The sequence below is a fragment of the Dendrobates tinctorius genome, unplaced genomic scaffold, assembly GCF_039654945.1.
Source record: "Dendrobates tinctorius isolate UK_male_01 unplaced genomic scaffold, ASM3965494v1 ptg000126l, whole genome shotgun sequence".
NCBI lineage: Eukaryota > Metazoa > Chordata > Amphibia > Anura > Dendrobatidae > Dendrobates > Dendrobates tinctorius.
Genome location: NW_027361794.1, coordinates 25,276,161 through 25,338,490, shown reverse-complemented (window position 1 = coordinate 25,338,490; position 62,330 = coordinate 25,276,161). Strand labels below are relative to the sequence as shown.

Here is a 62,330-nt window from a genome sequence, read left to right as displayed (position 1 = left end):
CTGGAGACTCCAACGCCACCACCATGGCAAGCGCTGCTTCTGTCTGGACCATCACAACTGCTTGGAGCACTGCCACCGCCACCACTCCTCCAGCCTGGACCAGCACTGCTGCCACCACTCCTCCAGCCTGGACCAGCACTGCCGCCGCCACTCCTCCAGCCTGGACCAGCACTGCCATCGCCACTCCTCCAGCCTGGACAAGCACTGCAGCCACCAATCTGCCTGCAAGGAGCAGCACTGCCACCACAAATCCTCCTGCAAGGACCAGGACTGGGAACTCAACCACCGAACAGCAGCAGCATCAACGTGGGGAACCACATTTGATTTTTGCTCCCACGCAGCCAAGGTCACCAAGCTCCAGGCAGTGAGAAACATCAAGTCGTTCACCCAGCGCTAGGCGGTCAGAAACATCAAGGCGGTCAGCCAGCTCCAGAGGGTCCAGGCAGGACACACAGACACAAAAGAGACACAAAAAAAGAAAAAAAAAAAACTTTAACTGTCCCTCCCCCTCACCTCCCACTGTGTCTCAACCTGCCTCAAGTTCCATCCCTGAGCTCCTTTCCGCCCCACCTTTTGTTTCACCTTCCCCTAGAACCCCTTCCTCGCCTTCCAGCCGTTTCTCGTCTCTGCACAATGTGGAACCATCTTCCTCCAAACGTCGCTCCAAATAAAAAAAAATTTTTGTTAAAAATAAATTTATGGTTTACCATAATGTTTGATTAATGTCTTTCGCCGCCTACACACACCGCGTCGTACTGTTTTTGCCACTACATAGCTCCATTAATGACATGTTTCTTGTGTTAGTCCTGGAGATATGTGTAGTCAAAACCACAAATATATGACTTGTACTTTCACCTCCAGTCTCTTCAGTCTGCTAATATTGCACAGACTGAATAGAGGATGGTGTTGAGTGCAAGGCACTATTGTTACCTTGCCAGGTATCAAAGAGTGAAATGAGGATTGGTGTTTTTACCTTCCTCATTTCACTCTTTGTGACACAAGGCCAGGGGATTCTAGCTATACCTTGTAATGAAATACATCCTCTATTCATGTGTGGTGAATAAACTGAGATGATGGAGAAAATACACGTCATATGCACAATACCCTGGCCTTGTATCATAAGTATTTATCACACCTGGGCAGGTGAATACACATGAGTTAACCTGCAGCGTTGCTTCAGTCTGCATTATCTATTGCACGCAGACTGGAGCGATGCTGGAGTTTAAATCATGTGTATTCAACTGCCCAGGTGTGATAACTTCACCATGACACCAGGCCTGGGGATTGTAGAAGTTGTATAAACTTTATCATCGTTATAGTCTGCGTTCATACTAAAGCCACAGTGGAGATCCTATATTAATATTTATTCTCACATGGTCAGGTGTCATAAACAGTGAAGGATGCTATTGCATCCATAAATCACTATTTGTAACATCAGGCCATGTGATACAAATATGTATTATCTCCACTGTCGCTGCACATTGAACACAAACTGTAGAGCTAATACACGTCATACAACTTAATACAGCTTGAAGAAGCTGCAGCGTAAGGTGCGTAGGGGCGGCAGGCTGGGGCAGCACTCTACCTCATGTAAGTTAATTACAGCACCTTAAATTGTTTGACTTCTCTATGCATCTCACACTTTTGATGGTGGGTAAATCCCACTATGCTGTGCACTCCTTGTTCATGCTATTTATGCTAATAGGCTAATCTTGAACTTTATATTTATGGTAGTGGGCTAATCCCCGCTCTTGTGTGCACTCTTTACTTATGCTAATTTTGCTAATGAGCGAGTTATATACTGTATGTAGTATAGCACTGATGCACTTTTTTTTTTTTTAGCACTAGAACACTTTATCCCGTTTTCCACTTGTGGTTAAATTGCCTATAGTAGGTTATAAAATTAAACAGGGTTTTTTTCTGTCATTTTTTCTTGTGGTTTAGTAAGATTTTTTACTGATTGTCTACATCTGTTAAGGTGCAGTTGTTGTTACTTATGCCCATATATGCCTGCATAAGCAGTGATGCTGTTTTTTAATTCTTTTGTAATACAATTTATTTGGTTTTACAAAAACTCTGTATCCCTAGTTCCTGCATAATTGTCTCGACAAAGCGAATTCGGTGTATTATGTTGAATTTTGAGTTGTGCTATAAATTTTGGTTCCTATGATTGGGGAATTTTTTTGTGTTTAACGTCATACAACTTGTGTGTATGTAGTCACCTGGCCAGGAGTGCTAGTAAATTAATGATGCACAAAACACAGCATCATGAATTCACAAGTACACCTGGGTAGGTGACTATTGTGTTGGAGTGTATAAAAAAAAAAAAAGAGTGCACTCAGAACCTGTATCCAAACAAGTTTTTTATTAACATACACACTTTTTTACACCAATTGATCTTGCCATTCCACACGTCCTACATCAGAGATAAAGTAGGCTGCAAATTGGTCCCTCATTTGGTCAACTTCAACTGATGACCTGAGAGGGTGCTGAGTGAATTCAGGCAGTGGGATTGCAGCTGGTTCTTCGAGTTCAAAGTTAGGGTGCTCTTTAGCCATAACAAAATTATGAAGAACCACACAGGCCTTCACCACCTCATCCACTGTTTCCAGCTTTAGATTAATGGCTGTGCTCATAATGCACCATCTGGAGACAATACCAAAAGTGCACTCTAGTTTTTCGGGCCCTGGTCAGTTTGTAATTAAAGACTTTTTTTTAGTGTGGTCCAAGTCACGACTGGCGTAGGGTTTCAGCAGGTTTTGGCACATTTGGAATGCCTCATCCCCAACCATTACAAATGGCTGTGGCAGACCTTTGGTGTGGGGAAGTGGCCGTGGCATGGGGAAATTAAAATGGTTGCCAATCTACGGCCCATGTCAGAGTTCTTAAAAGCCTGAGTCATTCCCCTGGCCAAATGCCCCAATGTCCACCGCAACAAACAGACAGTCTGCATCCGCAATGGCCATGAGTACTGTTGAAAAGTACTTTCTATATAGTACTCAGAGCCTGTTCTTTTGGGTTTTATTATCCGGATGTTTCCCATCCACAGCTCCCAAACAGTTGGGGAAATTGCAGACTGTCCAGAATCTTTCAGCGATTTCCATCCACTTTTCCGCAGTGGGCAGGGGCATAAATTCTGGACAGAGAACATCCCACAAAGGTGTCTGCAACTATTCCCAACAAGGTGGATATTCCAATCCGGTACTGGAAGTGGAGTGAAGATAGGCTCTCTCCAGTACCAGGAATCTGCGAAACAGAGAAAGAACAAAAATTAATATTTACACTGTGTTCCAAATTATTATGCAAAAAATATTTCCTCATATGTTCTCTAAATTCACCTATATGAATTGCAGTCATTGTTATTTTCCAGTCATCTACTATTCTAGTATAATTGCAATGTTTCTGAACAAACAGCCTATGAAACCAGTATATTTTTAAAAATAATAAACACTCAAAATGCATGTTCCAATTATGCACAGCCGATTTTTCAACTTTTTTATTTTTATTTTGAACAAAAAAATGGTCAATTGTGAAATTATAGCATTATCAGCTTATAACAAGATGAAATCAAACAGTTTTCAAGTCAAAACTTTATTCTCGGTGATGTTACATTTGCACATAGGACCCCTTGTTCGAAAGAAGCTTCTGAAACTCTCTCGTCCATTGAATTTGTCAGTTTTTGGATGGTTTGTGCTTCAATTGTTTTGCCTGTGGACAGAATACCCTCCCAGAGCTGTTGCTTAGATGTGAACTGCCTCCCGCCATCATAGACACTCTTTTTGATGATTCTCCAGAGGTTCTCAATGGGGTTGAGGGCAGGGGAAGATGGTGGCCACACCATAAGTTTGTCCTCTTTTATGCCCATAGCAGCCAGAGATGAAGATGTGTTATTTGCAGCATGAGACGGTGCATTATCATGCATGAAAATGATCTTGCTGCCGAAAGCTCGGTTCTTCCTCTTGAACCATGGCAGGAAGTGCTGCTTTAGAAACTCCACATAGATTATGGAGTTCATCTTTACCCCTTCAGGGATCCTAAAGGGGCCGACAATCTCTCTCCCCATGATTCCAGCCCAAAACATTACTCCACCTCCTCCTTGTTGGCGCCTTAGCCGTGTTTTCATGGGGTGTCCATCAACCAGCTATCCTCCACTCCATTCATCTGGACCATCGAGCGTTGCACAGCACTCATCGGTGAACAAAACAGTTTGGAAGTCAGTCTTCATGTATCGTTTGGCCCACTAGAGCCGTTTCTGCTTGTGTGCAGTGGATAGAGGTGGTCGACAGGATGGCTTACGCACAGCTGCAAACCTCTGAAGGACCCTGCATCTTGTTGTTCAAGGGATGTTGGAGGCACCAGCAGCTTCAAAAACTTGTCTGCTGCTATGACAAGGCATTTTTGCAGCTGCTCTTTTAACCTGACGCAATTGCCTGTTGGAAAGAGTCCTCAATTTTTCCTTATCAGCAGGCACACGTGTGTGCTGGGAATAAGCTACATACTTCTTGATTGTGCGATGATCACGATGAAGTGTCTTGGCAATGTTGATTGTAGTCATGCCTTGACCTAAATACTCCACAATTTGTTGCTTCTCAGCAGCCGACACATCCTTTTTCTTTCCCATTTTGGCAAAAAATGTAGGCTTGCTTAATAATGTGGAACAGCCTTCTTAAGTAGCCTTTCCTTTATTTGGACACACCTGCCAAACTAATTTCCACAGGCATCTGCAATTGCTTTCAGTGATATAAAGAGCCCTGACACACATCGCCATCAATGAGTTTAAATGACAAACAAAAAAATTCTAACCTTATCACTCCTAAACTCTTTTTGCATAATAATTTGGAACACAGTTTAGGTCTAGGCTTTTTAAAACAATAACATAAAAAAGCATTAGTACCTGGCATAACAATAATTCAGCAGGCTTTTAATACATGGCAGAACAAAAACAATTATGCAGGCATTGGTTTGTAAATATTACGTACCGTAATGTTACCAGGAGCCGTTCCTCAGGAAGAATCGTACGACGGAGCTGTGTGTCCTGTCTCCGAATGGCTTCTTGAACACGATCAAGCAAATTCATGAAGCTTTCTTGGGACATCCGGGTATAGTCAGTAAATTTCTCTGGGTTTCGCTGGAGTTCGCTGTAGAGGGTGTGGTGCGCTCCACGGCTCTCCCGGAGTTCAATACTCGGATGTATCCACAAACGCCGCCGCTGCCGTCTTCGCTGTGTCTCTCTCTCTCCCTTTGTTGCTGGCAAGCAAATGCAAAAGCCTGAGCCAGCGCGATGTCCAAATCCAAGTTAAAGTGAAAACTCTTCCAACGCAGATCCATGTTCACAAAGGAAAAAGCAAGCAAATCTGAAGAATTTAGCTGTAAACAGTGTCTATATAAAGAATTCCCAGGTCATGTGTCCCATTGGTGGAGTATGTTTCAAGAATTTTTCCAGGATTTTCCCCCTGTGAAATGGGACATCTAGACAACGCATCTGCATAAAAAAATGCAAACGCATGCAAAAACGCATGAAATCGCATACAAACGCTGCATTTTTGTCGTCATGCGCACACTGATGCGTCGAAAAAAAAAAATCGCTGCGTTTACATGCGTTTGCAAGCATTTTTTCATTGCGTTTCAAGTGCGCCCGAAACGCTGAGCAAAAAGGCGCAAATGTGAAACTAGCCTTAGCCACTCCAGTCCCAGGAATAGATAGTATATGAAAATACCGTATAAACCCCTCAGAGAACACAACTTTCAGAGATAATTTCCATATTCATACTAAATAATGGCACAGATCTCCCAGACATTATGACTGCACATATCCCTAGTCTTTATACCGATATTGCACTCATTCCCTGACAGACCGCAGCATGGCCATTAGTTAGAAGCTGCAAATGATCTTTGGAGCAGGTAAGGTTTCCCTGAGTGGTACATATTGGGCCGTCTGAAGACTGAGTTTAGTCTAGGACAATTTGTCTGCACTACTAATTAACAGCTGTTACATTACCAAACTAGGGCAGTCCCTATAGGAGAAAAACAAGAATTATACTGTATTTTCACATACTATCTATTCCTGACACTGGAGTGGCTTATAAACTTACACAGTATATAGTTTGAGGTCTTGGATCTGCCAATGTGTGGCTAGTTTTCTGACTGTTTCGGATAACATGATTTTAGTTTTTTTTTTGTCTAGTCTCGCTTGAATATAGGTCAATATTAAATAGTCTCCTGATGAGTCATCTTTTTATTGAGGACGATGAAACCCGTAGAAATGAGAGGCTTGGAGAGTGAGTGTGTATACATCACCTCACCCTATATACTGAGATGTGGGATATGTTTTTTCTATTAGTCACCTATTGACTAACCTTCAGGGGGTGAATTATGGGTATAGTTTTACATTTGGAATTAATCAAGTTTAGTTTTATCCTTTGTCAGCAAACATGAGGAATGACAAGAGACAACCCATTTAAGAAGATTCAATTTTGGTTAAAACTATTCCAAGACTATGAACATAAAAAGGCTTCTCCCCTATGTGACATCTCTGATGTTTATTAACAGGTGATTTCCAAGTAAAATATTTCCCACATTAAGAAAATGAAAAAGGCTTCTCCTCTGTGTGACTGCTCTGATGGCGATCAAGAAGCACTTTCTGGTTAAAATATTTCCCACATTAACATGAAAAAGGCCTCTCTGTGTGAGTTCTCTGATGCTTAACACAATCTGATTTCTTGCTAAAACATTTCCCACATTCTGAACATGAAAAAGGCTTCTCTCCTGTGTGAATTCTATGGTGATTAACCAAATCTGATTTCCGGTAAAAACATTTCCCACATTCTGAACATGAAAAAGGCTTCTCCCCTGTGTGACTAATATGGTGATAAACCAACTGTGATTTCCGGTTAAAACATTTCCCACATTCTGAACATGAAAAAGGCTTCTCCCCTGTGTGACTTCTATGGTGATAAACCAATTGTGATTTCCGGTTAAAACATTTCCCACATTCTGAACAGAAATAAGGCTTCTCTCCTGTGTGGGTTCTTTGGTGTTCATCAAGATCCCTTTTCTGGCTAAAACATTTCCCACATTCTGAACAGGAAAATGGCTTCTCCCCTGTGTGAGTTCTCTGGTGCTTAACCAAATCTGATTTCTGGCTAAAGCATTTCCCACATTCTGAACAGGAAAAAAGCTTCTCACCTGTGTGAGTTCTATTGTGATTAACCAAATTTGATTTCCAGTTAAAACATTTCCCACATTCTGAACAGGAAAAAGGCTTCAACCCCGTGTGACTGCTCTGATGTCTAACAAGAATCGCTTTGCGGCTAAAACATTTTCCACATTCTGAACAGGAAAAAGGCTTCTCCCCTGTGTGAATTTTTCGGTGCCTAACCAATTGTGATTTATCGATAAAACATTTCCCACATTCAGAACATGAAAAAGGCTTCTCCCCTGTGTGAGATCTCTGGTGAATAACAAGACCCCTTTTCTGGTTAAAACATTTCCCACATTCTGAACATGAAAAAGGCTTCTCCCCTGTGTGAGTTCTTTGGTGTTTAACAAGATTCCCTTTATGGTTAAAACATTTCCCACATTCTGAACAGGAAAATGACTTCTTTGCTTTAAGAGCAGTTTGTTTTTTAATGCCTCTTTTGTGACTTTGATTTTCCTTAGGAGTCAGTAATGAAACAGAAGATGGGACCTGTTTCATAGGATCAGATAACAGATCTTTGCTGTGAATGGATGATGATATATCTGGAATAATAGCAATCACTTCGGTTGTATCTTGTAGGATCTCAAGATCATCAGATTTAAAAATTGAAGATGTCAGCAGTCCCTCTGATCTCCTGGTAAAGTCATCTGCTAAGATAAAAAAAAAATTAATAAAATATCCTTGAGTTTTCTATTTTTGAACATTTCTACTTAAATTGTCCTTAAAAATGGCAAGCTATGTAAAAAACTTTATTTACCAAGACAATGACAGTTCACAGTCTAATAGAAAACCTTGTTGGATGAGCCAGTAGTGTGTGGTCAACTGTTTGCTCATTCTGCCTCCCAAATATTGAATAAAAAGAAACCAATCAATGTTATGTAGGCGAAAATAATACCAATTCTCATCTCACAAAAAATAAGTCCCCACTCAGGTCCATCATCTGTCAATGGAAAAACAGATAAGGCAGGTTAGAGTTAATGCTATAGTTAGGGTGAGTGTTTGGGCTAAAGTTAGGGTTAGTTATGCTAAAGTTAGGGTTACTGTTAGGCTAAAGTAATGGTTAGGGTTTATTCTAAACTTGTGATTAGGCTAAAGAATTAGGCTTTTCTCAATTGTCTCCCCAATAATTTGGTCACGTCAGAGTTTTCTATTTCTGTAAAAAAAAACCAAAACAAATAAAATGGCCGGTCAGTATTATAGTGCAGAGGAGGCTTATGCACTTTTATGTTCTGACAGCGAAGAAAGTGCAGTGTCAGATGGAGATGAGGATTTCGAGGGCTTTAGTAGCAGCGACAGTGATAGCTCAGAAATGAGCAGTGATTCTGGTCCATCCTCACACACAAGGACCAGTACAACAAGAAGGACAAATAGCGCTTCTGGAGAAATGTCTCCAACTCAGGGAACAATGCCCAGTACTAGCGCTGTCCCTAGTGCTCGTGAATTGGCGCACACCAATGTCCAAGGGGCTTTGCCTCTTGATGTAGCATTTCCCAGATGGGAGGCTTCGGATTCGGCTATTCCATTCATCCCTAATTTTAAAGCCATTCCTGGTATAAATGTGGAGGTGGAACATTTTGGACCAATTAATTTTTTAAATTTGTTTCTGACAGATATCTTGCTAGAGCATGTTGTCCTACAAACAAATTTATATGTGTCCCAATTCATCAGCCAGAATCCACGATCTTATTATGCTAGGCCAAATTTATGGACACCAACAAATGTCCTAGAAGTGAAAACATTTATAAGACTTACATTCGCTATGGGGCTTGTTAAAAAAATGAGCATTCGGTCCTATTGGTCAAACTGCCCTGTTTAAGCCACCACTATGTTTTCTGCCGTTCTTCCTAGGACCCGTTATGAGATGCTCATGAGATTTTGGCATTTTAATGACAATAGTCAATGCCTGCCCAGAAATGTCCCAGAACATGACAGACTATTCAAAATCAGACCCATCATCGAAGACTTGACAGAAAAGTTCTTAAAGCTCTACACCCCAACAGAAAACATTTCCATTGATGAGTCCCTTGTGACTGCACCTCAAGCAATTTATTCCTTCTAAGAGGGCAAGATTCAGAATAAAGCTCTATAAAATGTGCGAGAGTTCAACCGGATACACATCAGCTTTTCACATTTATGAGGGGAAAGATAGACAACTAAACCCACCAGGAGGCCCTACTTATCTGGGGACATCTGGAAAAATCGTTTGGGAGCTGATAACTTCATTTTTACAAGAAGGCTACAATCTGTATGTTGACAACTACTACACCAGCATACCTTTATTTAAAAGTCTGGTTGAACATAACATACGGGCTTGTGGGACCATTCGCAAAAACCGTCAGGGGTTTCCACAATCACTGGTCAGCAAAAAGTTCTGAAAGGGGCCGTCATGGGCTTTACGCAATGGAGAGCTGCTTGCCCTTAAGTATAAGGATAAAAAAGATATTTTTATCCTGCGCTCGATCCACACAGATGCCACAAGGGCCACTGCAGACCAACAGGGATCCACTACTCCAAAACCTGTGCCCATCATTGCCAGCCTTATGCCTCCATGACGGCTTTACAATCTTCCACACAAAACCACGTTTTTCAACTGTTTTGACATTCAAGCATTTGGTTTATTTAGTGACAGACACATTTGCGTAGAGCTGACTTAATTTCCGGGGGTAGGTGGGGGGAGGTCTCCAGAGACACAAGCTGGGCACAATATATTGGGCACTACAATGACATTTTTGCAATTTTTGCTCTGAAACTTCTACTACGTGTTTCTGGAAATCATCCATGTAGTGAAAATGGTCACTATAACCATAGATGAATTCCCAGAGGGGTGTCATTTCCAAAATGGGGTCACTTCAGGGGGATTCTGTTGTTCTGGCACTTAGCGGCTCTCCAAAGTGCCATAACAGCAGAATTCCCCCTGAAGTGACCCCATTTTGGAAATGACACCCCTCTGCGAATTCATCTATGGGTGTAGTGACCATTTACCTATCTACCTATTTTCCAATGTAATATCTGGGGTTAAAACAACATTTTAGTCGTAAAAATGTACCATATTATTCGGACTATCAGACGCACTTTTTCCCAAATATTTTTTGGGAGAAATGGGGGTGCGCCTTATAGTAGGAATATACTTACAAATGCTGCAGTGGTGCTCTGTGCTGCATGGAGGGCTCCGCCAGCATTTTGTCAAAGCCCAGAGGCCCCTGCAGCTCCATTGCTGCGATGTGGTGGTCTCCATAAAAATGGCCGCTGTGGGCGACTCATGCTCAGATTCAGATCTCGTCCTGAGATCTGAATCTGAGCATGCACCTCCCCCAGCTACCATTCTCCAAGAGGCCACGGCATCGCAGCAGTGGAGCTGCAGGGGCCTCCAACTTTGACAAAATGGCGGCGGAGCCCTCCGCACAGCATTGAGTGCCGCTGCTCCAGCATAGAGTGCTGCTGCCGCCCCAGCACAAAGCACCGCTGCCGCACCAGCCTGGGATGGGATTTTCCGGAGCCACCGCACCAGCCTGGACCACCGAACAACCTATGTGACCACTCTTGCACCTGTGCTGATCCCTGGTAAGCTGAATTCGGACTGGAAGACGGACCCCCATTTGGCACTTTTTTCCCCCTATTTTCCTTTTGAAAATTTGGGGTGCGTCTTATGGTCCAAAAAATACAGTAATAATTTTTTCTTCACTGCCCAATGGTATAATTTTCTATGGAACAGCTGTGGTGTCAGTATGCTCACTGCACCACTAGAAGAATTCATTCAGGGAAGTATTTGGTAAAATGCAGTCACTTTTGGGGGCTTATGCTGTTCTGGCAACTCAGGGGCTCTGACAATGTGACATGTCACCCACAAACAATTCCAGCAAAATCTGCTCTCCAATACGGCGCTCCTTCCTTTCCAAGCTCTGCCATGCGCCCAAACAGTGGTTTCCCTTTTTATTTCCACGGCTCTACATTATGAACTTCTGTGAAGCACCTGTGGGTTCAAAATGCTCAATACACATCTGGATAAGATCTCTAAGGGGTCTAGTTTCCAAATTGGGGTCACTTGTTGGGAGTTTCCACTGTTTAGGCACATCAGGGGCTCTGCAAATGCGACATGGCAATCGCTAATTATTCCAGCATATTTTACATTACAAAAAATGAGAATTTGCAAAACAAACTGTATCGTCCATTTTCTCCTGTTACCCCTGCGAAAGTAAAAAAAAAATTAGGTGTAAAGGAAAATTTTTGTGAAAGAAAAGTAAATGATTATTTTTTCCTTCCACTTCCATTCATTCCTGTGAAGCACCTGAAGGGTTAATAAACTTCTTGAATGTGGTTTTGAGCACCTGGAGGGGTGCAGTTTTTAGAATGGTGTCACTTTTGGGTATTTTCTATCATATAGACCCCTCAAAGTGACTTCAAATGTGATGTGGTCCGTAAAAATAAAATGGTGTTGTGAAAATGAGAAATTGCTGATCAACTTTTAACCCTTATAACTTCCTAACAAAAAAAATTGATATAGTTGATGTAGAGGCTATTGTGCAGGCGCCGCCATCACCGGTGACATTTTAATGGATGTAATTTTTTTCTAAGCCTCCCAATAGCCACAATATTATAGGCATTATCACCAATAATATCAATGCTATTATATGCATTATGTAATAATGGGGGCAGGTCAGTGAGGGATCAGCGACCTGTCATAAGCCAATACAGAGGAATATGTAATCAGAGCACCACATAAAGCCCCGCCCACAGCCCCACCCACAGCCCCGCCCCAGAGCACGAGAATCTCATTAACTGAAAACTACAAATACAGATTACACAACAGTAAACCAGAGTTGCCCTCATTTATGGTGGATCATTGGAGCTACTATGGATCCTGAGCAGAAGAGCAGAGAAAATAATATTGCTCCCCATTTCAGGAGAGATTGTGCAGTAATCTGAATTCCTTAGGATCAAAAACAATGTAATTGGTTGTAAGTTCTATAGAAAAGGGATTTCACTGCCCAAAGTCATTTGAACAGTTTAGGGTGGAGGAGAATGTTGTGGTCTAGAGGCAAAATGGTGATCATGGTAATACGGCCGGACTACACCACCGATAAAGCAGCCACAGCCGGTGACTGAGAGGAATCTGTGACTTCTCTGCATTCAGTGGTTACTACTCACCTGGGTAGTCATATGTGGGAATCTCCTCTTTACACCACTCATCACCCCTCACATATGTCTCTGTAGTATTAATATGGGTCAGATCTTCACCCTGAAACAAATATTGTAAAAGTCACCGACAGATGGAGAAGTCCCATCTATGATCAGCTCTAATCCTGCCATCTCCACCGCTCTCATTACACAAGTATAAATCATATAATACTGGTGGATAAAACAAGACTGAGCACAAGACCTTCACAGCCGTCTACACACCATAGGGGGGATCGCCTGACACCTTCTCTCCATCTACCTGATGATCCTGAGGAGCACTGGGATCTTCTTGCTTACAGTCCTGTGGAAGAAGAGGACGGGGACATCTCTCTGGTGTTGTCCTCTTAGTGGATAGATCTGGAGGAAACACATACAGGGACTGAATTCATTCTCTACATACAGATAATTATAGGCCGTGTGTATTTAGTCCTGTCTATTACCTGGAGATGTGAGGGGCTGGGGAACCTCCATTATGACGTCCTTGTACAGATCTCTGTGTCCTTCTAAATACTCCCACTCCTCCATGGAGAAATAGACAGCGACATCCTGACACCTTATAGGAACCTGACACATACAATGATACAGTCATCCCCCCGATCCCTTCATAGTGTTACTGTATAATGTCCCAGCATTCCCAGCAGTGTCACCTCTCCAGTCAGCAGCTCAATCATCTTGTAGGTGACTTCTAGGATCTTCTGGTCATTGATGTCCTCATGGATCAGGGGGTGAGGTGGAGGCCCCGTGATCGGGCTCAGGGGTCTTCCACATCCCTGAGACACAGGGTCCTGACAGCGATCACTAGAGGTCTTCTTCACCACTGTGTAATCCTGGTTATGGAGAGACACATTAATAAATCTCACTACAGACATTTCCAGAGTCCTCACCTCTCCAGTTCTGTCCATCTGTTATTCCCATAGATAAGAATGATGGAATGTGACGTCATCAGAATCTCTCACCTCTCCAGTGAGACGGAAGAGGATCTCTAGGGTGAGGTGTAATATCCTCTCCGCCATCTTGTCTCTGTCCATATCCATCCTTGATGGGTAAATCAGGAAAATTCTCTTCTGTAGAAGATCTTCACTGAGAGGATCCGATATTGTAGAGACCTGAATGAGAAGATGATCCGATGTAACATCATAAGAATCCTGTGTAATAATACAATTACTGGAGATAATAAGGGAAACATATGAGGAGATTTATTATCTTACAGGGTTAAGTTTTCTTCCCTGACATCTACTAATAAAACCTATATATTTAGGCCACAGACAACAAGCAGTTTCCTCCTCGGAGTCGGCAGCTGAACACGTTCCTCATAGACTCATCTTCCATAACGCTAATTCTCGTCTCATTACCGACACTGGAATCGGCATTAGCAATACTGCAGGAGATATTCATTACACGCGACAGGAGAAATAACTCCTTCATGATGAGAACGACATCTTCATCTCCTACTGCGGCTCTAGAGACAGATTTGGCCAGAGTCGGTCACTGCCTCCATCCCCACCGGCCGTCTATATGAAGGTTTCCTGTCTTCCCCGCACTGGAATCTTCTCTCACGTTAGATCTCAGCTCTGAGTCACACACAGAAGTTTGAGACTTTTAGAAAAGTTTTTTTTAGTTTCGACAAACACAACGGACAGAAATGATTTGATCCCAAAGTCTCCATGTACAGTGATTTATGAGGTTTATTTCTGGCCTTAGGCTTTCCTATATTACAAGAAAAACTCCAGAAAAAGCCGATATTAAAATGTTTCTAAAGAAAATTGGCGCCAACAATTCTTGTAAAAATAAAAAATAAACAAAAGCAAAAAAGCAGAAGACACCAGGGCTGTGGAGTCGGAGTCGTGGAGTCGGAGTTAGTTTTGGTTGGAGTCGGAGTCGGTAGAAATGTACAGACTCCAGCTTTAAAAAAAATGTATTAATATTTCATAATTGAACTTTCATATGAATTTTATAAATGTTACTCAAATATATATGTTCTATCACACTATGAACAACAGTGATAAGCAGTTCTGCTGGAGATAGAGACATTTCTTACTTCTTGTGTGTCACTGTTCTCCACTGCCATTATCTAATCTTATACTTGGTTAACCTCATGCTGCCCCAACCCCCCTACTTACAATGTATGAAACTGAAAGTGAAAATGTGTTGCAAATTCTTAGTAGTAAATCTCCTCCTCTAGACTAGATCATACTAGGTGTGCGTCTTCCAAGCATCTCACAGCTGCCTGCTACTCAGAAGAGGAAGACTGTAAGAAGTATTATCCTTTCAACAAACTTTGCATCAGTTAACTGTGAGTACATGAGGAATAATAACAGTATTACTGACCACTATATCAGTTGTACGACCTGGCAATAATTTTGTACAATTGTTTTTAGGAAAAACAATTGTCATTTGGATTGTGAATGCAGAATTAAAAACCTGAGAATGTCAAAGAAGCATCACATTAAATCAGCTGTATTTGAACATTTCACCATCACTCAAGATAGAAAACATTATGTCTGTCAGTGTATGACAAATGATCCAGACGAAAACAAATGCTGTGAAGCCAAGATGAGTGCATATTCAGGCAAAGCTAAAAATGCTCCTACCAGAGCTTCTAATCTAAAGAGACATTTACAGCGCTTTCATCCAGACGTACTGAAAGCAGTGGATGAGAAAGACTGCATCCAAACCAATGCAACAGTGCCCAGCTCTTCCAGCCAAACAAAGGAGCAGAGAACTTTACAGCCATCAGTTGCAAGATATTTTGTCAGTGACAAAGTTACTGTGACAATGACAGTAGATACATTTAAAAAACAGATCATAGAGCTTGTTGTAAAGGATAGTGTGCCTATTTCATTATTTTCACGACCAGCTTTTATTTGTCTGAATGGGGAAATGGCCCGCAAGCTTGGTGTTTCTCTGGAGAGAGAGACTATTAGAAAATTAGTAATCGAAGGAGCTTTTAAACAAAAGGAAGAACTTAAAAAAACTCTCAAGGGACGCTTTCTGTTTCTTAAAATGGATGCCTGCACATGTCACAGAGTGAACTATTTTGCCATCAGTGTCCGATTTGTTTGTGACAAAAATGAAATAGTTACCAAGACATTGGCAGTAAAAGACACCAAAGCTCATCACACCAGTGAGTTTCTCCAGGTCTTGGTGGAAAAGGTTCTGCAAGACTATGAACTTAAAAAAGAGCAAGTTCTTTCTGTCGTAACTGACAATGCTTCAAATATGATAAGTACTATTAAGCTAATGAACGAGAGTAATGATGGTGACCAGCAGCTAGAAGAACATTCTGGGTCCACAGACACAGAAATGTTTGAAATAGAGGAACACAGTATTGTAACTGAGGAGCAAACTGAAGTTGCTTCAGATGAACAGCAACATGATAGTTTAGATGATCTTGTTGAAACTGTGTCAATATGTTCTTTCATTCATCACATGCGCTGTGTTGTGCATACGCTACAGCTGGCTATAAGAGACAGTCTGCAAGAAGGACATGCTGCTGCACTGATTGGCAAGGTGACAAAATTGGCTACTGTTGCCAGAACCCCTAAAGTTGACTCAATTTTGAAGAGACGTGCTGGAAAAGGGGCAATTATTGATCAAGCCACACGATGGGGCAGTACTTACTTAATGATTCAGCGCTTGGTTGAACTGAAAACCTTTCTTGTAGACATGGCTAACCCTCAACTGACGCTAAATGAAAGTCAGTGGAATCAGGTGACTGAGCTGGAAAAATTGCTAGAGCACCCATTTACAGTGACTAAAAAATTACAAGCAGAGGACTTAACTCCAGGTATTTTCTTAAAGGAGTGGAAGAACCTGATGTTTCGCCTGTCCCAAAGAGGAGGGTTAATTGCAAGTGGCATTGCTACATCAATGAAACGGAGAGAGGAGCTACTATTACAAAATAACATTCTTTTGGCAGCTGTTTATGTAGACCCAATGCATCGGATTCTTCTAGATGATCAACAGCTAAGTAAAGGAAAAGAAGCTCTGTTTGAAATAGCAGTAAGGATGAAAGGGTTGCAGAACAGTCAGGAGGAACAAGAAGAATTTGGTCGTCCTGCCACATCTTCACCCTCATCATCAACTGATGAAGAATTTAATTTCGAAAAATATTTGGATCACAAGGACCGTGCAAAGAGTTCCCGCATAGAAGAAGAGTCATCCCCATCAAGGAACACAGCCAGTACATTTCAGCAGAATTTTTCATGTGCACTAAAAGAAATTGAGAAATTTGACCGTTCATCAAAAATAACAGTGCAACAAGCGATTCCTCTGTATCCTGACATTGTCAGAGATGTTGCCCGAGTGGTTACTGCTTTGCCACCAACACAAGTTAGTGTAGAGAGGTTGTTCTCTGCTCTCAAAATAATTAGATCAGATTTGAGGGCATCCATGAAGGTGGATCTGACAGAGGCAAAACTTTTTCTGAGGATAAATTTATAGATTTCTTCTTATTAACTGCATAAAAGTGTTTATTGCATATTTACTTACAGTTTAGAAAAGTTTATAAAAGTTATTTGCTATATTCTAATTGTATTCTAATAAATGTAGTTTTTGCTCTAAGTGGTCTGATTACTTATATGATGGTGAGAAACTGAATAAGCACGATGTTTAATATTTTACAACAGTAAATTTGTTGTTATGAATTGGCCATTTATGAAGGAGTCGGAGTCGGAGCCTGATAAAATCCAGGAGTCGCAACTGTGGCTTTCCGACTCCACAGCCCTGGAAGACACAATTTATTATATTTCAACAAGTGAAATTTTTTTTTTTTTTTTACAAATTAACTCTTTTTGGCCCCATAACATAGATGTACACCGCAGGGACGGCACAAGAGCAGCTGCAACAAAAACCCTGACAGTTTAAAGGGAAGGTGCCATCAAAGCCGGATGTGGCGCTGGCGCGCTTTCCACTCGCCGGATGTGGCGCGGGCGCGCGTTCCACTCGCCGGATGTGGCGCTGGCGCGCGTTCCACTCGCCGGATGTGGCGCTGGCGCACGTTCCACTCGCCGGATGTGGCGCTGGCGCGCGTTCCACTCGCCGGATGTGGCGCTGGCGCGCGTTCCACTCGCCGGATGTGGCGCTGGCGCGCCACTCGCCGGATGTGGCGCTGGCGCGCGTGCCACTCGCCGGATGTGGCGCTGGCGCGCGTGCCACTCGCCGGATGTGGCGCTGGCGCGCTTTACACTCGCCGGAGGTGGCGCTGGCGCGCGTTCCACTCGCCGGATGTGGTGCTGGCGTGCGTTCCACTTGTCGGAAACACAAGGCTGTGGACCGCGCGCCATCAAGCCAACTTGGTTGCATATTCTACTTCTATGTGGTTCAAGAAACCGGAAGTTATTTTGGCGTGAGTTCTATGTACCGGAAACACTAGCTTGTGGAGCGCATGCCTCGGCCTCATTGGACCCAATTAGTAGCCCGCCTTCATTTGAGTGTCAGATTTTTTCCTTGCGGCTCACGCGCCTTTATGGCACACTGGCGTGCGTTCCAACCACCTAGAAGTACCGTGGTATGTTTTTCATACTCCCCCCTTCTCTGGGGTAACACGTGTCTGTAGGGTGCTCTATTGATTGGAGACATAATGGCATGCACACCATACGTGCAATGTTACCACCAGTGGAAATTCCTAATGGGAAGTGGTAATTCATTTCTCCTCATCTATGTAAAGTTAACCCTTTTTGTCCACTCCCGTTCCTCACAACTTTAGACAGAGAGTGGGGGGATCCATTCCTCTCTAGCTCAGCACTATGGCACCTCACCTCATATCACAAGAAGTCCCCTGATGACTCAGCTTGGAAGAAACGCGTTGGGCCCTTCCAAGGGGAGTGCAGGGCTTGTTTAGCACAGGGGGAGCTGTGGACTGTCAGGGGGGAGTCTTGGGGATACACTATTGTTAACCCTTTAGGGTCTTGTAGGGTATTTTCTTCCCCTTGTCCTGTATGGATCATCCTGGACCCAGGATCTCCTTTTCCTCCCGCACCCCCTTCATGAATTGCTGAGCTTGTGCCTTTCCTCACTTATTGCTCTGGCATATTTCGGGTGGTAACTCTATTACTGTCATCCAGATTCCAGTCATTACTGTTATATGCAGCCAGAATCTGTCAGTCGTTGCTTGCAGGGTTCTGTGGGATTCTCCCAGATCCATAACGTGAGATTCTGGGACTTGCTGATTGCAGTTCGGCCATTGCAAGTGGGAATCATTCCTCCTGATCGTGCTCCTCACGCCCCTTCATTTGTGACTTCACCCAAACATTTATATTCATTCACTCTGGGGGACACAAAAATGTTCATATTCTACTATCTTACTAAAGGGTATGTTTTATCTCCAGTCCACCACACGCCAGCGCTAGCTCCGCTCCCGTCCACCACAAGCCGGCTCCGCTCCCGTCCACCACAAGCCGGCTCCGACTCCGCTCCCGTCCACCACACGCCAGCTCCGGCTCTGCTCCCGTCCACCACACACCAGCTCCGGCTCCGCTCCCGTCCACCACAAGCCGGCTCCGACTCCGCTCCCGTACACCACAAGCCGGCTCCGGCTCCGCTCTCGTCCACCACACACCAGCTCCGGCTCTGCTCCCGTCCACCACACGCCAGTTCCGCCTCTGCTCCCGTCCACCACGCGCCAGCTCCGCCTCTGCTCCCGTCCACCACGCGCCAGCTCCGCCTCTGCTCCCGTCCACCACGCGCCAGCTCCGCCTCTGCTCCCGTCCACCACACGCCAGCTCCGCCTCCGCTCCCGTCCACCACACGCCAGCTCCGCCTCCGCTCCCGTCCACCACGCGCCAGCTCCGGCTCCGCTCCCGTCCACCACGCGCCAGCTCCGCCTCTGCTCCCGTCCACCACGCGCCAGCTCCGCCTCTGCTCCCGTCCACCACGCGCCAGCTCCGCCTCTGCTCCCGTCCACCACGCGCCAGCTCCGCCTCTGCTCCCGTCCACCACGCGCCAGCTCCGCCTCTGCTCCCGTCCACCACACGCCAGCTCCGCCTCTGCTCCCGTCCACCACGCGCCGGCTCCGCCTCTGCTCCCGTCCACCACACGCCAGCTCTGGCTCTGCTCCCCTTCACCATACCCCAGCAGTTACACTAACAAAAATGTAATAACCCTCTTGCCACATTCCCAGAGAAGAATTTTCCCATCCCCCATACCCAGTTCTGACTCTGCTCCCATTCACCATACCCCACTCTCAGCCTCTGCTCCCCCCACACACCGTCTCCCTTCTGTCCTCTGCGGGGTGTCGCCGCTCCCTCCTCCGCGCTCTTCCCCGCTGACAGTTCCGCTCCTCTGCTGCGCGCTCTCCACACTGCTCTCCTCTCGCTCCCCAGGATGGCTCTGTGAGACCGGAAGTGAACTGCTTCTACTTCCGGTTACTGGTAAACACTGCGTAATGCGTAAGGGTCATCCTCTGGAGCGAGAGGAGGAAAGTGTGGAGACCGCGCAGCAGAGGAGAGCGCGGCACAGCACACCAAGAAGCCCGGAGGAAGGAGCGGCCGACACCCCGCAGAGGACAGAAGGGAGACGGTGTGTGGAGGGAGGCTGAGGTGGCGCGTGGTGGACGGGAGCGGAGCAGGAGCTGGCGCGTGATGGGAGCGGAGCCGGAGCTGGCGTGTGGCGGACGGGAGCGGAGCCGGAGCTGGCGAGTGGTGGATTGGAGCGGAGGCTGAGCTGGCGCGTGGTGGACGGGAGCGGAGCCGGAGCGTGGTGGACGGGAGCGGAGGCTGAGCTGGCGCGTGGTGGACGGGAGCGGAGCTGGCGCGTGATGGGAGCGGAACCGGAGCTGGCGTGTGGCGGACGGGAGCGGAGCCGGAGCTGGCGAGTGGTGGATGGGAGCGGAGGCTGAGCTGGCGCGTGGTGGACGGGAGCGGAGCCGGAGCGTGGTGGACGGGAGCGGAGCCGGAGCTGGCGTGTGGCGGACGGGAGCGGAGCCGGAGCTGGCGTGTGGTGGACGGGAGCGGAGCCGGAGCTGGCGCGTGGTGGACGGGAGCGGAGGCTGAGCTGGCGCGTGGTGGACGGGAGCGGAGCCTGAGCTGGCGCGTGGTGGACGGGAGCGGAGCCGGCGCGTGATGGGAGTGGAGCCGGAGCTGGCGCGTGGTGGACGGGAGCGGAGGCTGAGCTGGCGTGTGTGGTGGACGGGAGCGGAGGCGGAGCTGGCGCGTGGTGGACGGGAGTGGAGCCGGAGCTGGCGCGTGATGGACGGGAGCGGAGCTGGCGCGTGGTGGACGGGAGCGTAGCCGGAGCTGGCGCGTGGTGGACGGGAGCGGAGGCGGAGCTGGCGCGTGGTGGACGGGAGCGGAGCCGGAGCTGGCGCGTGGTGGACGGGAGCGGAGCCGGAGCTGGCGTGTGGTGGACGGGAGCGGAGCCGGAGCTGGCGCGTGGTGGACGGGAGCGGAGCTGGCGAGTGGTGGACGGGAGCGGAGCCGGAGCTGGCGTGTGGTGGACGAGAGCAGAGCCGGAGCTGGCGTGTGGTGGACGGGAGCGGAGCCGGAGCTGGCGTGTGGTGGACGGGAGCGGAGCCGGAGCTGGCGTGTGGTGGACGGGAGCGGAGCTGGTGTGTGGTGGACGGGAGCGGAGCCGGAGCTGGCGTGTGGTGGACGGGAGCCGGAGCTGGCGTGTGGTGGACGGGAGCGGAGCCGGACCTGGCGTGTGGTGGACGGGAGCAGAGCTGGAGTGTGGTGGATGGGAGCAGAGCCGGAGCTGTCGTGTGGCCGTCGGGAGCAGAGCTGGAGTGTGGTGGACGGGAGCAGAGCTGGAGTGTGGTGGACGGGAGCAGAGCCGGAGCTGTCGTGTGGCGGTCGGGAGCAGAGCCGGAGCTGGCGTGTGGTGGACGGGAGCGGAGCCGGAGCTGGCGTGTGGCGGATGGGAGCGGAGCTAGCGTGTGGCGGACGGGAGCAGAGCTGGCGTGTGGTGGACGGGAGCAGAGCTGGAGTGTGGTGGACGGGAGCAGAGCCGGAGCTGGCGTGTGGTGGATGGGAGCAGAGCCGGAAATGGCGTGTGGTGGACGGGAGCCGAGCCGGAGCTGGAGTGTGGTGAACGGGAACAGAGCCAGAGCTGGCGTGTGGTGGACGGGAGCAGAGCTGGCGTGTGGTGGACGGGATCAGAGCCGGAGCTGGAGCGTGGTGGATGGGAGCAGAGCCGGAGCTGGCGTGTGGTGGATGGGAGCGGAGCCGGAAATGGCGTGTGGTGGACGGGAGCAGAGCTGGCGTGTGGTGGATGGGAGCAGAGCCGGAGCTGGAGTATGGTGGACGGGAGCAGAGCCGGAGTTGGCGTGTGGTGGACGGGAGCAGAGCCGGAGCTGGCGTGTGGTGGACGGGAGCAGAGCCGGAGCTGGAGTGTGGTGGATGGGAGCAGAGCCGGAGCTGGCGTGTGGTGGACGGGAGCAGAGCTGGCGTGTGGTGGACTGGAGCAGAGCTGGCGTGTGGTGGACGGGAGCAGAGCCGGAGCTGGAGTGTGGTGGACGGGAGCAGAGCTGGAGTGTGGTGGATGGGAGCAGAGCCGGAGCTGGCGTGTGGTGGACGGGAACAGAGCCAGAGCTGGCGTGTGGTGGACGGGAGCAGAGCTGGCGTGTGGTGGACTGGAGCAGAGCTGGCGTGTGGTGGACGGGAGCAGAGCCGGAGCTGGAGTGTGGTGGACGGGAGCAGAGCTGGAGTGTGGTGGATGGGAGCAGAGCCGGAGCTGGCGTGTGGTGGACGGGAGCAGAGCTGGCGTGTGGTGGACGGGAGCAGAGCTGGAGTATGGTGGACAAGAGCAGAGCCGGAGTATGGTGGACGGGAGCAGAGCCGGCGTGTGGTGGACGGGAGCAGAGCCGGAGCTGGCGTGTGGTGGACAGGAGCGGAGCCGGCGTGTGGTGGACGGGAGTGGAGCCGGAGCTGGCGTGTGGCGGACGGGAGCGGAGCTGGCGCGTGGTGGTCGGGAGCAGAGCCGGAGCTGGCGTGTGGTGGATGGGAGCAGAGCCGGAGTTGGCGTGTGGGGGGCGGAGGCGGAGCTGGCGTGTGGTGGATGGGAGCAGAGCCGGAGCTGGCGTGTGGTGGACGGGAGCAAAGCTGGATTATGGTGGACGGGAGCAGAGCCGGCGTGTGGTGGACGGGAGCAGAGCTGGCGTGTGGTGGACGGGAGCAGAGCCGGAGCTGGCGTGTGGTGAATGGGACCAGAGTCGGAGCTGGCGTGTGGTGGACGGGAGCAGAGCTGGCATGTGGTGGATGGGAGCAGAGCCGGAGCTGGCGTGTGGTGGATGGGAGCAGAGCCGGAGCTGGCGTGTGGTGGACGGGAGCAGAGCTGGCGTGTGGTGGATGGGAGCAGAGCCGGAGCTGGCGTGTGGTGGATGGGAGCAAAGCTGGAGTATGGTGGACGGGAGCAGAGCCGGAGCTGGCATGTGGTGGACGGGAGCAGAGGTGGCATGTGGTGGACGGGAGCAGAGCCGGAGCTGGAGTATGGTGTACGGGAGCAGAGCTGGAATGTGGTGAACGGGAACAGAGCCAGAGCTGGCGTGTGGTAGACGGGAGCAGAGCTAGCGTGTGGTGGACGGGAGCAGAGCTGGCGTGTGGTGGACGGGAGCAGAGTTTGAATGTGATGAACGGGAACAGAGCCAGAGCTGGCGTGTGGTAGACGGGAGCAGAGATGGCGTGTGGTGGACGGGAGCAGAGCTGGAATGTGGTGAACGGGAACAGAGCCAGAGCTGGCGTGTGGTGGACGGGAGCAGAGCTGGCGTGTGGTGGACGGGAGCAGAGCTGGCGTGTGGTGGACGGGAGCAGAGCTGGCGTGTGGTGGACGGGAGCAGAGTTGGCGTGTGGTGGACGGGAGCAGAGCTGGCGTGTGGTGAACGGGACCGGAGCTGGCGTGTGATGGACGGGAGCAGAGCCGGAGCTGGCGTGTGGTGGATGGGAGCAGAGCCGGAGCTGGCGTGTGGTGAACGGGACCGGAGCTGGCGTGTGGTGGATGGGAGCAGAGCCGGAGCTGGCGTGTGGTGGATGGGAGCAGAGCCGGAGCTGGCGTGTGGTGGACGGGAGCAGAGCTGGCGTGTGGTGGATGGGAGCAGAGCCGGAGCTGGCGTGTGGTGGATGGGAGCAGAGCTGGCGTGTGGTGGACGGGAGCAGAGCCGGATCTGGAGTATGGTGGATGGGAGCAGAGCCGGAACTGGCATGTGGTGGACGGGAGCAGAGCTGGCGTGTGGTGGACGGGAGCGGAGCTGGAGTATGGTGGACGGGAGCAGAGCTGGAGTGTGGTGAACGGGAACAGAGCCAGAGCTGGCGTGTGGTAGACGAGAGCAGAGCTGGCGTGTGGTGGACGGGAGCAGAGCCGGATCTGGAGTATGGTGGATGGGAGCAGAGCCGGAGCTGGCGTGTGGTGGACGGGAGCAGAGCCGGAGCTGGAGTATGGTGGACGGGAGCAGAGCTGGAGTGTGGTGAACGGGAACAGAGCCAGAGCTGGCGTGTGGTAGACGAGAGCAGAGCTGGCGTGTGGTGGACGGGAGCAGAGCTGGCGTGTAGTGGACGGGAGCAGAGCCGGAGCTGGAGTGTGGTGTACGGGAGCAGAGCTGAAGTGTGGTGGATGGGAGCAGAACCGGAGCTGGCGTGGTGGACAGGAGAAGAGCTGGAGTATGGTGGACGGGAGCAGAGCCGGCGTGTGGTGGACGGGAGCGGAGCCGGCGTGTGGTGGACGGGAGCGGAGCCGGAGCTGTCGTGTGGCGGACGGGAGCGGAGCTGGCGTGTGGTGGACGGGAGCAGAGCCGGAGCTCTCGTGTGGCGGTCGGGAGCAGAGCCGGAGCTGGCGTGTGGTGGACGGGAGCGGAGCCGGAGCTGGCGTGGTGGACAGGAGAAGAGCTGGAGTATGGTGGACGGGAGCAGAGCCGGCGTGTGGTGGACGGGAGCGGAGCCGGCGTGTGGTGGACGGGAGCGGAGCCGGAGCTGTCGTGTGGCGGACGGGAGCGGAGCTGGCGTGTGGTGGACGGGAGCAGAGCCGGAGCTCTCGTGTGGCGGTCGGGAGCAGAGCCGGAGCTGGCGTGTGGCGGATGGGAGCGGAGCTAGCGTGTGGCGGACGGGAGCAGAGCTGGCGTGTGGTGGACGGGAGCAGAGCTGGACTGTGGTGGACGGGAGCAGAGCCGGAGCTGGAGTGTGGTGGATGGGAGCAGAGCCGGAAATGGCGTGTGGTGGACGGGAGCAGAGCCGGAGCTGGAGTGTGGTGAACGGGAACAGAGCCAGAGCTGGCGTGTGGTGGACGGGAGCAGAGCCGGAGCTGGCGTGTGGTGGACGGTGATTCTGTTTTCTTGTGACATATTGTACTTTATGATAGTGGTAACATTTATTTGATATGAATTTCATTTATTTAAAAAAATTTAAAATTTTGCAATTTTTAAAATGTTAATTTTTATGCCCTTATCAAAGAGTCGTATTGCACAATATAGTTAATAAATAACATTTCCCACATGTCTACTTCACATCAGCACAATTTTGAAAAAAATTTTTTTAGTTAGGAAATTATAAGGGTTAAAAGTTGACCAGCAATTTCTCATTTTTACAACAAAATTTACAAAACCGTTTTTTTCCCGTCTCCCATGACGGCACACATGAGAGGGGATCCGCCCAGTCAGGACAGGAACCCTACTGAAGATAAAAGGGCGGTACCTCTCCCTCGCTTCAGTTGGGTTTCCTGTCCTGACAGGGACCCGTGTGCTGAAGACAGCGGTCACACGTACCTGCCCCTCTCCCGTTCCGGCGTGGAAGATCAGGCTGGTTTTCCTGAGCGCTGCGCGTCGGGAGGGGGAAGCGCCGTCCGCGGGTCCCCAGGGGGCTCAGCGTCCGAGCGGGCGCAGAAGCAGCACGGCTGGGGTCCTGGGGCTCTGCTGTGGCTGCCGCGCCGCCCTCTCCCCCTCTGCCAGGCCCAGAAGCGGCGCAGGAGCGTCAGGAGGCAGCCGCTTCCGGGTCGCCCCCCTCTGACGTCACGCGCAGGGCACGCTGGGAAGGGGCGTGCCCGCGTGGCGTTGGGAGGCGGCGCCGACGATCCAAGATGGCGGCGCCCATAGAGAACAACGCCGGCTGGCGAAAGGAGATCCCGGCGGCATGACGGGGGGGGAGGGGCTGTGGGGTAACCAGAGGAGGCGGAGAGTGCAGTGGCTCCCCCTTACATAAGGGGGATGACCACAGAAGACGCACTCATGCCCAAGGCTTCAGGATGGAAGTGGGGCAAGACGAGCAGCAGCGTAAGCAGCAGCGACAACAGCGTCAGCAGCAGCAAGAGCTCTCGCCAGATGCCAGGCCGAGCCGCCAGCATACCAGGAGCAGTCGCTCGAGTGGTGGGAGCGGCAGTCGTAAACGCGACCGGCATGACTCTGAGACGTCCAGGAGGAACATCACGAGTGCATCTGAGAAGCCTCCGAGATCGGTACCCCTGATTGACAGTGGTGGTGAGTGATCTTCGTGAATGTCACCCTTATAGTAACGGGGTTCCTTTTTCTCTGATTGATCAATAGGGGTCGAGGAAGGCCAGCAGCAAAACCAAAAATAGAGAATGCGCCCTATGTAAAAACCCGCTGGCAGATCAGTGGCAGAAAGACCTCTGCGCTGACTGTATAAACAAAACTATACAGGAGGAGACCCCTGATTTGGTGGCTAGCCTTAAAGAGTTAATACAACAGGAGGTGAAAGGCTCCCTAAAGGCAGCCCTTAAAAAGAAAGAGAAAAGAAACCGTAGAAGGAGCTCCGATTCAGAGGCCTCGCCAAGGCAGAAGGGGCGGGATAGACCCTTGTCCCCCTCCACCTCCTCTACCCAGTCCTCAGAATCCTCCTCGGACAGCGATATAGGCGGCCGTCCATGTTTTCCAGCGGAGGACGTGGAAAAGCTGGTCAAATCAATTAGGGCTACAATGGGCCTTAAAGAGGAAAAAGCTCCCAAATCATTAGAGGATGTAATGTTTGGAGGACTGGAGGAAAAACGAAAACGTACCTTCCCTGTAAATGATAAAATAAAAGCACTAATTGACAGGGAATGGAAAAAACCGGAGAGGTCAGGGGGCTTACCTTCCACATCAAAGAGGAGGTACCCTTTTGAGCAGAAGGATTCAGAAACCTGGGAGAAAGTCCCTAAAATTGATGGGGCCGTAGCCAGATCCTCAAAAAAGGTATCCCTACCATTAGAGGATTCCGGCGTGTTGAAAGACCCGCTTGATAAAAAAGCAGACGGTTTCCTAAAACACATCTGGGAAGCTTCAGCAGGTGGATTGAAGCCAGCGATAGCTGGTACCTGTACCGCTCGTGCCCTCATGGTCTGGCTGCAACAAATAGAGGACCAGATCAAGGATAGAGTTCCTAGGGATGAAATTTTGTCTAATTTGACACTGGTGCACGGAGCAGCGGCTTTCCTAGCGGATTCCTCTGCAGACTCTGCAAGGTTGACAGCTAGAGCAGCAAGTCTGTCAAATGCGGCAAGACGAGCCCTGTGGCTTAAAGGGTGTCCCGGAGATTTACCATTGAAGCATAGGTTATGTTCCATTCCATGCGATGGCCAATTCCTCTTCGGGAATAAACTAGAAGAGATTTTGGAACATGCGGGGGATAGGAAGAAGAGCTTTCCCCGATTTCCGGGAGAACCCAAAAAGCAGGCCTTTCGGAGGAGGAGATTTAACAGGGGTCGTCCCCCGGGAGATAGAAAAAGCTGGGACTTTAAAGAAAGAAGAGCATCAGGCTATATGTTTAAAGGGCCCTCCACTTCCTCCAAAAAATCTCCCCAATGACGTTGGGCCGGAGGTAGGGGGAAGGCTTTCTGTCTTCCATTCCGCCTGGGCAAATATCTCCCCCAGTACATGGGTCCTAAATATAATCAAGGACGGCTTAAAAATAAAATTCATCCGTCCGCCCAGGCATACCTTCATAATAACACCCAGAAGGAAAGCCCAAGAGTAACAACTGGCCCTGGAGACGGAAGTCTTGGGACTAGTGAAAAAACAAGTCCTACAGGAAGTCCCAGTGCAAGAACAAAGAAGGGGGTTCTACGCCCCCCTCTTCTTAATACAAAAATCAGACGGCTCTTGGAGAACCATTGTCAACCTGAGGAGACTCAATCAGTGGGTAGACAATTGCTCCTTCAAAATGGAGTCAATCAACACGGCCGCAAAGATTCTGTTCCAGCATTGCCTCATGGCAGTGATAGACTTAAAAGATGCCTACTATCATATCCCAATTCATCGGGAATATCAAAAATATTTGAGAGTAGCGCTCCATGTCCAGGGGCAGGTGAAACACTACCAATACACAGCCCTTCCGTTTGGCCTGTCTACAGCCCCCAGAGTATTCACCAAAGTGATGGCCGAAGTAATGTCTTTTCTGCATTCCAGGGACATAGTGATCGTCCCATACCTAGACGACTTTCTGGTAATAGGGAGGTCGGATTCCCACTGCACACATCAAGTGAAGGAAGTGATAGGAATTCTAGTAGGACTAGGATGGATAGTAAACATCCCCAAATCAAGGATAACCCCAGCAAAAGAGCAATCCTTCCTAGGGTTGATATTGGACTCCGAGCAACAACGCTGCCTCCTACCAGAGAGCAAAGTGACCAAGATAAGAGGCCTAGCTCACACAGCAATACAAAGACCAAATATGACACTGAGGAACGCAATGTCCCTTTTAGGCTCACTGACATCATGCATGGGCGCAGTACCACGTAAGGCAACTACAGTGGGAAGTTTTGTCAGCACAGAAACAAAAGGGCATTTAGAAGGCAAACTATGTCTCTCAGTGGCTGTAAGAGATTCCCTGTTCTGGTGGACTGTAGAAAAGAATCTAACAGCCGGTGTCCCGTGGCAAAAACCAGTCGAGGACATCATTACAACAGACGCGAGTGCCACAGGATGGGGAGCACACCTGAGATCCCACTCAATACAGGGGACCTGGTCCTCGCTAGAAAAGGATCACGGTTCAAATGTAAAAGAACTATGGGCAGTGGAAAAAGCCGTGAAACATTTCCTTCCCTTACTTCGGGGCCGCCACACCCGGGTCATGATGGACAATCAAGCAGTAGTAGCCTACATCAATCCCCAGGGGGGAACGAGATCTCGGGGCCTCATGAAAATATCAGATCTACTCTTCCAGCTAGCAGAACAACATCTGTTATCCATCACAGCACTGCACATAAAGGGGGCAGAAAATATACAGGCAGACTTCCTGAGTCGCAGGCACCTAAAACAAGGGGAATGGACCCTAAACCCCCAAGTCTTCCAACAAATAGTTCAGGCCTGGGGCAAACCAGAAATAGACCTGTTCGCTACCGCACAGAACCGGAAGGTCAGTGTCACGGGGGCTTAGTTCAACTAAGGCTGAAATACCCGGGGCCCCTGTGGTGTCCCTTTTACTAGGGGAAACCCTGTCTGACCCTCAACCCAGGGTTTTTGCTGAAGGTGCAAATGCCTGAGCCTCCGACCTTTCCTTATCTCCTGCTCAGCCCTGCACTTAACCCTCCACCCTCCACCCAGTGAGGAGTCACACCACCAAAGCTCCCACACAAATAATGACAGACAGGGAGAACTTAAACTGCACTGCGCCGCACACACACAGGAATAAACAGTAATGTGAACAGGGCACAACTAAACACAAATATGGGAAGGAGAAAGGATAACGACGGATCATACGACACCAGATATGAATCTCTCTCTCTTGAACACCTCCACTCCAGACCGGAACCACTTGGTATGAAACACAAGCTATAATCGGCGACGCCCATATGCCAGTATGACTATTTAAAGACCGTGGGCGTGACTAACCTTCCAACCTGGTCTCCAGCAGGATTAACCCCCGAGAGCCTGAAGATCAAACCGGCGCCACTGAGGCTATAGTGGCTGGAGGTGGAACTACCTCTGCCTGCCGGATGCTGTGGTGTGAACAGCGTCCGACATGACAGTACCCCGTCTTCTACGAGGGACCCCAGGGCCCTCAAGACTCATAGGACCCGGCTTGTCCGGATGACGACGGTGAAAAGAACTGACCAGCCGATCCGCATGTATGTCTGAGGCTGGAACCCAAGACCTCTCCTCTGGACCATACCCCCGCCAGTGCACCAAATACTGAAGAGTACGGCGTACTACTCGAGAGTCCACCACCTTGGCGACCTCGAACTCTAACTCGCCATCCACCATGACTGGAGGTGGCATCGGCGTCGTGTCCACCAAGCCTACTACCTTTTTCAATAAAGCCCTGTGGAAAAACGTTATGTATTCTGTACACCGCAGGAAGTTCCAACCGATAAGCCACTGGGTTAATGATGGCAGAAATCCTAAAAGGCCCAATAAACCTTGGACCCAGTTTTAAAGATGGGATTTTGAGTTTTATGTTCTTCGTAGCTAACCACACCCATTCACCCACACACAGGTCCGGACCTGGCACGCGTCTACTGTCAGCCACCCGTTTGTACCTGGCACTCATGCTCAACAAACGCTGTTTCACCCGCCTCCAGACTGATGACAATTGGGCTCCTAGCTGATCCTCCTCCGGGACACCCCCGGAGTCACCCTGACGTAAGGTACAAAACTGAGGATGTTGACCGTACACACAAAAGAATGGAGACTCTCCTGATGACTCTTGGCGGTGATTATTTAATGCGAATTCGGCCAGAGGATAGAGAATAGACCACTCCTCCTGGTTGTCGGACACAAAGCATCGTAAATACTGTTCTAGATTTTGGTTCATGCGCTCAGTTTGTCCATTAGACTGTGGATGAAACGCCGATGAATGTGACAACTTGATCCCCAACCTAGAGCAAAAAGCTTTCCAAAACCTCGCCACAAATTGCGTACCCCTATCAGATACTATGTCAGACGGTACTCCGTGGAGTCTGACCACCTCCTTCACAAATACCTGAGCCAACGTCTTAGCATTGGGCAAAGAGGACAACGCCACAAAATGCGCCATCTTTGAAAAACGGTCAACCACCACCAGGATGACCGTGTTCCCTGCCGAGGCTGGCAAGTCAGTGATAAAATCCATGGAGATTTCTGTCCATGGCCTATTGGGTACCCCCAGAGGCTGTAGCGTGCCAGCAGGACGGGTTCGGGGTGACTTAGCCCTAGCGCACGTGATGCAAGCTGCCACGTACGAGACCACGTCCTGCCGGATTTTGGGCCACCAGAAACGACGCGATACCAGCTCTAAGGTGCCCTTCACCCCTGGGTGACCAGCCAGTACCGAATCGTGGTGTTCCTTCAACACCTTAGGCCGAAGATGCAGGGGTACAAATGATTTGTTGGCGGGAAGTCCTGGTGGTACCTCCTCTTGGGCCTCGGCAATCTCCGCCTCTACCTCAGTCGTGAGAGCCGAGACCACTACCCCTTTCTGGAGGATGGGTACCGGCTCTTCCCGAGGTTCTCCCCCCGGAAAACACCTAGACAAAGCATCCGCCTTGGTGTTTTTAGCCCCGGGACGGTACGTCACAAGAAAATTGAAACGAGTAAAAAACAATGCCCAGCGAGCCTGCCTAGGAGACAGACGCTTGGCCGACTCCAGGTAGAGCAGATTCTTATGGTCGGTGATAACTGTGACCTGGTGAGCCGCCCCCTCCAAGAAGTGTTGCCATTCCTCAAAAGCCAGTTTGATGGCCAACAACTCCCTGTTGCCGATATCATAATTCCGTTCGGCCAGCGACAGCTTCTTGGAGAAGTAGGCGCATGGATGCATCTCGCTCAAGGACGAGCCTTGAGACAGTACTGCCCCCACTCCCACCTCCGACGCATCAACCTCTACCACAAAAGGTTTAGACACGTCTGGTTGCACCAGAATGGGGGCTGAAGCAAAACTATTCTTCAGACGCTCAAATGCACGTATAGCAACCTCAGGCCAGTTCGCCAGATCGGCACCCTTCTTTGTCATGTCCGTGAGCGGTTTGGCGACAGTCGAAAAGTGTTTTATAAATTTCCTATAATAATTCGCAAACCCAAGGAACCGCTGGAGTGCTTTCAGACTCTCCGGCCTCTCCCATTGCAACACCGCTTGCACCTTAGCGGTGTCCATTTTAAAACCGGCTGCGGACACAATATATCCCAAAAAGGGCAACTCCTGGACAAAAAATAAACATTTTTCCAGCTTAGCATAGAGCTGGTTCTCCCGGAGCAACTGTAACACCTGCCTAACATGCTCCAAATGAGTGTCCCGATCGCTAGAATAAATGAGGATATCATCCAGGTATACAATCACAAATCTCCCCAGGACATGAGCAAAATACATCATTAATAAAATGTTGGAAAACGGCAGGCGCGGTGGTCAACCCAAACGGCATAACCAGACTCTCAAAATGACCCTCAGGAGTGTTAAACGCCGTCTTCCACTCATCCCCCTGACGGACCCTTATGAGGTTATACGCCCCCCTGAGGTCCAGCTTGGAAAACCATTTCGCCCCCGCTACCTGGTTGAACAAATCCGGGATCAACGGCATTGGGTAGGGATCACGGATAGTAATCTGGTTTAACTCTCGGAAATCCAGACACGGGCGTAACCCCCCATCTTTCTTCTTAATGAAGAAAAACCCCGCGGCTACAGGCGAGGACGAAGGCCGGATGTGACCTTTGCTCAGACTCTCCGCGATGTAGTCTTTCAGAGCTTGTCTCTCAGGACCAGAAATATTAAACATCCTGGCCTTAGGTAATTTGGCCCCGGGTTTTAACCTAATAGCACAGTCATAGGCTCTATGTGGAGGCAGTTCTGAGCAACCCTTCTCAGAGAAAACATCCGCGAAATCCTGCAAAGCCTCCGGCAGGCTGGGCGTCACGGCGGACACACATGTGGCCAAGCAATTGTCTTGGCAGAAACCACTCCATTGTACTATGTCCTGAGTTTTCCAATCAATTACCGGGTTGTGCCTGGACAACCATGGAAAACCCAGGACCATTTGTGCTGGGAGATTACGGAGGACCCTACATGTAACCGACTCAGAATGTAGGACCCCAATGTGGAGTTTCACCTCTGCCACAAACTCAGTAATCTCCCCTTGAGGGAGGGGAACAGCATTAATGGTCACCACCTGTATGGGGTGAGGAAGTTTTTCGATCTTAAACCCGGCGGTGTGTGCAAACTCCTCATCTATGAGATTGGTGGCGGAACCGCTATCCACAAACACTGATATAGGTAGCTCTCTGCCGGCGATAATAACCTTGGCAGGGAGCATACATTGAGATACCATCATGGAGGATATGCATACGCTCAGTTGGGTCTCCTCCATACCCTCTGAGCTTAACAGTTTTCCGCCGGTGTGACCCTCTTAGGTAGTACCGGGCAAACGTTAACATAATGACCTCCTTTACCACAGTAGAAACATGCTCCGGGCTTCCGGAACCCCGGAGCGCGAGGCTGAACCTGTGCCACGCCAGCAATCTGCATAGGTTCAGGGGACTCATCTACTTCAACCACACCTGCACCTCTGTTTTCCCCCAGAGGTAGCGTCTCCTGTGCCCCCTGACGAAAACGGCGATCAATACGTATCACCAAACTCATGGCAGACTCCAATGATGCCGGAGTCTCATACATCAGGAGGGCTTGTTTCACCCTCCCTGATACCCCATGAATAAACTGGCTCCGCAGTGCTGGGTCATTCCACTGTGTGTCTACAGCCCAGCGGCGAAATTCCGAACAATAGTCTTCTGCCAAGCGCTCCCCTGGCGGAGGGCGCGGATTTTAGATTCCGCTAGAGCCAGTCGGTCAGGGTCATCGTAAATGAGTCCGAGGGCAGAAAAAACATTATCGACCGAAAGAAATGTAGCAGAGTCAGCTGGTAAGGAAAATGCCCATGCTTGGGGGTCACCACTCAGTAATGACAACACCAGCCCTACTCGCTGGGCCTCATTACCTGAGGATATTGGCCGCATGCGGAAGTATAATTTGCAGGCCTCCCGAAATACGACAAATTTGCTGCGATCGCCTGAAAATCGTTCTGGCAGCGGAAACTTCGGCTCTGCACCGATACCTGCAGATGCCGTTTGCACCTTTGCTACTACCAGGCCCTGCTGCTGAACTGCCCCTTTCAACTCGGAGACCTGTATGGACAGTGCCGCCAACTGGCGGGTTATGGAATCTAATGGATCCATGGACTCCTGAAAAAATGTGGGCCGATTATAATGTCATGGGGGCTTAGTTCAACTAAGGCTGAAATACCCGGGGCCCCTGTGGTGTCCCTTTTACTAGGGGAAACCCTGTCTGACCCTCAACCCAGGGTTTTTGCTGAAGGTGCAAATGCCTGAGCCTCCGACCTTTCCTTATCTCCTGCTCAGCCCTGCACTTAACCCTCCACCCTCCACCCAGTGAGGAGTCACACCACCAAAGCTCCCACACAAATAATGACAGACAGGGAGAACTTAAACTGCACTGCGCCGCACACACACAGGAATAAACAGTAATGTGAACAGGGCACAACTAAACACAAATATGGGAAGGAGAAAGGATAACGACGGATCATACGACACCAGATATGAATCTCTCTCTCTTGAACACCTCCACTCCAGACCGGAACCACTTGGTATGAAACACAAGCTATAATCGGCGACGCCCATATGCCAGTATGACTATTTAAAGACCGTGGGCGTGACTAACCTTCCAACCTGGTCTCCAGCAGGATTAACCCCCGAGAGCCTGAAGATCAAACCGGCGCCACTGAGGCTATAGTGGCTGGAGGTGGAACTACCTCTGCCTGCCGGATGCTGTGGTGTGAACAGCGTCCGACATGACAGTCAGGAAGTTTTGCTCACTAAACCCAAGGGAAAACCCCTTCGCAGTAGATGCCCTACAAATACCCTGGAAGTTCATCCTGGCCTATGCATTTCCACCGATAACAATGATCCCAGTAGTGGTCAGGAAAATCAGGGAGGATCGAGCGAGAATAATTCTTATAGCTCCACTTGGGCCGAGAAGGCCTTGGTTCTCCCTTCTGAGGCTCATGTCAGTGACAGATCCATGGATACTACCGGAGATTCCAGACCTGCTTTCCCAGGGACCAGTGGTCCACTCTCAGGTGAAGGGCTTCCATCTAGCAGCCTGGAATTTGAGAGGGCGCTACTGAGTCGCCAGGGATTCTCTCCAGGGTTAGTCTCCACCCTGTTGAAAAGTAGGAAACCTATAACATCCCAAATCTACGGTAGAACGTGGAAAAAGTTCCTAGACTTCCTGGGGGAACCCTTGGGGGATGTAGCGCCAGTGGGACCTATCCTAGGGTTCTTACAGTCGGGGCTACAACTGGGGTTAGCCACAAATACACTCAAAGTTCAAGTCTCAGCTTTGGGGGCCCTATATAACTGCAACTTAGCAGCCAATAGGTGGGTGTCCCGATTCATAAAGTTCTGTGGCAGGTCAAGGCCGGTCATTATCCCAAAGATACCACCCTGGGACCTCAACCTAGTCTTAGAGGCCTTAACCAAAGACCCCTTTGAACCACTACTAGAGCTGTCACCAAAGCTACTTACACTTAAAACTGTCTTACTGGTAGCCTTAACATCAGCCCGAAGAGTCAGCGACCTTCAAGCTCTGTCTATATGTTCTCCATATACACAGATATTGGAGGACCGAGTGGTTCTAAGACCAGACCCGGCCTATCTCCCCAAGGTAGTCCAAAAGTTTCACAGGACTCAGGAGATCTCCTTGCCATCGTTCTGTAACAATCCTAGAAACCCTGGGGAGCAAAAGTTCCATACATTAGATGTAAGAAGAGCCATATTACAATATATGTCAGTAACTAGTCAGTGGAGGAAAGATCAGTCCCTTTCTGTAGCCTTTCAGGGTAGTAGAAAAGGGCACGGGGTAGCTAAGGCTACCATTGCCAGATGGATCAGGGAGGCCATTATGTTATCCTACTCCGCAAGTGGCGCTCCGGTTCCAGAAGGCATCAAGGCTCACTCCACCAGAGCCGTGGCTACCTCCTGGGCAGAGAAGGCTGAGGTATCAATTGAACAAATTTGTAAAGCCGCTACTTGGTCCTCACCTTCGACCTTTTTTAAGCACTACCGACTTGATCTATCTTCCTTTACTGACCTAACCTTTGGTAGAAGGGTGCTGCAAGCGGTGGTCCCTCCCTAAGGTGTCTTATTCTACAAAAGTCTCTCGTGTGCCGTCATGGGAGACGGGAAAACACCAAGGTTACTTACCGGTAGCCGGTTTTTCCGGAGCCCATGACGGCGCCTGTATATTCCCCCCCTTTTCACTCCTTTGGTGTGCACTATAGTTTGGGTGTTTTTTTAGTTAGATATAATGTGGTGATAGTTTTACTATGTGTACTAACCCGGGGGGCCTCTCATGCTCTGTAAACCAACTGAAGCGAGGGAGAGATACCGCCCTTTTATCTTCAGTAGGGTTCCTGTCCTGACTGGGCGGATCCCCTCTCATGTGTGCCGTCATGGGCTCCGGAAAAACCGGCTACCGGTAAGTAACCTTGGTGTTTTTTTTAGGGACCACCTCACATTTAAAGTGAGTTTGGGGGGTCAGTACGACAGAAAATAACCAAAAGAGATTCCATTCTAAATACTGCACCCATCAAGATGCTCAAAACCACATTCAAGAAGTTTATTAACCCTTCAGGTGCTTCACAGGAATGAATGGAATATGGAAGGAAAAATAAACATTTACTTTTTTCACAAAAATTTTCCTTTACACCTATTTTTTTTACTTTTGCAAGGGTAACAGGAGAAAATGGACTATAGATTTTGTTTTGCAATTTCTCCTGAGCATGCCGATACCCCATATGTGGTGGAAATCTACTGTTCGGGCACACGACAGGGCTCCCAAGGGAAGGCGCGCCATTTGACTTTATTTAGGTCACTGATGTGCCTAAACAGTGGAAACCACCAACAGGTGACACCATTTTGGAAACTAGACCCCCTAGGGAACTTATCCAGATGTGTATTGAGCACCTTGAACCCCCAAGTGCCTCACAGAAGTTTATAATGTAGAGCCATGGAAATAAATAACATTTTTTCCAAATTTTTTTAGCTCCATATTTTGCATTTTCATAAGGGTAACGGGAGAAATTGCTCCATACAATGTGTTGTGCAATTTCTCCTGAGCATGCCGATACCCCATATGTGGGAGAATACTACTGTTTGGGCGCATGGCAGAGCTCGGAAGGGAAGGAGCGCCATATTGGAGAGCAGATTTTGCTGGAATTGTTTGTGGGTGACATCATTGTCAGAGCCCCTGAGGTCCCAGAAAAGCATAAGCCCCCAAAAGTGTCTGCATTTTACCAAATACTTCCCTGAATGAATTCTTCTAGTTGTGCAGTGAGCATACTGACACCACAGCTGTTCCATAGAAAATTATACCATTGGGCAGTGAAGAGAAAATAATTACATTTTTACCACTAAACCAGAGGGGTGTCATTTCCAAAATGGGGTCACTTCAGGGGGGATTCTGCTGTTATGGCACTTTGGAGAGCCGATAAGTGCCAGAGTAACAAAATCCCCCTTGACGTGACCCTTTTTTGGAAATGACACCCCTCTGGGAATTCATCTACGGATATAGTGACCATTTTCTCTACATTAATGATTTCCAGAAACACGTAATGGAAGTTTTAGAGCAAAAATTGCAAAAGTATCATTGTAGTGCCCAATATATTGTGCCCTGCTTGTGTCTCTGGAGACCTCCCCCCACCTACCCCCGGAAATTGTTAAGTCAGCTCTACTCAAATGTGTCTGTCACTAAACCAAATGCTTGAATGTCAAAACAGTTCAAAAACGTGGTTCTGTGTGGAAGATTGTAAAGCCGTCATGGAGGCATAAGGCTGGCAATGATGGGCATTGTGGGTAATAATAGCGGTATCATGCCTCATTTCTCTCGTGGAACATACACGACATCAAGGAAAGTATCTGCATTTCCAGCTTTTTTGTATAACACAAAAGAATTATATGTGGCCACCTGAAACCAATAAATGACTAACTTTTTATACCAGATATATGATTTTCTTGATACCTGGTATGGCTGTAGAACCTGATCTGCAAGGTCCACACCCCCATATATTTTTTGTAGTCAGTGACAGACACAGGTTTTGGAGTTGTGGATCCCTGTTGCTCTGCAGTGGCCCTTGTGGCATCTGTGTGGATCGAGCTCAGGATAAAATATGTTTTTTATCCTTATAATAATAATCTTTATTTTTACATAGCGCTAACATATTCCGCAGCGCTTTACAGTTTGCACACATTTTCATCACTGTCCCCGATGGGGCTCACAATCTATATATTCCCTAGTCAGTATGTCTTTGGAGTGTGGGAGGAAACCGGAGTGCCCGGAGGAAACCCACGCAAACACGGGGAGAACATACAAACTCCTTGCAGATGTTGTCCTTGGTGGGATCCTTATACTTAAGGACAAGCAGCTCTCTATTGGGTAAAGCCCCTGACTGCCCCTTTCGGAACTTTTTGCTGACCAATGATTATGGAAACCCCTGACAGTTTTTGTGAATGGTCCCACAAGCCCCTATGTTATGTACAACCACACTTTTAAATAGGGGTATGCTGGTGTAGTAGTTGTCAACATACAGATTGTAGCCTTTTTGTAAAAATGGAGTTATCAGCTCCCAAACGATTTTTCCAGATGTCCCCAGATAAGTAGGGCATCCTGGTGGGTTTAGTTGGCTGTCTTCCCCCTCATAAATGTGAAAAGCTGATGTGTATCCGGTTGAACTCTCAAACATTTTATAGAGCGTTATTCCTAATCTTGCCCTCTTAAAAGGAATAAATGGCTTGAGGTGCAGTCTTCCTTTGAATTTTACAAGGGACTCATCAATGGAAATGTTTTCTGTTGGGGTGTAAAGCTTTAAGAACTTTTCTGTCAAGTCTTTGATGATGGGTCTGATTTTGAATAGTCTGTCGTGTTCTGGGGCATCTCTGGGCAGGCATTGACTATTGTCGTTAAAATGCCAAAATCTTATGAGCATCTCATTACAGGTGCTAGGAAGAACGGCAGAAATAGGGGTGGCTTGAACAGGGCGGTTGGACCAATAGGACCTAATGCTCATTTTTTTAACAAGCCCCATAGCGAATGTAAGTCCTAAAAATGTTTTCCATTCTAGGACATTAGTTGGTTCCATACTGTAAATTTGACCTAACATAATAGGATCGTGGATTCTGGCTGATGAATTGGGACGCATATTATTATTACTATTTATTTATATAGCACCATTGATTCCATGTTGCTGTACATGAGAAGGGGTTACATACAAATTACAGATATCACTTACAGTAAACAAACTAACAATGACAGGGTGATACAGAGGGCAGAGGACCCTGCCCTTTCAGGCTTACATACTACAAGATGGTGGGGAAGGAGACAGTAGGTTGGTGGGTTGCAGCAGTTCCGGGGTTGGTTGAGGCGATATCTCCGGTAGTGTTGAGGAGGTAGCGGGGTCATTGCAGGCTGTAAGCTTTCTTGTAGAGGTGAGTTTTCAGGTTCCATCTGAAGGATCTGAATGTGGTTGATAGTCGGACATGTTGGGGCAAAGAATTCCAGAGGATGGGGATATTCGGAGAAGTCTTGGAGGCAGTTGGGTGAGGAGTGATATAAATATCTGTCAATAAACAAATTAAAAAAGTAATTGGTCCAAAATTTTCCACCTCCACATTTATACCAGGAATGGAATTAAAATTAGAGATGAATGGAGTAGCCAAATCTGAAGCCTCCCATCTGGGAAATGCTACATCAAGAGGCAATGCCCCTTGGACATTGGTGTGCGCCAATTCAGGAGCACTAGGGACAGCGCTAGTACTGGGCATTGTTCCCTGAGTTGGAGACATTTCTCCAGAAGTGCTATTTGTCCTTCTTGTTGTACTGGTCCTTGTGTGTGAGGATGGACCAGAATCACTGCTCATTTATGAGCTATCACTGTCGCTGCTTCTAAAGCCCTCGAAATCCACATCGCCATCTGACACTGCACTTTTTTTTAAATCAGATGATTTTTATTTAAAAGTTGTCAGCATGAAACTTTGACAATACATTTAACTTTAGCATATAATATAAACCATGTTCAACCTGACAGGCGATATAACTGTACTTACATCCTAAATCCCCTACCTTCCCCCCATCCACCCTAACCCCATCCCTTTAAATCATTGCACTTATCACACACCATGTCACATTTTGAATCTTTTTTCGAGACAGCCACTTAAGATCCCTGTTTAAAGTACCAACACAGAGGGTCAAGGGCGCGTAGGTAGACGCATTCTTTCTCTCATAAGAGCCTCTGAAGCCAGGCCTGGGCGCTCCATCCAGCCACGCCACACATTCTCAAACTGCATGTGTTGACCTCTTTTCGCATATATGTTCTGTTTTATCAAAATAATGAAGTTAACCTTATTAATCAGTTCCTGTCTAACTGGCGGTTTGTCATCTAACTAGTGGGCCGCAGTGAGCTTTCTGGCAGCATATAGGAATCTGGCTATGGTCAGCTTCCCCCACTCATCAACTGCAATATCCTCCATGCATCCCAGTACACACGTCAGCGGGTTCCTTATAAGATCCACTCCCATTGCCTCCTGAGTCAAATTAAGTGTTTGTACCCAAAAGTTCTGTAGGGCAGGGCAGGACCACATCATATGTAGGAGATCTGCCCCATCCTCAGAGCAACGCGGGCAGCAAGAATCTCCCCTCTGGCCTGCCCTCTTCATCCAGACCGGGGTCCTGTAAACCCTATGTATTAGGTAGAGTTGTGAGACTCCTGGCTTCGCTCATAGAGACCTTGGGGATGAATTGTAATACGCTCTCCCACTGAGAATCCGAGATTGGTCCCACATCCTCCTCCCATTTTTCTCTGGACTTAGCCGGGTGCCTTACTAGGAATGAATCCAAAAAAACCCTATATACGAGGGAGATGAAACCCCTAGTGCCCCTCAGTGACCCTATAAGATTCACCATCACATCTGATTGAACCACTATTCTTTATGTTTTTCTCTGTCGATCGACTGCATGCTGCAGATATTGAAAGAAGAGAGATTGACTAACAGGGAACTCCCTCCTGATCTCTTCAAAAGTCTTAAGCATGCCGTCAACCAACAGCTGTGACACAAGCCATATCCCGACCCTTCTCCATTGAGCAAATCCCCTCAAACGTATTAACTCCCCCAGTCTCGGATCAAACCAAACCGACGAAAAGCGCGTGAACTCCGTAATGCCCCTCCATTGTCTAACTCTTTGCCAAATCTTGTCCACCACAGCGATCGTCGGGAGCCTTTTAGGGTTCACCCGGAACCTACCAGCCTCTAGACTGGCCAGCAGTGGACCTCTGCCCACTAAAAACTCAAGGACCTTCCTGGCCAATGTAGATTGAGTTGGCTCCCCCCACCCCACCATATGCTGACATTGGGATGACACATAATAAACCCACGGGTTTGGGATTGCCAGGCCCCCCTCCTCTTTTGACCTCTGTAGATGTTCAAGTTTAATGCGTGCACTACTACCCTTCCAGATCAAGTCCTGGAAAAGAGAATCAATCCGGTAGAATTTACTTTGCGCCAACCAAACAGGCGTATTATGAAGTATATATAGGAGCTGGGGCATGAGGATCATTTTTAATAAATTTGCTCTACCTGCCACAGACAGGAATAGTTTCTTCCATGCTCCAATTTTTTGTTGAAACTTATTGATAAGAGAGGTAAGATTAAGCCGTTCATATTCCTCCAATTTAGCCGATACCACAATGCCCAAATATTTAAACTACCTAACCACCCTCAAAGGGGTCCCAGGGTCTAGCGCCAGGGGAGCAGCCGAGTCCACGGGAAGCAACACGGATTTATCCCAGTTGATAGTCAGTCCAGAAATAGAGCCCAATTTACCAATAACTGCCATAGCCGAACTCAGGGAGTCACTCGGATCAGCCAGAAACAGCAGCACATCATCCGCATATAAAGCAACTTTCTCTACGTGGCAGCCATATTGGAATTCCCGGATATCCGTAGTACCCCGATTCTTTGCCGCTAACGGCTCTACCGCAATCGCAAACAGCAGGGGGAACAGGGGACACCCCTGCCTCGTTCCCCTATATAGGGAGAAACTCTCAGACAGCAAACCATTAACCCATATTTTAGCACTAGGGGATGTATATAGCAAACGCACCCAACTCACAAACTGATCACCAAATCCCATGGTTCTCATTACCGCCCACAAATACCTCCACTCCACACTGTTGAACGCCTTAGCGGCATCTAGGGAAACTATTACCCTCTGTCCCATATTATCCGCCCTCGCCTGCATGTTTAAGTATAATCGCCGGAGATTTATAGCTGTGGATTTATTGGGCATAAACCCTGACTGGTCTTGGTGAATTAGGGATTTGATGACCTTGTTAAGTCGGTTCGCCAGCATTTTGGCCAATAACTTAATGTCAGTGGTCAACAAAGAGATCGGACGATATGAAGCTGGGTCCATCAAATCTTTTCCCTGCTTTGGTAGGACAACAATTATCGCCTCTCGCATGGAACGGGGAAGCTCGCCCCCCCGCCAAACCCGTAGAGTAAACCTCCAACTTGGGAAGCAGCACCTCCTTGTATTTTTTGTAGACTTCCCTTGGGAAACCGTACCCCCCTCGGGGCCCTGTCACTAGGTACAGAGGCCAGAGCTGCCTCAAGTTCCTCCATATCAAAGGGCTCCTCAAGAAGCCTCTGCTCCACTAGTGAGAGCCGTGGAAGCTGCACCCCCACTAAAAAGTTATCAATTTCCTCCTCCGACGGCTGCACGTGTGACTGGTACAGATTGGAGTAAAATGCCATCATCACCTCCAGTATGGCCCTACTGCCTGTATGCTCACATCCATCTTTCCCCTTTAATTTAGCAATATACGCCGATTCCCTTTGGGCCGCCACCACCCTGGACAGAAGGTGACCCGCTCTCTCTCCCTCCTCGAAAAACTTCATTGTGCAGAACAGCCTTTTCCTCTCGGCAGTTTTCATAGTCATATTGCAAACCTCTCTCTGCGCTGATCTCAAACGGTCCCGGGCCTCAGGGGTTTGCTCCTCAATTAGTGCCGCCTCTGCTCCCTCTAATGACCTAATCAATTCCAGGTCTCTCCTGCCCGACTCGGTCTTAACTAGCGATATGTCTTTAATGCACAGCCCTCTAAAGAAGGCCTTCATGGTTTCCCATACCATTAATACCGAGGCCGAGCCCATATTAATTTTAAAGAACTCCGTCAGGTCAGCCCCCACATGGCCGTCCAGATCAATCAGCTGGAGCCAGAACGGATGTAGCCTCCACAGGGGTCTCCTGGAAAATTCGGAGCCCTGCCCCTGAAGCACCACACACATAGGCGAGTGATCCGACAGAGTTCTAGCCAAATAAGTTACCTCACCCTCTAGACTTAACATCGGACCATTCCCCAGAGCCAGATCAATCCTGGACAGCGAGGCAGAGGCAGATGAAAAGCAGGAGTACTTATAGGTTCCGGGGTGATGGATTCTCCATATGTCTATTAGTGCAGTCTCCTTCAGAACCGCCCCAAAGGGGGTGCATTTACCTCCCAGTCTCCGCGCCTCCCGACCACCCCTGTCCCAATGGGCATCTGGAACATTGTTGAAGTCGCCAATTATCAGAAAGGGAATCCCCGGGAAATCGCCCACTACCTCCATGACCTTGTGCAGCAATTTCCCACAATACGGCGGAGGGATATATATCGAGATCAGTAACATCAGTATACCAGACAATTTACATAGCAAGCATACGAACCGTCCCAGCGGATCTATAATCACTTTACACTGTTCAAAAGGCATACCTGTGTGAACAAGAACACTGACCCCCCGTGAGTATGAGGAATATGTTGCATGTTACCCTGCCTGCAGCCACCCTTTTTTGAGAAGATGCGTTCTACTCTCTATTAAGTGGGTTTCTTGCAAGCATATGACTGCAGGTTTGGCATCGAGCAAGAACGTAAACATTGCCTGTCTTTTTACTCCGGATGCCAACCCCCTAACGTTCCAACTTATTATCTTTATTTTATCCGCCATTACCCTGCAACCCCAAATACCGTGCCATCCATTTCCACAATTGTGAATTAGTAAGGCTGTCTCCACTCAAACCTGTGTGACATAGACAATAATTTAACATTCCCCCCTCCCTCCCCACCCCCACCATACCCAAACTTCACCCAACTCAAGCTTTCCATCTCCTCCAGGTGTCACGGAGGAGAGGGCGTACTTTATCCGATTCAGAGTATCCACTTCACCGAAGCAAGCCTGCTTTACTCCCCAACCTCTGGGAGTAGCATATGACTAGTGATTACAGCCAAACAATTCTCAACAGTTAACCATAAAACATTCACATTAACTTTCTGTTAAATACCTTAAACATGTCTAGAACATGTGAACTAGAAAAATAGAAAGAGGTAGTAAAATTTCTCCCTCCCCCTCCAAAGCACAGCAAGATTATTTCCCAAAATGAGAGGGAGGGTCCTTCTCCTGAGAAAAAGGTATACAGGAAGAAAGAGCGGATATATGTAGGATCCCGTCCCGATTAAAGGACAAGTCCCGTCCTGATTAAAGGACAAGTCAACTCAGTCAGCCAGCGGAGTCCTTAGAATTCTCCTTGCGGAGACGCGTCTCATTGATGTCCAGCCAGTTGAGGGCCTCCTTTGCATCCGGGAAGAAATGGACAGTGTCCTCATCTACCACTCTTAGTTTAACCGGATATAGCATTGCGTACGGCACACCCAGAGCTCTCAACCTCTTCTTAATGTCAACGAATTTGGTCCTTTGCTTTTGAACCTCCATAGAGAAGTCCGGGTAAATGGAAATCCTGGCGCCGTTGATTTTCAGGTCCAGATGATTCTTGGAAAAGCGAAGAATAGCATCCCTGTCCTGATAATGCAGAACCTTGACAAGCACCTGTCTTGGGGGACGACCAGGGGGGAGGGGAAATGCGGGAACGCGGTGAGCTTTTTCCACAGCGTATAAACGGGACAGGTTATTCTGGCCAATAGTGTTAAACAGCCACTGTTCAAAGAACTCGGTGGGCGCAGAGCCTTCAGTTTTTTCCGGCACCCCAATGATCTGCACATTGTTGCGTCTTGACCTGTTCTCTAGGTCATCAGTCTTTGCCTGCACAGCTGATATTGCAGTGGCCATACGCTGATGCTGCTTGTCAGATTTTGCGATAGTATCTTCCACAGTGCTAATACGTTTCTCAGCTTCCCCCATCCTCTCCTTAGTGACATGTATAGAGTGTTGTAACTTAGACATACTGGCCTGCAGGACCCCCAGCTGTGTTGCCACATCAGTAATAGTAGTGTGAGAGTGCAGTGCCAGCCTGAACAAGTCTTTTAATGTGGGCTCCTCTGGGATCACCATCCCCCCCATTTGCCGCTTACATTTCTCCAGCTCACCTCCACTCTCCCACCTCATGGTTCCTTGCTCTTCCTCCCGGCTCCCGCAGTCACTGTCCTTACCCTCCTCCACACCAGATTCCTCTGGCTCCTCCGCAGGCTGACCTCCACCTGCATGTGCCGGACTCTGCGTGTCTTCCTCCAGCCTGGCGAACCTCCGCAGCTTAGATGCGGCATCTGACTTCTTGGGGATTCCCCCATCCTCCGGGCCCGCCATCATTATGTTCTCCCCACCGGCGCCATCTTATGCTTTCTTCTCCGACTCCCCAGCCGGTCTTCTGCCTCCTTTCTTCTCTGCCATTTGTTTGTGCACTCCTGATTTACAGAGCCTGCGGTCAGGGTCAGCACCCTCTCCAAGAAATGTGAATTTGACAGCTAAATAGTGGCTGCAATCTATCAAACTGTCCTATATCGAGCGGGAGCTCCTTCAGCACGCGTCCACTCACATCTCCCTCAGGCCACGCCCCCCCCTGACACTGCACTTTCTTCACTGTCAGAACATAAAAGTGCATAAGCCTCCTCGGCACTATAATACTGACGGGCCATTTTATTCGTTTTTATTTTTTTTTACGGAAGCAAAAAACTCTGACGTGATGAAATTATTGGGGAGATAATTGAGAAAAGTGAAATTCTTTAGAATAAACCCTAACCCTAACTTTAGCCGAACAGTAACCCTGACTATAGCCCCAACACGAACCCTAACTATAGCATTAACTGTAATCTGCCTTATCTGTTTTTCCATTGACTGAAGATGGACCTGAGTGGGGACTTGTTTTTTGTGAGATGAGAATTGGTATTATTTTCGCCTACATAATATTGATTGGTTTCTTTTTATTTGATATTTGGGAGGCAGAATGAACAAATAGTTGAACACCACACACTACTGGCTCATCCAACAAGGTTTTCTATTAGACTGTGAACAGTCATTGTCTTGGTAAATAATTAAAGTTTTTTACATAGCTTGCCATTTTTATGGACAGTTTAAGTAGAAATGTTCAAAAATATAAAACTCAAGGATATTTTATTAAAAAAATTGTTTTTTATCGTAGCAGATGACTGTACCAGGAGATCAGAGGGACAGCTGACATCTTCAATTTTTAAATCTGATGATCTTAAGATCCTACAAGATACAACTGAAGTAATTGCTATTACTCCAGATATACCATCATCCATTCACAGCAAAGATCTGTCATCTGATCTTGTGAAACAGGTCCCATCTTCTGATTCATTACTGTCTACCAAGGGAAATCAAAGTCACAAAAGAGGCAATAAAAAACAAACTGCTCCGAAAGCAAAGAAGCCATTCTCATGTTCAGAATGTGGGAAATATTTTACATGGAAATCACATTGTGTTACACACCAGAGAACGCACACAGGGGAGAAGCCTTTTTCCTGTTCAGAATGTGGGAAATGTTTTAACCAGAAAGGGAATCTTGTTCAACACCAAAAAACTCATGCAGGGGAGAAGCCTTTTTCATGTTCAGAATGTGGGATATGTTTTAACCTGAAAGGGAATCTTGTTCAACACCAAAGAACTCACACAGGAGAGAAGCCATATTCATGTTCAGAATGTGGGAAATGCTTTGCACATAAATCACTGCTTGTTTCTCACCATAGAACACACACAGGGGAAAAGCCTTTTTCATGTTCAGAATGTGGGAAATGTTTTCAATGGAAAGCGCGTCTTAATCGCCATCAACAAACCCACACAGGGGAGAAGCCTTTTTCCTGTTCAGAATGTGGGAAATGTTTTAACAAGAAATTAGATTTGGTTAATCACCATAGAACTCACACAGGAGTGAAACCTTTTTCATGTTCAGAATGTGGGAAATATTTTGCGCACAAATCAAATTTTGTTACTCACCAGAGAACGCACACAGGGGAGAAGCCTTTTTCCTGTTCAGAATGTGGAAAATGTTTTAACCAGAAAGGGAATCTTGTTCAACACCAAAAAACTCATGCAGGGGAGAAGCCTTTTTCATGTTCAGAATGTGGGATATGTTTTAACCTGAAAGGGAATCTTGTTAAGCACCAAAGAACTCACACAGGAGAGAAGCCATATTCATGTTCAGAATGTGGGAAATGTTTTAAATGGAAAGCGCGTCTTAATCGCCATCAAAGAACTCACACAGGGGAGAAGCCTTTTTCCTGTTCAGAATGTGGGAAATGTTTTAACAAGAAATTAGATTTGGTTAATCACCATAGAACTCACACAGGAGTGAAACCTTTTTCATGTTCAGAATGTGGGAAATATTTTGCGCACAAATCAAATTTTGTTACTCACCAGAGAACCCACACAGGGGAGAAGCCTTTTTCTTGTCCAGAATGTGGGAAATGTTTTAGTGACAAATCATATTTTGTTAAGCATCAGAGCAGTCACACAGGGGAGAAACCTTTTTCATTTTCTTAATGTAGGAAATATTTTACTTGGAAATCAACTGTTAATAAACATCAGAGATGTCACATAGGGGAGAAGTCTTTTTTTTGTTCATAGTGTTGGAATAGTTTTAACCAAAATTTAATCTTCTTAAATGGGTTGTCTCTTGTCATTCCTCATGTTTGCTGACAAAAGGATAAAACTAAACTTTATTAATTTCAAATGTAAAATTATACAAATAATTCACCCCCTGAAGGTTAGTCAGAAGGTGACTGAGGCTATGTGCACATGGTGCGAATTCTGCTGCAGATCCGCAGCGGATTTTGCCCTGCGGATTCGCCGCAGAACTGCATGTGATGTACAGTAGCATTTAAGGCTACAGTCATATGTTAAAGTTTGGGCACCCCTATTAATGTTAACCTTTTTTCTTTATAACAGTTTTGGTTTTTGCAACAGCTATTTCAGTTTCATATATCTAATAACTGATGGACTCAGTTATATTTCTGGATTCAAATGAGGTTTATTGTACTAACAGAAAATGTGCAATCTGCATTTTAACAAAATTTGACCGGTGCAAAAGTATGGGCACCTCAACATAAAAGTGACATTAATATTTCGTAGATCCTCCTTTTGCAAAAATAACAGCCTCTAGTCACTTCCTGTAGCTATTAATGAGTTCCTGAATCCTGGATGAAGGTATTTGTGACCATTCCTGTTTACAAAACAATTCCAGTTCAGTTAAGTTTGATGGTTGCCGAGCATGGACAGCCCGCTTCAAATCATCCCACAGATGTTCAATGATATTCTGGTCTGGGGACTGGGATGGCCATTCCATAACATTGTAATTGTTCCTCTGCATGAATGCCTGAGTAGATTTGGAGCGGTGTTTTGGATCATTGTCTTGCTGAAATATCCATCCCCTGCGTAACTTCAACTTCGTCACTGATTCTTGCACATTATTGTCAAGAATCTGCTGATACTGAGTTGAATCCATGCGACCCTCAACTTTAACAAGATTCCCGGTGCCGGCATTCGCCACACAGCCCCAAAGCATGATGGACCCTCCACCAAATTTTACTGTGGGTAGCAAATGTTTTTCTTGGAATGCTGTGTTTTTAAGCCTCCATGCATAACGCCTTTTTGTATGACCAAACAACTCAATCTTTGTTTCATCAGTCCACAGGACCTTCTTCCAAAATGTGACTGGCTTGTCCAAATATGCATTTGCATACCTCAGGCGACTCTGTTTGTGGCGTGCTTTCAGAAACTGCTTATTTCGCATCACTCTCCCATACAGCTTCTCCTTGTGCAAAGTGTGGTGTATTGTTGACCGATGCACAGTGACACCATCTGCAGCAAGATGATGCTGCAGGTCTTTGGAGGTGGTCTGTGGATTGTCCTTGACTGTTCTCACCATTCTTCGCTGCCTTTCTGATATTTTTCTTGGCCTGCCACTTCTGGGCTTAACAAGAACTGTACCTGTGTTCTTCCATTTCCTTACTATGTTCCTCACAGTGGAAACTGACAGGTTAAATCTCTGAGACAACTTTTTGTATCCTTCCCCTGAAAAGCTGTGTTGAATAATCTTTGTTTTCAGATCATTTGAGAGTTGTTTTGAGGAGTCCATGATGCCACTCTTCATAGGAGAATCAAATAGGAGAACTACTTGCATGTGGCCACCTTAAATACCTTTTTCCCGTCTCCCATGACGGCACACATGAGAGAGGGGATGCGCCCAGCCAGGACAGGAACCCTACTGAAGATAAAAGGGGCGGTACCTCTCCCTCGCTTCAGTTGGGTTTCCTGTCCTGACAGGGACCCGTGTGCTGAAGACGGCGTGTCAAGATGTCTGTACCTGCCCACCCCCGTGCCAGCGTGGAAGATCAGGCAGAGCCTGTGTGCTGGGCGTCGGGGATGGAAGTGCCATCCGCGGGTCCCCCGGGGGCTCAGCATCCGAGCGGGCGTCAGCGCAGCACAGTCAGGGGTCCAGGGGCTCTTCCGTGGCTGCCGCGCCGCCCTCCACCGTGGCTGCCGCGCCGCCCTCCCCCCTCTGCTGATGTCCAGGAGCTCCAGGAGGGGCGGCCGCCCCTGGGTCGCGCCCCTCTGACGTCATGCGCAAGGCACGCTGGGAATGGGCGTGCCCGTGTGACGTAGGGGGCGGCGCCGGGATCCAAGATGGTGGCGCCCATGGGGAAAACGCTGGCCGGCAAAAGATCATCCCGGCGGCATGGCAGGAGGGGTGAGGGGCTGTGAATGGGCACCGGAGGAGGCTTGAGAGTGCAGTGGATCCCTCTCGGATAGAGGGATGACCACAAGGCGCACTCATGCCCAGAAAACTTCACAAGGGAAGTGGGGCAAGAGAGCAGCAGCAAGAGCTCTCACCAGATGCAGTGCTGAGCCGCCAGCATACCAGAAGTAGCCGCTCAAGCGGTGGGAGCGGCAGTTGTAAACACGACCGGCATGACTCTGAGACGTCCAGAAAAAGCGTCACAAGTGCATCTGAGGAGCCTCCGAGATCGGTACCCTTGATTGACAGCGGTGGTGAGTGATCTATGTGAATGTCACCCTTATGGTAACGGGGTTCCAATTTTTCTGTTTGATCACTAGAGGTTGCTAGCGGCAAAAATAGAGCATGCACCCTATGCAGACACCCGCTGGCAGGTCAGTGGCAGAAAGATCTCTGCGCTGACTGTATAAACAAAGCCATACGGCATTAAATCCCTGATTTGGTGACTAGCCTTAGGGCTATAATACAAGAGGAGGTGAAAGGCTCCCTAAAGGCAGCCCTTAAAAGGGCGAATAAAAGAAGCCGTACAAGGGACTCAGAGGCCTCGCTAGTGCAAAAAGGCCGTGAAAAATCCCTGCCCCCCTCCACCTCCTCTTCCTCTACTCAGTCCTCCGAAGCCTCCTCAGACAGAGATATAGGGGGCCGTCCGTGTTTCCAAAACAGAGGACGTGGAAAAGCTGGTCAAAACTGTCAGGTCTACAATGGGCCTTAAGGGAGGACTGGAGGAAAAGGAAAGAAAAAAAAAAAAACGCACCTTCCCTGTCAATAAGATAAAGGCCTTAATTGACAGGGAATGGGCAAAACCCTGAGAGGTCGGGTGCCTTATCTTCTACATCAAAAAGGTGGTACCCATTTAAAAAGACTCAGAAACCTGGGAAAAAATCCCAAAGATTGATGGTGCCGTAGCTAAATCCTCAAAAAAGGTATTTCTACCATTAGAGGACTCTGGCGCGCTGAAAGACCCGCTTGATAAAAAAGCAGATGGGTTCCTGAAGCATATCCAGGAAGCATCGGCAGGTGGATTAAAACCGGCAATAGCTGGTACTTGTACCGCTCGTGCCCTCATGGCCTGGCTACAACAAATAGAGGACCAGATCAGGGATAAAATTCCTAGGGACGAAATACTGTCTAGTCTGACACTGGTACATGGAGCAGTGGCTTTCCTAGCAGATACCTCAGCAGATGCCGCGAGGTTGACAGCTAGAGCGGCAAGCTTATCAAATGCAACAAGGCAAACCCTGTGGCTTAAAGGGTGTCCGGGGGATTTGCCATCAAAGCATAGACTGTGTTCCATTCCATGTGACGGCCAGTTCCTCTTCAGGAAAAAACTAGAGGAAATTTTGGGAGCATGTGGCAGGGGTCATCCCACGGGAGATAGGAAAAATTAGAACTTTAAAAGAAGGAGAGGATTGGGCTATATGTTTAAAGGGCCCTCTACTTCCTCCAAAAAATCTCCACAATGACATCAGGTCGGAGGTAGGGGGAGGACTTTTTCTCTTCCTTCCCGCCTGGGCAAAATATCTCCCCCAGTACATGGGTCCTGAGCATAATCAAGGACGGTTTAAAAAAATAAATAAAATTCACCCATCCGCCCAGGCGAACCTTTATAATGACACCCCAAAGGAAAGCCCAAGAGCAACAACTGACCCTGGAGACGGAAGTCTTGGGACTAGTGCAAAAACGAGTCCTACAGGGTGTCCCAGTTCAAGAAGAAGGAAAGGGGCTTCTACTCCCCCCTCTTTTTAATACAAAAACCAGATGGCTCTTGGAGGACCATACTTAATCTGAGGAGGCTAAATTATTGGGTAGACAATTGCTCTTTCAAAATGGAGTCAATCAATACGGCCACAAAAATCCTGTTCCAGCACTGCCTCATGGCAGTGATAGACTTAAAAGATGCCTACTATCATATCCCAATCCACCGGGGGTATAAAAAGTACTTGAGAGTAGTGCTCTATGTCCAAGGTCAGGTCAAACACTACCAATACGCAGCTCTTCTGTTCAACCTGTCTACAGCCCCCAGAGTCTTCACCAAGGTGATGGCTGAGGTAATGTCATTTCTTCGTTCCCGGGACATGGTGATCGTCCCATACCTGGACGATTTTCTTGTCATAGGGAGGTCGGAGACCCATTGCACACACCAAGTGAAGGAAGTGATATTAACTTTACTAAGGCTAGGATGGATAGTAAACATCCCCAAGTCGAGACTAACACCAGTAAAGGTGCAATCCTTCCTAGGGCTAATACTGGACTCCGAGCGACAGCACTGCCTCCTACCAGGAAACAATGTGACCAGAATAAGGGGCCTAGCTCGCACAGCAATACAAAGGCCAGCTATAACACTGAGGAACGCAATGTCCCTTTGAGGCTCGTTGACATCATGCATACCCGCGGTAGCATGGGCACAGTACCACTTAAGACAACTGCAGTGGGAAGTTCTGTCAGCGCAGAAACAATTGAAAGGGCGTATAGAGGGTGAACTATGTCCCTCCATGGAGGTAAGAAACGCCCTACTCTGGTGGACTATAGAAGAGCATCTAACAGCCGGTGTCCGGTGGCAGAAACCAATCGAGGACCTCATTACAACCGACGCAAGTGCCACAGGGTTGGGAGCACACCTGAGATCCCACTCGATACAGGGAACCTGGTCCTCGCTAGAAAAGGATCACGGTTCAAATGTAAAAGAACTGTGGGCAGTAGAGAAAGCCGTGAAACTTTTTCTCCCCTTGCTTCGGGGCCGCCACACCCGAGTCATGATGGGCAATCGTGCAGTGGTAACTTATATCAACCATCGGGGGAGGGGAAAGAGATCTCGGGGCCTCATGAAAATACCAAATCTACTTTTCCAGTTAGCTGGACAACATCTGTTGTCCATCACGGCACTGCAAATAAGGGGTGTCGAAAACACTCAAGCAGAATTCCTGAGTCGCAGACACCTAAGACAGGGGGAATGGTCCCTAAACCCCCAAATTTTCCAGCAAATAGTTCAGGCTTGGGGCAAACCAGAAATAGACCTGTTCGCCACCTCACGCAACAGCGGGGTCAGGAAGTTCTGCTCACTGAATTCAAAAGAAAATCCCTTTGCAGTAGATGCCCTACAAATAACTTAGAAGTTCTCCCTGGCCTATAAGTTCCCCCCTGATAACAAAGATCCCCGTAGTAGTCCGGAAAATCAAGGAGGATCGCGCAAGAATAATTCTTATAGCTCCGTTTTGGCCAGGGAGACCTTGGTTCTCCCTTCTGGGACTCATGTCAGTGACAGATCCATGGATCTTACCAGAGGTTCCAGACCTACTCTCCCAGGGACTGGTGGTCCACTCTTAGGTGGGGGCTTCCATCGGGCAGCCTGGATTTTGAGAGGGCGCTACTGAGTCGCCAGGGATTCTCACCAGGGTTAGTCTCAACCCTGTTGAAAAGTAGGAAACCTTTAACATCCCAAATCTACGGTAGAACGTGGAAAAAGTTCCTAGGCTTCCTGGGGGAGTCTTTGGGGGATGTAGCTCCAGTGGGACCTATCCTAGAGTTCTTTCAGTCGGGGCTGCAACTCGGGTTGGCCACTGGCACCCTCAGGGTCCAGGTCTCAGCTCTGGGGGCCCTGTATGGCTGCGGCCTAGCGGCCAATAGGTGGGTGTCCCGGTTTATAAAGCCCTGTGGCAGATCGAGGTCGGTCATTATCCCAAAGATAACTCCGTGGGACCTGAATCTAGTCTTAGAGGCTTTAACCAAAGATCCCTTTGAACCATTACATGAACTGTCACCAAAACTACTCACATTTAAAACTGTTTTATTGGTAGTCTTAACATTGGCCCGTAGAGTGAGTGACCTACAAGCTCTATCTATATGCCCTCCATATACGCAGATCTTGGATGACAGAGTGGTTCTAAGACCAGACCCGGCCTATCTCCCCAAGGTGGCCCAAAACTTTCATAGGACTCAAGAGATCTCCTTGCCATTTTTCTGTAATAATCCTAAAAACCCTGGGGAGCAAAAGTTCCATACATTGGACGTAAAGAGAGCCATATTACAATAAATGTCAATAACTAGTCAGTGGAGGAAAGATCAGTCCCTGTTTGTAGCTTTTCTGGGTAGTAGAAAAGGGTACGGGGTAGCAAAGAGTAACATTGCCAGATGGATCAGGGAGGCCATTATGTTATCCTACTCTGCAAGTGGCGCTCCGGTTCCAGAAGGCATCAAGGCTCGCTCCACCAGAGCCGTGGCTGCCTCCTGGGCAGAGAAGGCTGAGGTATCGATTGAGCAGATTTGTAAAGCCGCTACTTGGTCCTCACCTTCGACCTTTACTTAAGCACTACCGACTTGATCTATCTTCCTCTACTGACCTAACCTTTGGTAGAAGGGCGCTGCAAGCGGTGGTCCCTCCCTAGGGTGTCTTATTCTACAAAAGTCTCTCGTGTGCCGTCATGGGAGACGGGAAAACACCAAGGTTACTTACCGGTAGCCGGTTTTTCTGGAGCCCATGACGGCACCTGTATATTCCCCCCCCCTTATCACTCCTTTGGTGTGCACTATTGTTTGGGTGCTTTTTTAGTAAGATATAATGTGGTGATAGTTTTACCATGTGTACTAACCCGGGGTCCTCTCATGCTCTGTAAACCAACTGAAGCGAGGGAGAGGTACCGCCCCTTTTCAGTAGGGTTCCTGTCCTGGCTGGGCGGATCCCCTCTCTCATGTGTGCCATCATGGGCTCCGGAAAAACCGGCTACCGGTAAGTAACCTTGGTGTTTCTCATGATTTGATACACCTGGCTATGAAGTTCAAAGCTCAATGAGGTTACAAAACCAATTTAGTGCTTCAGGAAGTCAGTAAAAAGTAGTTAGGAGTGTTCAAATCAAGAAAATGATGAGTGCCCATACTTTTGCACTGGTCAAATTTTGTTAAAATGCAGATTGCACATTTTCTGTTAGCACAATAAACCTCATTTGAATCCAGAAATATAACTGAGTCCATCAGTTATTCGATATATGAAACTGAAATAGCTGTTGCAAAAACCAAAATTGTTATAAAGAAAAAAGGTTAACATTAATAGGGGTGCCCAAACTTTAACATATGACTGTATGTAAAACAAAATCCGCAGTGCACATGCTGCGTTTTTTTCCATGCAGATTTGGTGTGGAATGAAAAATGCAGCATGTCACTACTTTTGTGCGGGTTTGCTGCAGTTTTCCACCTGCTCCATTCTAGAAATCTGCAGGTGGAAAACCGCAGGAGAAAACTGCACAAAATATGCAGTAAAATTGCACAAAAAATGCACTAAATCTGCAGGAAAAATGCAGGTCATTTGACCTGCGGATGTAGTGAATTTTGCGTGGAAAATTCCAAAGCAGAATACGCACCATGTGCACATAGCTTAATAGAAAAAACATGTATCCCAAATTTCCAAGCCTCTCATTTCTACGGGTTTCATCGTCCTCACCCAAGGCGACTCATCAGGAGACTTTAATATTGACCTATGTTCAAGCGAGACTAGACAAATAAACCTAAAATCATGTATCATGTTATCCGAAACAGTCAGAGAACTAGCCCCATATTGGCAGATCCCAAACTTCAAACTATATACTGTGTTAAGGCCCCGTCACACTAAGCGACTTACCAGCGATCCCGACACCGATATCAAGGTGTCAGGATCGCTAGTAAGTTGCTATGTGATCGCTGGTGAGCTGTCACACAGACAGCTTCACCAGCGATCAGCACAGCGATGCCGAGCGCCCGTCATCGCTGGCCATCCCTGTAAAAAATAGAATCAAAATAAAAAATATAGTTATTCTCACTTTCCGACGTTCCGTTCAGCCATCCTGCCTCTCTCCACGCTCCGGTCCCAGTGATCCTTTGCGTGAATGACCGCGAGATGTCACGGTCTCGAGGGATAACAAAGTCTCGCGGTCATTCGTGCAAAGGATCACTGGGACCGGAGCGTGGAGAGAGGAAGGATGGCTGAACGGGACGTCGGAAGGTGAGAATAACTACGTATATTTTTTATTTTTTTTATTATTTTTTACACCTGATCGCTGGTCTCCCGCCTGTCACACACACCGATGCATGCTGGCCAGCGGGAGACCAGCGACCAAAGAAATGTCCAGAGGTTTCTTCCAGCGATCAGCGATACCGGCAGGGGGGCCGCTCGCTGATCGCTGTCACACACAGCGATCTCGCTGGTGAGATCGCTGTTACGTCACAAAAGTTGTGACTCAGCAGCGATCTCGCTAACGAGATCGCTTAGTGTGACGGGGCCTTAAGTTTATAAGCCCCTCCAGTTTCAGGAATAGATAGTATGTGACAATACAGTATAATTCTTGTGTTTTTTCTCCTATAGGGACTGCCCTAGTTTGGTAATGTAACTGCTGTTAATTAGTAGTGCAGACAAATTGTCCTAGACTAAACTCAGTCTTCAGACGGCCCAATATGGACCACTCAGGGAAAACTTACCTGCTCCAAAGATCATTAGCAGCTTCTAACTAATGGCCATGCTGCGGTCTGTCAGGGAATGAGTGCAATATCGGTATAGAGACTAGGGATATGTGCAATCATAATGTCTGGGAGATCTGTGCCATTATTTAGTATGAATATGGAAATTATCTCTGAAAGGTAAGTGTTCCCTGAGCGGTATATACGGTATTTTCACATACTATCTATTCCTGACTCTGGAGGGGCTTATAAACTTACACAGTATATGGTTTGAGGTCTGGGATCTGCCAATATGGGGCTAGTTTTCTGACTGTTTCGGATAACATGATACATGATTTTAGAGTTTTTTTTGTCTAGTCTCACTTGAATATAGTTCAATATTAAATAGTCTCCTGATGAGTCGTCTTTGGTGAGGACGATGAAACCCGTAGAACTGTGAGGCTTAGGGTGAGGTGACGTATACACACTCACTCTATCTACTGAACTGTTGGGTACATGTTTTTTCTATTAGTCACCTTCTGACTAACATTCAGGGAGTGAATTATGGTTATAGTTTTACATTTGGAATTAATAAAGTTTAGTTTTATCATTTTGTCTGTGAATCTTCTAATCAAGGGATAATTACGTGTATGTGTGTGTATATATATATATATATATATATATATATATATGTATATACACTACCGTTCAAAAGTTTGGGGTCACCCAGACAACTGTGTTTTCCATGAAAACTCATACTTTTATTAATCAAATGAGTTGCCAAATTAATTTAAAATCTCGTCCAGACATTGACAAGGTTTGAAAAAAAGATTTTTATTTGAAATAATAATTTTCTCCTTCAGACTTTGCTTCCATCACAGAATGCTCCCTTTGCAGCAAGTCCAGCATTGCAGACCTTTGGCATGTGTACCATACGGTCAAGCTGCTCCCACAACAGCTCAGTGGGGTTGAGATGTGGTGACTGCACTGCCCACTCCATTACAGATAGAATACCAGCTGCCGGCTTCTTCCCTAAATAGTTCTTTCATAATTTGGGTCATTGTCCTGTTGTAGGATGAAATTGGCTCCAATCACGCGCTGTCCACAGGGTATGGCATGGCGTTGCAAAATGGAGTGATAGCCTTCCTTATTCAAAATCCCTTTTACATTGTACAAATCTCCCACTTTACCAGCAAGAAAGCAACCCCAGACATCACATTACCTCCACCATGCTTGACAGATGGCGTCAGGCACTCTTCCAGCATCTTTTCAGTTGTTCTGCACCTCACAAATGTTCTTCTGTGTGATCTAAACACCTCAAACTTGGATTCGTCTGTTCATAACACTTTTTTCCCATCTTGCTCTGTCCAATGTCTGTGTTCTTTTGCCCATATTAATCTTTTCCTTTTATTAGCCAGTCTCAGATATGGCTTTTTCTTTGCCACTCCGCCCTGAAGGCCAGCATCCCGGAGTCGCCTCTTCACTGTAGACATTGACACTGGCGTTTCGCGTGTACTATTTAATGAAGCTGCCAGTTGAGGACCTGTGAGGAGACAATTTCTCAAACTACAGACTCTAATGTACTTGTCTTGTTGCTCAGTTGTGCAGCGGGGCCTCCCACTTCTCTTTCTACTCTGGTTAGAGCCTGTTTGTGCTCTCCTCTGAAGGTAGTACACACCGTTGTAGGAAATCTTCAGTTTCTTGTCAATTTCTCACATGGAATAGTCTTTGTTTCTAAGAACAAGAATAGACTGTAGAGTTTCACATGAAAGTTCTTTTTTTCTGGCCATTTTGAGAGTTTAATGGAACCAACAAATGTAATGCTCCAGATTCTCAACTAGCTCAAAGGAAGGTCAGGTTTATAGCTTCTCTAATCAGCCAAACTGTTTTCAGCTGTGCTAACATACTTGCACAAGAGTTTTCAAGGGTATTCTAACCATCCATCAGCCTTCTTACACAGTTAGCAAACACAAAGTACCATAAGAACACTGGAGTGATGGTTGTTGGAAATGGGCCTCCCTACACCTATGAAGATATTGCATTACAAACCAAACGTTTGCAACTAGAAAAGTCATTTATCACATTAACAATGTATAGTGTATCTCTGAATCATTTAATGTTAGCGTCATTGTAAAAAGCTGCTTTTCTTTCAAAAATATGGAAATTTCTAAGTTACCCTAATATATATATACCATTAAGTAAATGTCCAGAAGAGACAATAAAGATATATGGCACTTCAACATAAATATTTAACTCCAATCCTTCCTTATGATAACGTAAGGGCAAAAGAAGAGATCCATAAAAATAACATTTTTACTTCAAATAATAAAAACAATAATTTATGTAAAATAAAGCAGAATGCCTCAAAAATCAGGACGGAACAACTCGTGCAAAAATCAGTGGAAAATACAAAGGTAATGAATGCTCATATATCCAAAATTTAATGCCAAAAAATATGCAAATAATTATTTATCATAAAGTGCACAGTGCCAGATATATGAAAAAATATATAATTCTTCGACTAAAACGAAATTAAGGCATTATTTTCCATTGATTGTGCCACATCATATAAGGTCAAAAGACCAAACAGCCACTTAGCATAGACAGTATTCAATACAATGAACAGCTGAATAGATGACTGCTAAGTAATCCCAACAGTCAATAGCAAGAGGTGTGAATAGTAAAGGGAAAGCAGTGCATCTAATTCACTGATTATACCATGCCATGTAAGGTAATAGACCAAAATGTCACTAATTCTAAACAGTATGCATACTATAATCAGCTGACTGAACGCTAAATAATCCCAAATGTCAATAATAAAAGTTATAAGTAGTAAAGGGAGAGCGATTCACCTGATGCAGAGTTGTGACACTCTTCCTGACACCCCGACACGTGTTTCACCGCTCGGCTTCTTCCTATATATAAATTTTCTCAGTGAACTCATTCCTCATGTTTGGCCTTATTAAAATAAAACCATTCACACTCCACTGGCGTGCCGGCTCCACTTCAGCGGTGTTGAGACTCACTGTCCCGGGGCTTATGTGAGGTTCTCACATCACACGAGCCCTGCACCCAATCAGCGGCAGCTTCACTGTTCCTTCCTTCGGACGTAATGAACATCAACAGGCAGCCAGGGCTGCGGCTGTTCTCTGACGGCCTCATGATGCTTGATTTGTCTGAAAGTGAGGACAGTGACGTCAGCGCTGATTGGGCACAGGGCTCACATGACGTAACAACCTCAAAAGAGCCCCAAGAACACAAGTGCCGACACCACTGAGACGGTGCCAGTATGGGAGGTTTGTACAAGTGTTTTTATTTTAACAGGACCAAACATAAGTAATGAGAAGGGGTTGTCCAACTAGTTGTCAACCTTTTTATCAAAAATCCCAGACAGGGAAAAGTCATTATTATACCTAGAGTGCGAGAAATGAATTACAGGAAAATCGAATTTTGTTGACCTTCAAAAATAACTCAGACGAGAACCTATATATATTATTCACAGATTGTACAAAAACATGATGCACGCGGCGTGCGTTCAAGAATGGAATATTATATGGGAGTTTTATAGGATAAATTCAAGGTGAGAATATTATATGGGAGTTTTATAGGATAAATTCAAGGTGAGAATATTATATGGGAATTTTATATGATAAATTCAAGGTGAGATTATATGGGAGTTTTATAGGATAAACAAAATATCAACAGAAAATAAATGACTAGAGTTGAGCGAAACGGGTCTAAAAATTTCAAAAGTCACCGACTTTTGGCAAAGTCGGGTTTCATGAAAAGTTTGTTTCGCGCTCTTTTTCAGCCAATCAGGGGCCACGGACACTGTGGGCAACGTGATGACATAGGCAGGGGTCACCACCATCTTTCAGAAGGGGATGCAAGTGATTGGCTTGCTTTGGTGGGCGTCACAGGGGGTATAAAAGGGAGTGCACGCCGACCGCCATGTTACTCATGCTGATCTCAGAATAGGGAGAGCTGCTGATGATGATTTTGTAGGGAGAGCGTTAGGCAGGGAAGAAGACACCAAAAACTGCTTCTGCTGCTAGCGATTTTGCCTTTACAACACACCAGTCACTGTGTGTGCAGTGCAAGTGGAGGCTATATTTTGCTGGATCAGCGGTGTTGGTTGTTAGGCTGCCTTCTAAGGCTTCCTGACGGCTACATTGCTGTTTTCCTCTGCTCTGCAAACTGCTTTTTTAAAAGCAATCCCAATTTTTTTTTTGTCCTGGTGAGGTACGGAGCATGCATTTTTTCACACCATACAGCGGTGCACACTCCTCACACAGTACCGTGTAATGGCTGTTATCACAGCCACAGTGAAGCTGTGTGTCACTCTAACAGTACGTCGAGGACATATTCCGTTCTTACAGACCTGCACCTTCTAGTTTTGTCTAGCTTTCAAACAGTTAAATATATTTGCTGTTTGATCACATTCAAAACTATAGAGAGACAGCGTGTGTCAGTCCGTATACTTAAAAAACACGGAGCTTGACAATTTTACGTACACCAGACAGCCGTGTACGTGCACGCTCCTCTCTCAGTACCGTGTAACGGCTGTTATCACGGCCACAGTGAAGCTATCTGTGTGTCGCTCTGTAAGGATAAGTCGAGGACATGTTCCGTTCTTACAGACCTGCACCTTCTAGTTTTGTCTAGTTTTCAAACAGTTAAATATATTTGCTGTCTGATCACATTCAAAGCTATAGAGAGACAGCGTGTGTCAGTCCGTATACTTAAAAAACACGGAGCTTGACAATTTTACATACACCGGACAGCCATGTACGTGCACGCTCCTCTCTCAGTACCGTGTAACGGCTGTTATCACGGCCACAGTGAAGCTATCTATGTGTCGCTCTGTAAGGATAAGTCGAGGACTTGTTCCGTTCTTACAGACCTACACTCTAGGGAGATTCCTATTCTGCCCAATTCTATATATACCTTGTAGTTTGTCATACACTAGCCAATTTCTGCCTGTGACATAGCGCTGTGATATTCAGTGGGCCTCACACAATCCAAAAGTGTCCAGTGTCCACAAGTGTGTGCAGAAATTAAAAATCTCCGTTATCCTCTAGTGACATTTTTCACACCTGCGACATCGAGCCTGTGACATAGCGCTGTGATATTCAGTGGGCCTCACACAATCCAAAAGTGTCCAGTGTCCACAAGTGTGTGCAGAAATTCAAAATCTCCGTTATCCTCTAGTGACATTTTTCACACCTGCGACATCGAGCCTGTAACATAGCGCTGTGATATTCAGTGGGCCTCACACAATCCAAAAGTGTCCAGTGTCCACAAGTGTGTGCAGAAATTCAAAATCTCCGTTATCCTCTCGTGACATTTTTCACACCTGCGACATCAAGCCTGTGACATAGCGCTGTGATATTCAGTGGTCCTCACACAATCCAAAAGTGTCCAGTGTCCACAAGTGTGTGCAGAAATTCAAAATCTCTGTTATCCTCTAGTGACATTTTTCACACCTGCGACATCGAGCCTGTGACATAGCGCTGTGATATTCAGTGGGCCTCACACAATCCAAAAGTGTCCAGTGTCCACAAGTGTGTGCAGAAATTCAAAATCTCTGTTATCCTCTAGTGACATTTTTCACACCTGCGACATCGAGCCTGTGACATAGCGCTGTGATATTCAGTGGGCCTCACACAATCCAAAAGTGTCCAGTGTCCACAAGTGTGTGCAGAAATTCAAAATCTCCGTTATCCTCTACTGACATTTTTCACACCTGCGACATCGAGCCTGTGACATAGCGCTGTGATATTCAGTGGGCCTCACACAATCCAAAAGTGTCCAGTGTCCACAAGTGTGTGCAGAAATTCAAAATCTCCCCTGTCCTATAGACACCTTGTACCTTGTTTTACATTACTATATAGTTTGTTGGATTTTGTCTACATTTCTACCAAAAATGAGGAAGGCTGGTGGAAGAGGCCGTGGAATTGGGCGGGGGTCGGCAGCTGGTAATAATGGTGTTGGTGGTGGATCTGATGGTAGTGGCAAAAGCAAAATAGGACCGAATGCAGGAGGTGTTGAGCCTGCGTCATCGTCTGGCTCCACAAGGCCTCGAAGGCTTAGTTTTCTAGGAGTTGGCAAACCGCTTTTAAAGCCAGAGCTTCAGGAAAAAGTTTTGTCTTACATTGCTGACTCAGCCTCCAGCTCTATCGCCTCCTCTTCTGAAGTTGTAAAAAATAAAAGCACTGAGTCGTCATTGGAGGCTCATGTTCATGAACCACACCTTTCCTTGTGTCCTTCACCCCAACCAAGATTGAAGGATGACGCAGGCCATACTACTGATTACTCCATGGAGCTGTTTTCACATACCATGCCTGGATTATCAAGTGAAATGGTGAGTTACCCAGGCCAAGATGAATCTGAAATGGAGTGCACTGATGCACAGCCACTGATAGATGATTCTGCTGGTACATGCACTCAGAGCACTACATTGTCCTCGCAGTGTACAGAGCCAGATTCTGACCCTGATGAGACTCAGGTGCCCCTTCCCACACACTATACCACCATACACGGTGACACAGAGGAAGGTGCACATGACATTGAAGAGGAGGTGATGGATGACC

General features: G+C 47.6%; 1 pseudogene; it reads right to left on the bottom strand.

The window, feature by feature from the left end:
• Positions 1-2,347: 2,347 nt before the first annotated feature.
• On the bottom strand, positions 2,348-18,872 carry LOC141047140 (uncharacterized; annotated as a pseudogene).
• Positions 18,873-62,330: the final 43,458 nt, after the last annotated feature.